This window comes from Prionailurus viverrinus, chromosome C1 (genome assembly GCF_022837055.1).
Source record: "Prionailurus viverrinus isolate Anna chromosome C1, UM_Priviv_1.0, whole genome shotgun sequence".
Lineage (NCBI taxonomy): Eukaryota > Metazoa > Chordata > Mammalia > Carnivora > Felidae > Prionailurus > Prionailurus viverrinus.
The window spans coordinates 205,151,387-205,223,475 of record NC_062568.1 but is presented as its reverse complement, the minus strand read 5'-3'; the positions used below and the strand labels follow the sequence as shown (position 1 = coordinate 205,223,475).

The 72,089-nt window shown below is 44.0% G+C and overlaps 1 protein-coding gene across 1 annotated transcript; it reads left to right on the top strand.

Annotated features, from left to right (window-relative positions):
- Positions 1-19,317: 19,317 nt before the first annotated feature.
- Positions 19,318-42,542, top strand: LOC125171795 (arylacetamide deacetylase-like 4). Its single transcript, XM_047868904.1, is given in 8 exon segments — positions 19,318-19,352; positions 19,678-19,779; positions 20,025-20,208; positions 23,705-23,921; positions 27,784-27,847; positions 41,779-42,053; positions 42,056-42,250; positions 42,253-42,542. Coding segments are annotated over 8 exon segments (1,362 nt in total).
- The last annotated feature ends 29,547 nt before the right edge of the window (positions 42,543-72,089 follow it).

Here is a 72,089-nt window from a genome sequence, read left to right as displayed (position 1 = left end):
AGAGCAATGAGAAGGTATGTCCACACAAAATCTTATATGCAAATGTGCATAGCATTATTCATAATAACCAAAAAGTGGCTCTCAGCTTATGAAGGGAAAAACAAATGTGGCACATCCATATCCTGGAATACTATTTAGCCTTAGAAAGAAATGAAACCTTGTTACATGCTGCAACATGGGTGAATCTTGTCAACACGTATGCCAAGGGAGAGAAGCCAGACAGTGAAGGCCACACACTGTAAAATTTCATTTACGCGAAATGTCCAAAAATAGGCAAGCCCATAAAGGTAAAAAGCAGATTAGTGATTCACCTGAGTTAGGGTGGAGGGTGGGGGAAAATGGCAGGGTGACTGCTAATAGATACAGGGCTGATTTTTTGGGGGGTGATGAACATGTTCTAGAATTGACTGTGAAAACGGTTCCGTGATCATGTGAATATACTAAATACCACCGAATTGTACACTCAAAATAAGTGCATCATATGACATGTGCGTTATGTCTCAGTAAAGCTGTTATAAAAAATACTCCCCGGGGAAGGGGTGGATGTCCAGCAAATCTAGGCAGAGACCCTGCCCTCCCATCTCACATGTGGTGGGGAGACAGACACAACTCACTGGTCACAAAAGCAAATCCACACTTGTGGGGATGTCCTATAGGAGAAGGTGGGGTGTAGCGTGTGTGGTGGGGAAGAGGGGACTTGCCCAGGGCCGGTGGGGTCGGTGGTGTTGAGGAAGCCATACTCGAGGGGAGAAGACCACCTAGGATCCCTGTCTTTCACACTTAGAAGCCTCAGGTTACACTGTCCCCAGGGGACCAAGCAACTTGAGGAATTGGGCTTTGTGTGTCTTAAGCTCCACCTGGGGTCGGCAGGGGCCCTTCCCTAGGGGCTGGCATCTGGGCACCTGTGGGGGTGCCTTATGCTCTCTGAATCCCTGGCTGACAGCCACACTGGTTCAGATCCTACTGGAGGGAGTTGAAAGACGACCCCTTGAAAGATATGCCCACATCGTCATCTCCTGGATGTGGCCTAATTTGGACAAAAAAAAGTCTCTGCAGATGTGCTTAAGCTAAGACTCTAGATCATCCTAGATTACCCAAATGGACTCCAACTCCAATGACAAGTGGCCTCATGAGAGAAGAGAGGTGCACAGAGGAGAAGAGAAGCTTCAGGAAGGAAGGCAGAGGCTGGAGCGACGCAGCCTCAAGCTGAGGAACCCCCGAGCTCACCAGAGGCTAGAGGAGGCCAGGAGTGATTCTGCTCCAGAACCTTCCCAGGGAGCATGGCCCTGCCCACACCTCGGCTTTTGGACTCCCTGCCTCTGCAACTGTGGGAGAATAGATTTCTGTTGTTTTAGGCCGAGTTGGTGGTAATTTGTTACAGCAGGCCCTAGGAGACCCATACACCTGCCTTCTCCACTTACCCACTATTTTACCCGGAACACATTTCTTAGTGCTGCTGAGCCTGGGTTTCCACGTCTGTGAAGTTTCTACACCAGGGACACGTGAGGACGTGAGGTGATACGGCTGAAGCTCTCAGAGAAAGGCCTGGCACCCCCTCTGGGCCCCTCGCTTGGCAGAGAACGTTTAAGGTTCTCTTACCGACCAGTTCTGTCTCCTGCGGGGGCACAAAGGAACTTTAGAAGCCCCCATACCTGCCTCCTTGCATGGTTTGTCACACCTAAGTCAGGCCCCGGGCTCGTCAGGGGCTCTGGAGGCTGCGTGGTACGAGAGGGTGATGATGAACCATTGTGACGTCATGATTAGCCCCACGAAAGGGATGGCAGGCTCTCACAGTGGTCAGAGGATGCGAATTGGTGGGAGTGACCCCAAGGATGCCATCTTCAACACCCATGAAAGGGATAGCAGGCTCTCACAGGTGGTCGGACCACAGTCTCTGGGTTAGATTCCTTGCTTTGCTACTTCACTTGCCACATGGTCTTGGATAAGTTACTTAGCCTCTTGTGCCTCAGTTTTCTGACCTGAAAAATGGGCATGATGTTCATTATGCTGCTGGCCTATAGTGTTTCTAAATGCTTAGATTCATGCTAGAGAACGCTATGTGGTTGTTAAACACATATCCAACTCAATAAAGAGGACATTCCTTTGAATCTGAAATCTAACCACATTCCCACTTGAGGCAAAACTGCCTCTTCACTGCTCGCCCCACCTTGCCTCCAAAGGGGTGATCACCCCCGCCGCCCACCCCCACCCCCCGCCACCGGAGGGTTCTTGGCTGGGTTCTTGCTTAGGGTTTTCCCAGCCAACACTTCTGAAGGCTGGGAGAAGTGGATAATTGCTCTGGCCCTTGCCCCAGTGTAGCTTCGAGTTGTGAGTTACACCTGCCCCCTGAATTCTTAGAATTCTTGGCTATCCAGGAGTGTCCCCAAGGGGTCTGCTTCCAGGGCTGGGTCCGCTGGGCTGACTCACATTGCAGGGCGCTCAGCCTTCAGTCTAGGGAGGATGATGGAGTGGGGAGGGGGCATGTAGGACAAGGATTCCCATTGTCCCGTGAGGCCCCGGCATCTGGGCTGGGCTCAGGCCCCGCCTCATCTTTGCCAGCAAGTTGACATTCCAGGATTTCACCCTGTGCAGAGAGGGTGGGTGGTGGGCACCACGCAGCCTGGGCACACCCCAGAAGACACTGCACCACTCCTGAGGGAGGGACCCTGGGCCCTTCAAAGAGGGAGTGAGGCCCTGGACTACTGCCCACTGCTTTGCTTGTGATCCGGACAACTTTCAGCCTCCCAGAACTTCATCTTCTCACCGGTAGCATGAGGTCTGTGACATCGCCCCTCAGCATGGGGTGGGATTCTGGGCCACCACCTCACTGTTCTTGGCGTCCCCAGGGGACTCTGGGGCTGTCTGGGGAAGTCAGGGTGAGGCCCGTGCCCAGCCAGGATGCCCTGTCCTCACAGCACAATGAAGACCTCGGCTGGCTGTGTGTGGGGACGTTCTGATCTGCCGCCCAGAATTCCCTGTGTTCTCCTCCCTCCGGAGTTTGTTTTGGGACCTTGATTCCAAACCCTGCTGTGATCAGGGACGCCCCACGTGTCTCCCAGTTTCGAGTTCCAGAAAGCCACCCACTCACGAGTTCAGGCGTGTTGAGCCAGCTTCAGAGATCATCTCTGTGTGGGGCACTGGCCTCGGAGGCAAGAGAGTCCTTGAAGGTAAGCTTCCTTCTGTCCATGTGTTTGTCCATCTGTCTATCCATCTATCCATCAGAGAAAGGATGGGCTGAGCCGTTCTACCTCCTGGGTCTGTAATATCGGTGTCCTCATCTGTTCAGTGAGGATTACATCAGTACCTACCTCTTGAGGTGCTTCTGGGCATTAAACAAACTCCATACAGCTGTGCCTGGCTTACCGTAGGCACTAAGCCAATGGCGGACCTTATTTTCATTACTGTTGTGAGCGTTGATATTAGCACTGTGTTGCTACGGGAACCTGCATAAAGTTAACACACAGCCTCGCGCACTTGGTGGGAGCTTCTTCAACTTTGACTGTAATCTTGGGAAGCCGATGATAAGAGTCTGCTTCTTATCAGTTTGTTTACCCCAAATGGCTCTTGGCAGGACCCATGCTTGGAGATGCTCAGTCAATGTCAATGGTTTACCGGTTGCACTGCTGCCTTGACCGCCCGAAGTTCTAGCCTCAGCAGCCCCCCTGATGTGCTCCTCAAACAGCCTGCGCTTCTCCAGCAGCGCTGGCTTGGGAAATTTCAAGACGACACCACATAGTCCCACTGCTGTCCCCTCGGCTCCCTGACCCATGTCCCCCACCCAAGCTGGAGCTAGGGTCTCAATGAAGCCACACGGGGTGGAGGTTGTGGGAAGAGAATGGTCTGGGAGTTAAAAACCCCAAAGCTCTGAACTCTCCTTGTCCTGTTTGTCCCTTAGAAACTCTATGTTAGGAGGAAGAAAGACTCTTGGTTAAGGTTGTGGACTCAGGGTCAAGCTGCTCAAATCAAAACCCCTGCTTCTAATGCTTATTAGCCCAGGGCTTCCCCTCTTTTTGCCTCAGTTTTCTCATCTGTCAAATGGGGATGAGAGAATATGTGTTCTTCGGGCTTCTACTGAAGAGTCAATGACACGACATTCTTTTAAAAATTTTCTTAATGTTTATTTTTGAGAGAGATGGAGAGCGAGCAGGTGAAGGTAAGAGAGAGAGGGAGACACAGAATCTGAAGTAGGCTCCAGGCTCTGAGCTCTCAGCACAGAGCCCGATGCGGAGCTCAAACTCACGAGCCTTTCAGGCATGAGATCATGACCTGAGCTGAAGTCGGCTGCTCAACCAACTGAGCCACCCAGGCGCCCCTATGACATGACATTCTTAAAGAACGTGGTGCGGTGCCTGGCGCTTCATAGGTGCTCAGCGAATGCTGTTCTCTAGTAGGTTCAACCCCAGCCCTTTCTTCTCTGGAACACAACATGGCAGAGGGTTACTGCCCTGTCTGCTGTCCTTTCTGGGTCCAGTGGCTTCCTCCTCCATTTCCGGGCTTCTCTTCCCTGGGAGGGAGCCCCCCTGTGTCTCAGGCACCCTGAGGGAGCTTGCCAGACTGAAGCCACAGCACATGCTAGTGTTTCCCAGACAGGGCTCCACTCTGCACATCTCCCATGCCTCCCACCACCCATAATGTGCTAACTAACCCCCTCTGCTTCTAGGCTGCAAGTTATTCTTTCACCGCTACTTATTTACCTCCGAACTCACACGGAAGAGCAGGAGGTGTAACTACCTCGACCAATGTGTGTCGTCTTATTTGATACAATGAGGCACTATTATTCCCACCTTACAGATGATGCAACTCAGACACAGGGGGTTAAGTACCTTGCTCAAGGTCTCAAATATAGTCAGAGGTGGAGCCTGATACAAACGAGCTCACGTTCTTGATTCCATACAAATTTTAAGATTATTTGTTCTAGCTCCGTGGAGAATGCTAGTGTTATTTTGATAGGGGTTGCATTGAATATGTAGATTGCTTCGGGTAGTATCGACATTTTAACAATATTTGTTCTTCCTATCCAGGAGCATGGAATCTTTTTCCATTTTTTGTGTCTTCTTCAATTTCTTTCATAAGTTTTCTATTGTTTTCAGTGTATAGATTTTTCACCTCTTTGGTTAGATTTATTCCTAGGTATTTTATGGGTTTTGGTGCAATTGTAAATGGGATCGATTCCTTGATTTCTCTTTCAGTCACTTCATCGTTGGTGTGTAGGAATGCAACCGATTTCTGTGCGTTGATTTTATATCCTGCAACTTTGCTGAATTCATGAATCAGTTCTAGCAGTTTTTTGGTGGAATCGTTAAGGTTTTCCATATAGAGTATCATGTCATCTGTGAAGAGTGAAAGTTTGACCTCCTCCTGGCCGATTTGGATGACTTTTATTTCTTTGTGTTGTCTGATTGCAAAGGCTAAGACTTCAATACTATGTTGAATAACAGTGGTGAGAGTGGACATCCCTGTCTTGTTCCTGGCCTAGGGGGAAAGCTCTCAGTTTTTCCCCATTGAGGATGGTATTGGTGTTGGGTCATTCATATATGGCTTTCATGATCTCGAGGTATGCTCCTTATATCCCTACTTCCTTGAGGGTTTTTATCAAGAAAGGATGCTGTATTTTGTCAAATGCTTTCTCTGCATCTACTGAGAGGATCATATGGTTCTTGTCCTTTCTTTTATTGATGTGATGAATCACATTAATTGTTTTGTGGATATTGAACCAGCCCTGCATCCCAGGTATAAAAATCCCACTTGGTCGTGGTGAATAATTTTTTTAATGTACTGTTGGAACCAGTTGGCTAATAACTTGTTGAGGATTTTTGCATCCATGTTCATCAGGGAAATTGGTCTACAGTTCTCCTTTTTAGTGGGGTCTCTGGTTTTGGAATCAAGGTAATGCTGGCTTCATAGAAAGAGTTTGGAAGTGTTCCTTCCATTTCTATTTTTTGGAACACCTTCAAGAGAATAGGTGTTAACTCTTCCTTAAATGTTTGGTAGAATTCCCCTGGAAAGCCATCTGGCCCTAGACTCTTGTTTTTTGGCAGATTTTTGATTACTAATTCAATGTCCTTACTGGTTATGGGTCTGTTCGAATTTTCTATTTCTTCCTATTTCAGTTTTGGTAGTGTATATGTTTCTAGGAATTTGTCCATTTCTTCCAGATTGCCCATTTTATTGGCATACAATTGCTCATAATATTCTCTTATTATTGTTTGTATTTTTGCTGTGTTGGTTGTGATCTCTCCTTTTCATTCTTGGTTTTATTTATTTGGGTCCTTTCCTTTTTCTTTTTGATCAAACTGGCTGGTGGTTTATCAATTTTGTTAATTCCTTCAAAGAACCAGCTTCTGGTTTTATTGATCTGTTCTACTGTTTTTTTGGTTTCGATAGCATTAATTTCTGCTCCAATCTTTATTATTTCCTGTCTTCTGCTGTTTTTGGGTTTTATTTGCTGTTCTTTTTCCAGCTCTTTAAGGCATAAGGTTAAGTTGTGTATCTGAGATCTTTCTTCCTTCTTTAGGAAAGCCTAGATTGCTATATACTTTCCTCTTATGACTGCCTTTGCTGCGTCCCAGAGGTTTTGGGTTGTGGTATTATCATTTTCATTGGCTTCCATATACTTTTTAATTTCCTCTTTAACTTCTTGGTTAGTCCATTCATTCTTTAGTAGGATGTTCTTCAGCGTCCAAGTATTTGTTACCTTTCCAAATTTTTCCTTGTGGTTGGCTTCGAGTTTCATAGCATTGTGGTCTGAAAATATGCACGGTATGATCTCGAGTTTTTTGTACTTGCTGAGGGCTGATTTGTGTCCCAGTATGTGGTCTATTCTGGAAAACGTTCCATGTGCACTGGAGAAGAATGTATATTCTGCTGCTTTAGGGTGAAATGTTCTGAATATATCTGTTAAGTCCATCTGGTCCAGTGTGTCATTCAAAATCATTGTTTCCTTGTTGATTTTTTGATTAGATAATCTGTCCATTGCTGTGAGTGGGGTGTTGAAGTCTCCTACTATTATGGTATTATCAATGAGTTTCTTTATGTTTGTGATTAATTGATTTATATATTTGGGTTCTTCCACATTTGGTGCATAAATGCATACAATTGTTAGGTCTTCTTGGTGGATAGACCCTTTAATTATGATATAATGCCCTTCTGCATCTCTTGACACAGTCTTTATTTTAAAATCTTGGGGCACCTGGGTGGCTCAGGAGGTTAAGTGTCTGACTTTGGCTCAGGTCATGATCTCGTGGTCCATGAGTTCGAGCCTTGCATCAGGGTCTTTGCTGACAGCTCAGAGCCTGGAGCCTGCTTCAGATTCTGTGTCTCCCTCTCTCTTTGACCCTCCCCCGTTCATGCTCTGTCTCTCTCTGTCTCAAAAATAAATAAACATTAAATAAATAAATAAATAAATAAATAAAATAAAATAAATAAAATCTAGATTGTCTGATATAAGTATGGCTACTCCGGTTTTCTTTTGTTGACCATTAGCATGATAGATGGTTCTCCATCCCCTTACTTTCAATCTGAAGGTGTCTTTAGGTCTAAAGTGGGTCTCTTGTAAACAGCATATAGATGGATCTTGTTTCTTATCCATTCTGTTACCCTATGTCTTTTGATTGGAGCACTGAGCCCATTGACGTTCAGAGTGAGTACTGAAAGATATGAATTTATTGCCATTAGGTTGCTTGTAGAGTTGGAGTTTCTGGTGGTGTTCTCTGGTCCTTTCTAATCTTTGTTGCTTTTGGTTATTTATTTATTTATTTATTTATTTATTTATTTATTTCTCTCTCTGTATATATTTTTTCATCTTTTCTCCCCTCATAGAGTCTCCCTTAAAATTTCTTGCAGGGCTGGTTTAGTGGTCGCAAACTCTTTAATTTTTGTTTGGGAAACTTTTTATCTCTCCTTCTATTTTGAATGACAGCCTTGCTGGATAAAGAATTCTTGGCTGCATATTTTTCTGATTCAGCACATTGAATATATCCTACCACCACTCCTTTCTGGCCTGCCATGTTTCTGTGGATAGGTCTGCTGCCAACCTGATCTGTCTTCCCTTGTAGGTTAGGGACTTTTTTCCCTTTCTGCTTTCATGATTCTCTCCTTGCCAGAGTATTGTGAATTTGACTGTGATATGCCTTGTTGATGGCCAGTTTTTGTTGAATCCAATGGGAGTCCTCTGTGCTTCCTGGATTTTGACGTCCATGTCTTTCCCCAGGTTGGGAAAGTTTTCTGCTATGATTTGCTCACATACCCCTATTTCTCTCTCTTCCTCTTCTGGGACCCCTGTGATTCTGATGTTCCTTTTTAATGAGTCACTGATTTCTCTAATTCTTAAGTTGTGCTATTTTGCCTTAATCACCCTCTTTTTTTGTGCTTCATTATTCTCCATAAGTTTGTCCTCTATATCACTGATTCTCTGTTCTGCCTCATCCACCCTTGCTGCTGTGGCATCCATTCGTGATTGAAGCTCACTTATAGCATTTTAAATTTCATTCTATTTTTCACTTCTTTTATCTCTGCAGAAAGGGATTCTAATCTATTTTCGACTCCAGCTAGTACTCTTATTATTGTGATTCCAAATTCTGGTTCAGACATCTTGCTTGTATCTGTGTTGATTAAGTCCCTGGCTATTGTTTCTTCCTGCTCTTTCTTTTGGGGTGAGTTCCTTTGTTTCATCATTTTGAAGGAAGAAAAGGAATTAATGAGGTAGAAAAATTAAAATTAAAAAATATTAAAATTTAAAAAATATTAAAATTAAAAAGTTAACCCCCCCGCCCCCAAATTGAGTAAGTGATGCTAGATCCTAGATGTATGTTGGCCTGGGTGTTGAAAGTGGCTTGATAGATTAGAGAAAAAAGGGGGAAAAAAGAAAAAAAAAAAAGGAAAATCATTTGAAAATTTGAAAAAAATTAATACACTGAAGTAGACTAAATTGAAATGATGAAGTAAAATAGAATTTGAAAATTTTACACAAAAGGAAAGAATATAGTAGAAAAAAGTTAAAGAAAAATATTTTCAATAAAAATTAAAAATAAAAAAGAATTTTTTCTCTTTCTATATTCAAGAAAAAGAAAATAAATGAAAAAGATAAAAAAGAAAAAAAAAGGAAATCTTTTGAAAATTTGAAAAGGTGAATACACTGAAGTAGACTAAAATAAAATGATGGAAGTGAAAGAGTTTGAAAAACTTACACAAAAGTAAAAAAAGATAGTAAAAAATTCAAAGAAAAATATTTTAATAAAAATTGAAGGTAAAAATGAAGTTTTTCTCTTTCTGCATTCAAGAAAAGGAAATGAAATGAAAAAAAAGAAAAAAAGGAGATGATTTGAAAATTTGAAAAGGTGAATACACTGAAGTAGACTAAAATAAAATGATGGAAGTAAAATAGAACTTGAAAAACTTTACACAGAAGTAAAAAATATAGTAATAAAAATTAAAGACAAATATTTTTAATAATAATTGAAAATAAAAATGAAGTTTTTCTCTTTCTGTATTCAAGAAAAGGAAGTGTAAAAGAGAAAAAAAAAAGGAAGAAAATTGAATAGATGAGCCTGCTAACAGATTGAAGTAGGACTGAAATTGCTTCGTTTTCCCCTAGAAGTCAGACTAGGAAGCGCTTTATAGTCCATAAATTAAGCCGGTGGTGAGACTTCTGTTCTTGAACAGCGAGGTTGACCCGGTTGGGCGGGGCTCAGTGTAACGGCTCCGCTCTCCACTAGATGGCGCTGCTAGCCTCCTGGGGTGGGTTCTTGTGGCGCTCGTAGGTGCGTATGCGCATGCGCGGGAGCGGTGAAATGGCGCCACCCAGCTACCCGGTCTGTTCTCCCCGATCAGCAGTCGTGCACCCGTCCTCTGTCTTCAGCTCTCGTCCGCTCCCCGCTTCTTCCCTCTCCGTGACCAGGCCCCAGGCAGTCGCTCTCTCCCGAGTTTTGTCTCAGACGCGGCTGTTTTCCCCAGCCCCTTACTTCCAGAGGGCTGCGGCTTCGGCCCCTTCCGCCCCTCTGCGGGAGGGTCTCCCCGGGCAACGGCCGACGCCGGCTGCACCCAGGAAAGTTCGCCAAACCGTGCTGCTGCCGGAGCCCAGGGACTGCGGCCGGGTGCCAGCCGCCCCAGAAAAAGTTCGCGAGCTAGCGCAGCAGCAGCCTTTCAGGGATTATGGAAAATCGCAACACGCATCTGGCACCAGGCTTCACCCTTAACGACCTTGTCCCAGCACCAGCGATAGGGGCCGTTCTCTGGGCTCTGCTGGGCCCAGGTGGCCTCACAGCCTCTACCGAACGCCCTCCTGGCCGTGGAACCGCTTCTCCCCGTGTGGCCCGAGAACCTCCCGGACCCCACTCTGCCCCTGGGGATTCGCCCTTCCCTCCAGAGCACCCACCGCCAGGTATCGAGCTGGGGAGTTGCAGCCTTTGCTCTCCCCCTGTTTACAGTCTTAATGGAATCTAAACCCTCTTCTTTCTCCTTTCTCCCTTTTTAGTTCAGTCCCTGCGGCTGTTTCCAATTTTCCACTTTCTCTCCAGCTGCTTTTGGGGAGGGGTGCTTTTCCCGTGTTCTGTCCCCCATCTCCGTCGCAAAGGCACCCCCCTGCCCTCCGCAGCTTATCTCCCCCCAAGCACCTGCGCCGCGTACCTGCTGAATTCTGTGGTTCAGGTTGTGCAGATTGTTGTGTTAACCCTCAGATCAGTTTTCTAGGTGTGCAGAATGGCAGAGTGTTGGTCTGGCTGTATTTCATGGACACGAGACACACACGAAACTTCCACGCTGTCCCGCCATCTTGGCTCCCTCCACAAAAGCCAGAGCTCACGCTCTTGAGCCTCAGGTTACATACTGAGTGACCCCATTCTCCAGCAGCAGCAGCACTGTGGGCTGCTGTGAAGAGGAACTGAGAATACACACCTCCTGCTAACTCAGTTCTTGTCATATCAGGAAGAGCTCACTGGAACTTAACTCTATGGGGACACTGATAACAATAGCTTCTAGTGTTACGGCTCCTGCCATTCCCACCCCCCCCCCACACTGAGATCATGTAGGAGCCTTGATCACAGGACCTGCCTGCTGTACATTCCCCATCTTCCTCCCCTATCCAGTTGAGTCCATACCTAGTAAACACCCTGGAAAATGGGCAGGTGCTGGAAGCCTGACTGCAATGCAGAAATGCAGATTTAAGATAATTTTTTTATATTAAATTTTTTAATGTTTATTTATTTTTGAGACAGGGAGAGAGACCTTGAGCAGGGAAGGGGCAGAGAGACAGAGGATTCAAAGCAGGCTTTGCACTGACATCAGAGCGCCTGATGTGGGACTCGAACTCGACTGAGCCGAAGTCGGATGCTCAACCCACTGAACCACCCAGGTGCCCCCGAAACGCACATTTTCATTACGTTTAGGAAAATCACACAATGCTTTCTTGATTATAAAGTTTATAATCATGTGATGATTATAGATCTCAATGCCATTAGATGCAGCCAGTTTATGCACCATGGTTCTGGGGGAGAGTCTGGGAGGTCAGACCTACTTGGCTGTTCAGATTTGGGCAGGAGAAGCCACTGGAGTGGGGTTAGGACGCTGGGCATGGAGTGTGCGTGTGTGTGTGTGTGTAAGTGTGTGTGTAGCGGGGCATACGTGGTGTGGGAGGCAATGGGGTGGGGTGGATGCTGGGAGCCAGGAGCAGCATGACCCTCCCTCTTGTTCCTTTGCACCCCAGCAAGGTTTCTGAACTAGCAAGAAGCCGAAAGTAATTGGGTTTCATATGGCAGAGATCGACAGGGCTGAGGCAGAGCTAAGTCTAGACAACACAGTCGAAGGCAGGAAGGCTGGGAAGAAGCAGGAGAAGACATCAAGGATGTGTGAAGCAGGGCTTTGCTCTGGATTGGATGCTTTCAGGAAGGAGGGCAATTCTTAACACATCTTATTTAGAAGCAGGAGAGTAGACAGAGGCTAAAGAAGCAGCAGTCACTCATATTAGCCATTTTGGGTCATTATATGGTGACTCAGACCATCTCCGTATTTCGTCTGTGTTCAGACATGATTACGGAGGGGTCTTGGTTTTGCATGAATCCATCACGGTCACCAGGTGGACTTGTCTGATGTCAGTGTTCTGTGACTTGTCTATGTTCATCAGGAAACTACCAAGGCCCGGGTGACAGTGCCAGGGTCACTGGCCCCTGGAGGTCAAGAGCTTCTTGTTTCTTTCTCTGAAGTGAGTTATAGACACTTGCAGAAATCGGGAGGAGACTGGTTTCCACGTGCACTGGAAAGAGATGTACGAGGTGCCTGGCATATGATGAGCATTAAAGTGTGTGCTCTGTATAGTTTGGTATTTTAGTTTTCACTAAGCATGTGTCTAGAGTATTTTGTTTTCTCATGGGTGTGCACATCCCCGAATGATACTTGGCACAGAGTAGACAGTCAATAAAATTTGTTGAATGAATAAGTGAGGGAATTTATTTAACCATCCTTCTATTGTTGGACGTTTAGGTATTTCCTGTTTCTGGTGTAGATTACACAGTGCTTTGCACACATTAAGTAGAACATGTGCTGTCCAGCTGCCCCAGTCCCCACCACTCCCTATCGCCCCCGATGCTGGGATTGTTACATTTCATCATACATGCACTGTGGTTTTTCTTAAAGAAATATTACTCTGTACCCATGTTTCTACCAAAAATGGAAAGATAAAAGTAGGACTGAGAGATTCGTCCATTTCTAGAGAAAGAGAAGTGAATCGTTGGCAAAACTGATGAGTATCTTGTGGGTAAAGTACGCAAGTTGCATAAACCGTCCTTGTCTTGCAACCAACTTGCCTTGTCTGTTGGCGTATTGCCCTTCACTTACTGGATTTGAAAGAGCATGCTTTGTCTTCTCTGTGTGAGAACACCCCATATGGCAAACACCCAGCTGAAGAAGTATCCAAAGGGCAGCATCCAAAGCAGTATCCACCCTCAAGGGTAACCTGTGTCCTGACTTATAACACCACAGGCTAATCTTGCCTCTTTGAACTTTATATATGTGAGACCATACAGTTTGCATTCTTTTGTGTCAACCCTGTGTCTATGAGGCTCATCTCTATTGTTATAGTTTGTTCGTTTACATTGCTGCATAATATTCCACGGTATACATATGCCATCAGTCATCCATTTCCTGTGGGATGAACATTTGGGATTTTGTTTCCAGTTATGGTTTCTCATGAGTAATGCCTTTAGAAACATTTTTTTTTCAACGTTTATTTATTTTTGGGACAGAGAGAGACAGAGCATGAACAGGGGAGGGGCAGAGAGAGAGGGAGACACAGAATCGGAAACAGGCTCCAGGCTCTGAGCCATCAGCCCAGAGCCCGACGCGGGGCTCGAACTCACGGACCGCGAGATCGTGACCTGGCTGAAGTCGGACGCTTAACCGACTGCGCCACCCAGGCGCCCCTAGAAACATTTTTATACGTCTTCTGGTGAGCATATGGGTACTTTCTGTCAGATACATTCTTAGGAATAGAATTAAGCCTGGTTGTTGTTTTTTTTCTTTAAGATTCTGCCAAACGTTTTTCCAAAGTGCTTAAATCCATTTGAAGCATCTTAACATGGAGCGTTCATGTGGTGGTAAGTATGATTAGTGTCCCCATTTTACAGATAAGAAACCTGGGGAAGAGAGAGGTGAGCTAACTTAGGTCGTGCAGCTGGGAAAGGCTGGAGCTGTCCTTCATCACACACCATAGTGTTTCTCATGAAGGTCCAACCTGGTTCCCATAAAATGTAGTGTCTGAGACATAGGAGGTGTTTAGTGAGGGTTTGTTGAATAAATGGGCCACTGAAAGAATGGGTCCTCCAAAGGAGGGGCCGAGGGGGCCTCTCAGTCTACTCTGGCTCCGCGGTTGATTTTTAGGGAACAGAACAGTTTGGGTTGAAAGATCTGCAAGGGCTGCCATTGCAACTGCTTCCACCTTTTGAAGAATTTTGGTCTCTTATTTTTTTTTTTTTATAAATAAAACTTTTTTTTTTAGCGTTTATTTATTTAGTATTTATTTTTGAGAGAGACAGAGTGACAGTGGGGGAGGGGCAGAAAGAGAGGGAGAGAGAGTCCCAAGCAGACTCCATGTTGTGAGCACAGAGCCCGACGTGGGACTCGAACTCACAACTGTGAGATCATGACATGAGCTGAAGTTGGACGCTTAACCCACTGAGCCACCCAGGCTCCCCTGAAGAATTTTCTCTCTTAAATCACATAAATAATACATCATCATTATGGATATATTGATAACTCCACCCAGAGAGTCACCGGGAAGATATAATTGGTTATTTCCATATAAATAAACGCTGTTATGTAGTTGAGATTATCATTCATTTCCTCTGTGATTTCTGTATTAAATTTTTTTTTTAAAAAATTTTTTTTTCAACGTTTTTATTTATTTTTGGGACAGAGAGAGACAGAGCATGAATGGGCGAGGGGCAGAGAGAGAGGGAGACACAGAATCAGAAGCAGGCTCCAGGCTCTGAGCCATCAGCCCAGAGCCTGATGCGGGGCTCAAACTCACGGACCGCGAGATCGTGACCTGGCTGAAGTCGGACGCTTAACCGACTGCGCCACCCAGGCGCCCCTGTATTAAATTTTTTTTAAGTGTTTATTTTATTTTTGACAGAGAGAGAGAGAGAGAGAGACAGAGCATGAGTAGGGGAGGGGCAGAGAGAGAGAGAGAGAGAGAGAGAGAGAGACGGAATCCAAAGCAGGCTTCAGGCTCTGAGCTGTCAGCACAGAGCCCGACGTGGGGCTCAAACTCATGAACTGTGAGATCATGACTTGAGCCGAAGTTGGACGCTCAACCGACTGAGCCACCCAGGCACCCTATGTATTTTTAAACATAGTTAGAAAGTTCTTTTCCTCTCCAAAGTTGTAAGAGTTCTTCTGTGTCTTTTTCTGGTGCTTTTATAGTTTTCATTTTAAAAAGTTTATATTTGCCCCATTTGGAGTTTATCATGGGGTACAGCCTATGACATGGGTTCAATTTCATTTATTGTTTTCATCTGGCTACCCAACGATCGTACGTTGTTTGTTAAAAAGCCCATATTTACTCAAATTGTTAAGGCTTTGAGATATGTTTTAATATCTAGCCTGGCCATTTTCCTTCTATTGTTCTTCAGATTTTCCTGGATGAATTTGCTTATTTTCCATTTGAGATTCTGAAGTAGCTTTTGTAAATTTCAGGCAGGGGGTGGGGTGGGGGGGAAGATCTATTAGCATTTTTGTTGGGATGTCATTAAATTTTACAATTATACCAGAGGAAATTGGCAACTTTATGATATTGAGTCTTCCCACCCAAGAACATATTACGTAGCCTTCTTTGTTCCTAAGTAGTATTTTAACGTTCTTATTGTAGATTCATGTATGATGTAAGGAAAGGATGCAAATTCATTCTTTTGCATGTGGACATCCAATTGTCCTGGCACCATTTCTGGGAGACTGGTTATTTTTTCTCCCATTGAATTATCTTGGCATGCTTGCCAAAAATCAGTTGACCATAAATAAGACGGTTTAGCTCTGGACTCTTCAGTTCTATTCCATTGATTCATATATTTACCCTTATTATGCCAGGACCACACAGTCCTGATTACTATAGCTTTTTACAAAGTTTTGAAATAGGAAAATGTGAATTCTTTTTTCCAACTGTGTTCTTTTCTTCAAGACTGTTTTTGGTATTCTGGATCTGCTTGTTTTCTACAGGAAGTTTAGGAGCAGCTCGTCAATTTCTGTAAAAAAAAAAAAAAAAAAAAACCAACACAGTTGGGAATTTGCTGGGGGGATGCATTGAGTCTGCAGACCAAGTTGACAATATTGTCTTCAGTATCATGAACAAGGGGTTAAATTCATTTAAGTGTTTTGTAATTTCTTCCAACAGTATGTTGGGGTTTTTAGACTACCTGTTTTGCAACCTTTTGTTAAATTTCTTCCTAAATATTTTATTCTTTTTGATGCTATTGTGAATGGAATTGTTTTCTTAATTTCATTGCCAGCTTGCTGAATTCCTTTATTAGCTCTGATAGTCTTTGTCGTGGATGCTGTGGGTCTTTTTTAAAATATCTATATCTATATCTATCTAGATAGATAGATAGATAGATAGATAGATGATGTCATCAGCAAATAGAATTAGTTTTGCTTCTTCCTTTTCAACCTGGATGTCATGTATCTGTCTATCTGTTTATCTCTATTTCTCTGTCTCTGTCTCTCTAATTATTTGTTTTTGTTTGTTTTTACCTAATTGCCCTGGCTAGAACCTCCAGTACGATATTGAATAGAAATGGTGAAAATGGACTTCCTTGTCCTGTGCCTGGTCTTAAAGCAAAAGCCTTTTACCATGCCAGGGAGAATAATAGCCCCTTCCCTCCCCAAAGATGTTCATATCCTAATCCTAGAACCTGCAAATGTATGCCTTGCATGGCAAAGGAGAATTAAGGTTGCAGATTGCTAATAAGTCTAGAACAGGGAGATTATCCTAGATTATCTGGGTGAGTCAAATGTAATTGCAAAGTCCTTAAAAGTAGAAGGAGAAGCAGAGGAGGGGGAACCAGAGAGAAGGCAGTGTGAGATGGACCTTGCCCAGTGTTTTTTTGGCTTTGAAGATGGAAGAAGAATGTTGTGAGCCAAGGGATGTGGGTGGTCTCTAGAAGCTGGAAAAGGCAAGAAAACAGATACTACCCTAGAGCATCCAGAAGGAATATAGCCCTCCTGACACATTGATTTTAGCCCAACGAGATCCATGTTGGACGTTTGACCTCCAGAACTGTATAATAAGCTTGTATTGGTTAAGCCACTAACTTTGTGATAATTTGTTACAGAATCAATGGAAACGAATACACACCATTAAGTGTTAGGTTAGGTATGGCTTTTTCATCAATGTCCTTAACCAGGAAGTTCCTTTCTATCTTGGATTTTTTTTTTTTGTGAGTGTTTTTATCTTGAAAGGGTTTTGGATTTTGTTAAGTGCTTTTTCAGCATCTACAGAGATGATCACTTTTGGCTTTTGTCCTGTATTTTCTTGATATGGTATATTATATTAGTTGAGTTTCACCAATTGAGTTAATCAACTTTGCTTTACTGGAATAAATCCCACTTGGTAATTCATCCTTTTTCTATGTTGCTGGATTCGATGTGCTAGCATTTTGTTGAGGATTTGTGTACATATATTCATCGGGGATATCGGCCTGTGGGTTTCTTTTCTCTAGTTGTCTTTGTCTTTGACATCAGAGTAATACTGGGTTCACAGAATGATTTGGAAAGTGTTCTCTCCTCTTCCAGTAGAAGAGTTTGTAAAGGACGGGAATTAATTCTTCTTTAAGTGTTTGATAGAATTTCCCAGTGAAGTTCTCTCTTTCTATCGATCACACTTGGAGTTCACGGGGCTTCTTGGATGTGTATAACCTTTCTCATCAACTTTAGAAGGTTTTCAACCATTATTTCTTTGAATATTTTCCTGTTCCTTGTCCTCTCTTCTCTCCTTTGTACCCCCATGATATGTACATCGGTGTGCCTAACGACGTCCCACTTTTCTCGAAGGCTCTTTTCATTTTTCTTTATTTGTTTTCCGTCTGTTCTTCAGGTTATATAATCTCTATCAACCTACCTTCAAGTTTGCGGATTATTTCTTCTTCCATCTCAGGTCTACTGTTAAGCCCCTCTAGTGAATATCTCATTTTGGTTATTATTCTTTCCAATTGTATAATCTTAGTTTGGTCTTTTAAAGAAATATAATGTGTATCTCTTTGTTGGTATATGGTATAGAAAATATTGCCACCATACCTTCTTTTCTTTTTTAAGTGTGATATTCTTTAGCTCTTTGAGCATACGTATGATAGCTGCTTTGAAGTCTTTGTTAAGACATCTGGGTGCTCTCGAAGGAAGTTTCTGTTGCCTGTGTTTTTGCTTTTTCTTCTGTATGGATCATATTTCCCTGTTTCTTAAAATGTCTCATTTTTTGGTGATGTTGAAAACTGAGATATTACACTGTAGCAACGATAGATTGCCCTACCCCTTCTCAGAGCTTTTTGCCCATATTGTCTGCTTGTTTGTTTAGTGACTTGGATGGACTATTTCAGTTACACGTGTTTCCCTCAGTGTGCAGTTCCTTTTTTTTATTTTTAATTTTTTTAATGTGTATTTATTTTTGACACAGAGAGAGAGACAGAACATGAGTTGGGGAGGGGCAGAGAGAGAGAGAAAGAGAATGAGACACACACACACAGAATCCGAAGCAGGTTCCAGGCTCCGAGCTGTCAGCACAGAGGCCGACGCAGGGCTTGGATTCACGGACCATGAGATCATAACCTGAGCCAAAGTCGGGATGCTCAACTGACTGAGCCACCCAGGCACCCCAGCTTCTTCTTTTTTAAGTTTATTTATTTTGGGGGGGGGGGGTGAGGGCAGAGAGAGAGGGAGAGAGAGAGAGAATCCCAAGCAGGCTCTGCACCATCAGCATGGAGCCGGATGCGGGCCTCAAACTCACAAACCGTGAGATCATGACCTGAGGGGAAGTCGGATGCTTAACCCGCTGAGCCACCCAGGTGCCCCTCAAGTGTGCAGCTTCTGATGTCACTCCTCAGGGGGTACAGCCTTGGGCCATGTACCAGCAGCCTGGGATGACACTGTTTGCATTAGAGCTCTTTTTGACCTTCGCAGATCTCTCTGTTAAGCTACCTGCCTCTGTTAATTGCAGGCTAGTGAAGTAGTCACTAGCCCAGTAGCCCAGTAGCTCTCAACAGCACCCTGGGGCACAAATTGCCTCACAGGGTTCTGCAGGCTCAGCTTCCATACTGGGGGTGGCTCCTCCAGTCCTCTAATCCCGTAGTGCATGTGGTTGTGTAGCTCCAAGCTTCCGTGGTGTAGACAGCTGCTCTAACCCCGGCTCCTGAGGTAGCTTTCCCTTTGCAGCCCCCCGGGGTAGTTTCATTTCAGAGTGCTTCCAGCAAGATACCACCCTGCGGAAGAATGGCTTTAAAACGGCAAGTTTGGAGCTGAGAGGCAATCAACTGATGCCTGGCAAAAACTCAGATGTCCAGCAGCCGCAGAAAGAATAAAAAGTTGTGGTGTATTCATACAGTGGCATGCTATCCAGGAAGGAGCATGGGTGAACCCATATACACGACGTGGAAGAGACATCCAGCACGACGCTGAGTGAAAGAAGCCAGACATAAAGGAGTCCCCTCTGCATGATTCTATTTATATAAAAGTCAGAAATCAGCCACATGAGTGTGGGCTGTTAAAGGAAGGAGAGTGGTTGCCTTTGGTGGGTTTAGTCATGGGCAGGGGGTGGTGGTGATGGGGAGAAGGGACCCCTAGTTGCTAGAGATGTACCGTATCCTGGTTTGGGTGCCGGTGTTTGGGTGCGTTCACTGTGAAAATTCTTCGAGCGGTATATTGCACGATTTATGCAGTCTTCCACAGGCATTTGTGTGCATACGTTTATTTATAATAGGTAAGTAAGATTTGCTTGAAAAAGGATATTTTCATGCTCCTGTTCTTGGCCGCGCTATTGCCAATTCCTCAGCAGTCTATCTCCTTTCAGAGGAGGGCACTGAGATGCAGAGAATAGAGAGAACTTATCCAAGGCCACTGAGCCAGTAAGCTGAAAAGGCGGGATTCAAACCCAGGCAGGCTGGCATCTGAGTAAGTCCTCTTGACTCTCGGCCATGCTGCCTCTCCCCGCAGCCTGGACTTGAATGGGGCCAGGGCGGCAACCTGGCATGAGATGTGCTTTGGCCAGCCCAACCATGCCATGGTGAGGAAAGCTGGCCGATTCTGCATGGGAAGGTGAGGCCACAGAGGCCTACGCAACTATGTGAGGCCTTTCCCTTAGGGGTCTTGGGCAAGACTGGTTTTCTTGGAGCTTTCATTGCTCAGAGAAATAGTCCCTCCAGCTCCCATTGGCCCTGTAAGATGCCATGTTAGCCCACTGAATCACGGCTAAGTCCAAAACCAGTGGGAGCAGAGAGAGAGCTGGTATAGCGGGTCCACGTTCTCCTAACACAAGTGTCCAAGCTCCTCTCTCTGGAGAGGCAGCTGCTAGCAACCTTGGGAGCATGCTCGTCTTGTGCCTGGTGCTCCTGTGCACCTTTTTTTGTGGGAGTCTTCGTCTGGACTGTCCTCCAGCATTTCCTCACCGTAGATGTCCTCTCTACCTTGCAACATCCCTCCAAGTTCAGATTTCTGCATTGCCTGTTCCTGTATGCTTTAACTTTGGTGAGTTTGTTCTCGGGCTCTGTAATGGGTTGGGTCTCCCTTCCTCTCTCCCCATAACTTGCCCCTCCTTTCCTCTTCAGACTCTCCCCAAGACATATTTTGTTACACTCTCTTTTGTGTCTGCAGCTCTGTTTCCCTCCCTCTTCACTTCCCTTCCTCTCTCTGCCCCTCCCTCCTTTTCTTCCTTCAAACACTTACTGAGCACCCATCACCTGGCTGCTTTCTGAGGATTCTAAAAGGATTGCAGACCCAGCTCCTTCTTCTAAAGGGTTTTCAGCCTGACAGGGAACCGAACCGCCTTAAACCACAGCCTCTTTTGCCCTCTGCGCACTCAGCTGCCTGTAGGCTGTCTCCTCTGAATACAGTGTAGGCACATGGAAGGCAGGGACTGCTTTAACTACCTTTGCGACATTGGCCACAGGCACAGACCTGCCACCTGGTAGGTGCTTTCCATTTGCTGATCAGGACATAGGTGAATCTATCCAGCATGTCAGAGGGGTCATGCTGACCAGGCTCTGAGCAGGGACTAGGGTTGGGGATAGGACGGCACATATTTAGAGCTGCAACAGGTTTGGAAACAAAGGCTTGGCATCTCGTTGGAGGCAGACCACTGGTTTTAACCCAATGTTCCAACCCCTGGGTGTTATCAGCCCAACAGTTCACACTGCTTACTTGGGATGGAGGGCAACTGTAGAAGGAGGAAGACAGAAGGCCTCACTTAGCTGATAGCAGAGTGAAAGGTAAGGAGCCCAGATGGTAGGCAGCCTGCCAGCATGTGCATCCCAGCTCTGGCTGTGCAATCTTGGGCAATGCACTTGACCTCTCTGTGTCTATTTTCCCATCTGCGAAAGGAAACAATGGTGTCCATCTCATCAGGATGGCAAAAGAATTAAATGACACGTGATAAGGGCTTCCTGTGTTTGGTAAAGAAATAAAATATGTTTATGTGCTTCTGGAATGTTCCACCATGGGTGTGGATGACTCTTAGAGACATGAACACCTCTAGTTTATAATTTCAGAAATGTTACTGACTCAAGGAGACAGGCTGAGGGCAAAACTCTCATCTCTGTTATTTTTCCTGGCCAGGCACTTCACTGGAAGTCGGTCTGTCTCAAACCAGTGGCTGCCATTGCACGGAATTATGGGCCAGTTTGAGACCCAGAAAAAACCAAGGCCTTTCCGACCTTGTTTTCTCCTAAAGAGTAGCCCACAAGCTGCAAGCACCTGCTGATGACCGTGGCTCTGGGGCACTCACAGGAGGCTCGCAGATGGACCTTGGAAGCAACACAGCCCGTTATTTTGCCAGCAAGGTGGGCTTATTCAGGAAGAGTAGAGGAATTGCAATTGGGGACATGCAAGTTACGGCAAACCACCTGCGAGTCCAGAGATCAAAGGAGAGAAGCTTCTTTACAGAGAAGTGGAGGGAGGTGGGAGGGGCTGCTTTGAATGAAAGTCCATTGGAGGAAAGTGTGAGGTCAGGGAGGGGCAGTTTCTCATTGGCTGAGTTGTGGTATCTTCTTATTGGCTGAGCTTGTTGCTGGGCAAGAAGTTCCTTCCTTCCTCCTGTTGGCGGAGGCAAGCAGGCTTCTTCCGCCCACAAGGTGATGCAAGTCTTCTCGCTGGTCTCCAATCACGATGAGCGGCACCACGCGAGGGCTCCCCCTCTTCTTCCCAGGGGGTTTCCTTGTCCAGCTTCATGGCCCTGAAGGGGAGCTTCGCTTGTGATGTCTCATCCTGATCCCTCCAGCGCTGGCTGGGTGCCCCCAGGACGCACTGCCCATCACGGGGTGTCCATATGAAGATAATGATGTTCGGTGGAGGGAGACACACGGGTGACCACATCCATGTACTAAAGCCTTGAGGGGTTCTGAAGAAATCTGGGCAGGGTACTTAGGGCCTCCAAGGAGGCAGCAGCCATTGCTGTGAACAGGAGGATACAGGTCAGGGATGGCATCAGTCAATGAGAACATGGACTTGAGCTTGGATATGAAAGTCCGTTTGGTGTTTCTCCACCTGCTAGGCAGGTAGAAAGGCTTCCAGGAAACAATGTGAGCCACGGGTGAGTACATGGAGCATGGGGGAACTGCAATGGAGGAGGTGAGAGCTGGAGCCCATCTGAGCCGACAGGAGGCATCTTGACATCAGGGTGCTCGGAGCTGAGCTGGCTAGTGAAGGTCCGAGCTGGCTCAGTACAGAGGCCTGGTGTCCTCGGATGTGGGCTAAGCAGGCCATCTCCAACCAGTTCCTCACCTCACTTTCCTCTAGCTCAAGCAGGGAAATGAAGGTTTTGTTTGGAGTTCTCCTTGGAGAAATCAAAGCCTTGGATGTCTCCATGGAAGGAATGCACTGGGGCATCCCAGGGGACCTGGGACAAGACCCAGTGGGTGTGAGCAGGAGAAGGACTGGGGATCACGCTTGCCAGGACCCACCAGTGAGACACTCATCATGAGTGGTCATATCTAATCCCCAAGACTCCTCCTTGGGCTGTGGACACCATTCTATTTTGTAAAGGAGGGAAATTGAAGCTCAGAGATGGTTAGTTTGGCGATAAGCTAAAACTTGAGTTCAGATCTTCCTGACTCCAGAATCCAAGCTCTTTCTGGTTTAGTGGTTGAGAACACATGTTCTGCATGTTACTCCTTGGCAGGCAGGGCACTTGACCTTGGTTCGCCTCAGCTCCCCCATCTACAAAATAGAGCTGATAACTCTGCTTGACTTAGAAGCATCACTGAAAAGTTTCATCCAGTTTATAACCACTCGGACCACTACTGGCATGCTATAGGTGACTCATAAATGATGCACTTCCCTTGGGACAAGGACACACTTAATGTGCGGTCCTTGGAAGAGATGATTCCAGTGGTTGAAAGGCAGTGAGTACATGCAACATGATAACTTGTAACTATATTTCATGATTTATTCAGACATTTGTTTGTTTATAGCTAGAGTGACTATATTAGTTTAAAAACAATGGAATTTTATACACATTTGGCAAATAAATGGCCATGTGCCATTGCACCCTTCTTCTGAGTCAACAGCAGGCATCCCTAATCCCATTACTTTCTTTTGTTGAACACAAACATGGCTTAAGAATCTGTCATGGTGCAGGCTCCGGGCGGGCAATGTTGGGTGTTGACCCAAGTGATGACCCTTTTTGCCATCTGAGGCTGGAGAGTCAAAGAGGAAGGTTGCCTGCCAGTTGCCTTGAACAATTGGCTTTGTTCAATTCAGTGCCCAACCATTCAGCCTAAACATGGTCAAGATCTTTGGCCAATTCATACCGTTATTCAATCAAGATCGTTTGGGAGGAAGTTCTGAAACCCAAACCCTCTATGTGGACACAATCCAGAGCCTGTCCTTCCTGATGAGCCTTACCCAGATGAGACAGATGAGAAACTGCAAAAACATTCTAGCAATTACAGGTGACAGGAGTCCTCTACGATCCAGATGGGTCCTGACCTCTCCTAATGTCTCCCTTTCTTTCTCTTACGCCTGACAGGGGAATATATTTGAGAGGCTGGGAATCTGCTCCAGGCCCAGATTTACCCAGTTATTGCACGGTTTTGTGAGAAGAAAAAAGGATGCTAGACTTGTAGTGACTGACCTGTATTTTGGGACCATACCTGTGAGGCTATTCCAATCCAAGGCAGAGTCCTCCAGCCCCTGGTGAGGCATCATCTTCTTCCACGGAGGAGGCGGGTTCATGGGGAATTTGGGTAAGGTGCTTCTCTGCAGCTTTGTAAAGGAAGAGCTTCATCTGTGTGTACAACTTGGCTCACCCTTCACATGAGAACCTTTTTAAGAGTAACTCAAAGGAATCAGCAGTTGGAGGCTTTAAAAAAAAAAAAATTAGAGAGAGAGAGAGCACGCAGGGGAGGGGCAGAGAGAGAGAGGGAGACAGAGTCCCAAGCAGGCTCCGCACTGTTAGCACAGAGCCTGACACGGGGCTTGAACACATGAACTGTGAGGTCATGACCTGAGCTGAAATCAAGAGTCAGGACACTTAACTGACTGAGCCACCCAGGTGCCCCAGCGGTTGGAGATTTTTTATAGGAATCCCAGGCTGAGTGCTTTGGGCTCAAGTAAGCAGATGACAATCTATGCGAGAAACGTTCTTTTCTGTACTATAATGGTCTTGGTCAAGGTGAGGCTAGTGCTGTGTCTCAGTGGGGCTTTCACGATGCTGGGGTGTTGACTGCTCTCTTCCCTCGCCACCCACAGCTTTGGCCCGTCTTATCCGTTTTCCACCCACAGTACATCCCAAACCCATGCATCTCTCCCTGGCCCTGCTACACTACCATGATCCAAGACCCCATGTTCTCTCTTGCCTCGGCCCCCTTGACCCTCACACCCCACAACCCCCCCCCACACACACTTCTGTCACCCCTCAATCCATTCCTTCCCTGGCAGCCAGAAAGAGCTTGTAAAACTATAAGTCAGAGCTTGTCGGTTCTGGGCTAAACCCTTCTTGTGGCTCTCCGGTGCCTTTAGATGGAACCGAGCCCTCGAGCCCTGACAGCTTTGGAGGTCCTGCCCACCTTTCCAACCAGGTGCACGGCGTCTCCCTCCTCCCAAAGCAGTTCACTGCGCTCTAGCCACACTGCCTGCCTCTCAGACACTCCAGGCTCCTCCCCTCTCTCTCTGAATCTTTGGCACCTGCTGTTCTGGCAGCTTCAGACGATGTCTCTCCCCTCCTGACTTTGCATGACTGGTGGACCCTTATTTGTTCATTCAGTCTGACCTCAAATATCCTCTCCAGAGCGGCCTCCCTGAACATCTTACCTAAGGCACAGTCCCTTAGAGTTCCATGCCCGTCTCCATCCCTGACATCATCCCTTTAAATTTCCCTCATGACACTTGTCGTGGTCTGAATTTATCTTGTTCCTTCGTGTATTTCCTCATTTTCTGTCTGTCTTCCCCAACTAAAAATGGAATCTCCCAGAGTGCCAGGAAGACTTGTGTTTTGTTTGCTGCCTTATCTCCAGTGCCTTCCTTGCCTGTGGATTTTAACTTTTGAATGACTGTATGAGTTCATGAACACAAAGATGGATGAGTGGATGGGTGAATAACGGTGAAAAGATGTGTTCATGGACGAACAAATGGGTGGACGGATGGCTCCCCAAAGTTGCCCAGAACTTCCCTGAGATTAGGGTGTGCTGCCACCTGGTGGTGGAAATAGCAATAGCCGCATTTGCTTCCGGGATGCTCTCCTTTTTTTCAGAAGTTAACAATGGATATCTCCCATCTACCGGCCCCCGAGGTCATGCTTCCCTTTGAGAGATCCCCCGGGAGCACCCCATTAGTTGGCTAGGACTGTTAGCCCTCCTCTGTGGGGCATGATGTTATTTTAAAAGTGAAGCGAGGCTTCATTTGGGAAATATTCACCCGGTATTTACCTTGTGTCATATCCTGTTCCAGGTACAGGGGACCGAGTGGAGAACACGAAAAACTCTCATGGAGCCTGCTCAAATGAAGAGGCTGGGCAATGAAAAAGAAAGCAAATAAATAGGGTAATTCCACAGAGTTATGGCACAAGATGATGGAATAGAAAATGATTCATGTGCATCTTTAGTTTTTCCAGAGGAAGCTTCTCCAAAAAGGTAGAATTTGAACTCAGGTCCAAGCAACTGATGAGGAGGAATAAGCCCCATAGAGGCTGGGGAACAGCATTCTAAGCCTGTAGGGATAGGGGCAGGCAAATGGGGCCCTTGCCTGAGGCTCGATATTTAAAGGGGCACCAAGAAACTCAGTCTTCAAGATAATTTTATGCACTATTTTCACCTTTTTAATGTTAATTTATTTTTTGAGAGAGAGAGCGAGAGCGAGTGGGGGAAGGACAGAGAGAGAGGGGGACACAGAATCCGAAGCAGGCTCCAGGCTCCAAGTTGGGAGATCATGACCTGAGCCAAAGTCAGATGCCCAACCGACTGAGACACCCAGGCGCCCCTTTTTTACGCACTATTTTCAAAAATTCAATATTAGTGCAAAAAATATATGGTGAACAAAATAACAACGTTTATCTAAAGGCGGGATCCAACAAGGCCAGGCGAATTGTTCAAATGCAAAGTAGGCTCTTGTCTATGTAAGATTTTCATATGTCCTTCATCACAGATACTCGTGGCATTTGCTTTGATTCCTTAAAAGATTGCACCAAAGTATTATTTATCTCAGCTGCAGAGTGTCTTGGTGGCTCCTTAGTTTTGTGCCCAAGGCAAGTGCCTGCCTCACTCTGTCCCAGCCCAGTTAAGTCTAAGCAGAAGAAACAGCAAGTGCAGAGCTCCAAAACAGGGGCTCGAGGGAGAGAAAGAATGTCAAGGCAGCAGAGCAAGGAGGCAGGGGGATGATGTGGGAAAGGCCAGCAGCGGTCTCCACCCTGGCTGTGCTTTGAACCCCCTGGGGGGGCTTTGAGTCATACCCACACCAAGGTCCTACCCACGCCACTGTCAGTCTCAGGGGTGGGGCCCAGGCATCAGCATTTTAAAAAAGCTCCCAGATGGCGCTAATCTGCAAGCAGGGCTAAGGCCTCCTTGGGAGCTGCCTGTCCCACTCAGTTTTGTCCCCTCCTCCGTCATGTCCCTCAAAGGGTGATGATGAAGCTGGGGCACTTCTCCCAGTCTGCTCAGTCATTCACCACCGCCCCCGAGGCTGGAATTTGGGAACTCCTGCTGCCCGTGCTCCCCACCCCAGAGACACCAGTTCAATTATTTGGGTCTCAGTCTGGGCACCAGGACTTGGAAAACCTCCCTGGCACTTCTACCTACAGCACAGCCAAGGTTAGAAACCACGGAATTAGAGGCTTATTTGGCACAGATACTTGTCTGGTGCTGTACCAGGATGGCCAATGGACTGTTGATAATGGACTTGTCTGAGAACCTCAGAGGTACCCCTTGGCTAATAGAAATGGCCCATGGGGTGCCTGGGTGGCTCAGTTGGTTAAACGTCCAACTTCAGCTTAGGTCGTGATCTCATAGTTCGTGGGTTTGAGCCCCACATCCGGCTCTGTGCTGTCAGCTCAGAGCCTGGAGCCTGGTTCAGATTCTGTGTGTGTGTCTCTCTCTCTGCCCCTCCCCTGCTCATGCTCTATCTCTCTCTGTCTCTCAAAAATGAATAAAATGTTAAAAAAAATTAAAAATAATAAAAATGGTCCATCCAACCATCCCATATTTCTTAATAACATACATTTGTAGGCATGCGTACGTAATTACCATTAATATTTTAGAGCAGGCATGCCTACCCTCCCTGGCCTTGGTTTTGTCCGTTTCAAATCGCCAAGCCTTCCTGGTCCTCAGTTCCCCCCCCCCCCCCCCCCCACTGTGGAAGAAAATGTTGCAGCTGGTGAGCCCTGAGGTGCATTGGAGTCCCGACATTCAGGAGACCATGGCAGATATCAGGTGTCTTACGTGGCCTGGCTTTTTGGTTTTGCCCAGGCAGAGCCAGCTGGAGTCACTGCACCCAAAGCGGACACTGCTGCCAGGTTCTCCTCGGGGACTAGGGTGAACAGTGCTGGGCCCTGCATGGGGGTGTTGACATCCCTACAGGCCACTCAGGGCGGCTGCTGTGACCGATTCTGTCTTGCAGACTTGTACCACAACCTGTGCAATTTTCTGGCCCTGGAGACTGATTCTGTGCTGCTGTCGATTGGGTGAGCTGCTGGAGAAAGTCAGTGGGTGTCACTTGGGTGGAAGAAGGTAGGGAGGAGCACGTGGATGATTTGTAGAAGAGAGAGAGGGGCCCTAGCCCCCAAGAGGCACTCTCGCACGTACATGCACGGACACAGGCACAGCGCCGTTCACGAGAGCAAAAACCCAGAAAGAAGTCAAATGCCCACAGCAGGGGTGTGCACGAACAAACCGGGGCATGAGACAGCAAGTGCTGGTGAGGAGGTGGAGAAAGGGGAGCCCTCACGCACTGTTGGTGGGAATGCAAAGTGGTGCAGCCACTGTAGAAAACAGTATGGAGGTTCCTCAAAAAGTTAAAGATAGAACTACCCTATGATCTAGTAACTGTACCACTGGATACTTACAATTAAAAAGGATAGATGCACCCCTGTGACTACTGCAACATCATTTTCAATGGTCAAATTATGGAAGTAGCCCAAGTGTCCATCAGCAGATGAATGGATAAAGATGTGGTGTCTATGCAACGGAATGTTTTCCAGCCACAAAAAAGAAAGAAATCTTGCCATTTGCAATGATGTGGTTGGAGCTAGAGGGTATTATGCTAAGCAAAACACTAAGTGACACTATATTAAATGTACATACAAATGATTCAGCACTTACATGTAACACCTAATGTTCATCAGAACAAGTGCCCTCCTTAGTACCCATAACCCATTTAGCCCATCCCCCACCCACCTCCCTCCATCAACCCTCAGTTTGTTCTCTGAGCCTCTTACGGTTTGCTTCTCTGTCTCTCTCTTTTTTATTTTGCCTTCCCTTATGGTCATCTAATTTGTTTCTTAAATTCCACGTATGAGTGAAATCATACGATATTTGTCTTTCTCTGACTGACTTATTTCGTTTAGCATAATACACTCCAGCTCCATCTATGTCGTTGCAAATGGCAAGTTTTTGTTCTTTTTGATCACTGGGTAATACTCCATTGTACATCCACATCACATCTTTATCCATTCATCAGTTGATGGACATTTGGACTCTCCCCATAGTTTAGCTACTGTTGCTAAGCAACAAATGCTTTTTAGTATAAGCATCTGCCATGTTTTTTTCTACTTTTTAAAAAATTTACATCCGGGGCGCCTGGGTGGCGCAGTCGGTTAAGCGTCCGACTTCAGCCAGGTCACGATCTCGCGGTCCGTGAGTTCGAGCCCCGCGTCGGGCTCTGGGCTGATGGCTCGGAGCCTGGAGCCTGTTTCCGATTCTGTGTCTCCCTCTCTCTCTGCCCCTCCCCCGTTCATGCTCTGTCTCTCTCTGTCCCAAAAATAAATAAACGTAGAAAAAAAAAAATAAAAAAAAAAAATTTACATCCAAGTTAGTTAGCACGTAGTGCAATATGATTTCAGGAGTAGAATCCAGTGATTCATCCCCCACGTATAACACCCAGTACTTAGTGTCTTCCTTAATTCCCCTTGGCCACCCCACTCCCCAAACCCCTTCAGCAACCCTCAGTTTGTTCTCTATATGTAAGAGTCTCTTATGTTTCATCCCCCTTCCTGTTTTATATTATTTTTGTTTCCCTTCCCTTATGTTCATCTGTTTTGTCTCTTCAAGTCCTCATGTGAGTGAAGTCATAGGATTTTTGTCTTTCTCTGACTAATTTCGCTTAGCATAATATCCTCTAGTTCCATCCATGTTGTTGCAAATGGCAAGATTTCATTGTTTCATTGCCAAGTATATGTGTGTATATATATATATATTACTCCACTATATATATATATATATATATATATATATATATATATATATCATATATATATGTATATATACACCATGTATATATATACCATATCTTCTTTATCCATTCATCTGTCAGTGGACACTTGGTCTCTTTCCATATTTTGGCTATTGTTGATAGTGCTGCTATATACATTGGGGTGCATGTGTCCCTTCGAAACAGCACACCTGTATCCCTTGGATAAATGCCTAGTAGTGCAATTGCTGGGTCGTAGGGTAGTTCTATTTTTAGTTTTTTGAGGAACCTCCATACTGTTTTCCGTCCGGAGTGACTGCACCAGATTGCATTCCCACCAGCAGTGCAGGAGGGTTCCCCTTTATCCGTATCCTCGCCAAGAGTTGTTGTTGCCTGAGTTGTTAATTTTAGCCATTCTGACTGGTGTTAGTTGGTATCTCATTGTGGTTTTGATTTTTATTTCCCTGATGATGAGTGGTGTTGAGCATTTTCTCATGTGTCTGTTAGCCATCTGGATGTCTTTGGAAAAGTGTCTATTCATGTCTTTTGCCCATTTTTTTCACTGGATTATTTGTTTTTTGGGTTTTGATAAGTTCTTTGTAGATTTTGGATACTAACCCTTTATCTGATATGTCATTTGCAAATATCTTCTCCCATTCTGTTGGTTGCCTTTTAGTTTTGCTGATTGTTTCCTTCTATGTGCAGAAGGTTTTATCTTGATGAGGTCCCAATAGTTACTTTTTACTTTTGTTTCCCTTGCCTCCAGAGACATGTTGAGTAAGAAGTTACTGCAGCTGAGGTCAAAGAGGTTTTTGCCTGCTTTCTCCTCGAGGATTTTGTGGCTTCCTGTCTTACATTGAGGCCTTTTATCCATTTTGGATTTATTTTTGTGTCTGGTGTAAGAAAGTGGTCCAGGCTCATTCTTCTGCATGTAGCTGTCCAGTCTTACCAATACCATTTGCTGAAGAGGCTGTCTTTATTCCATTGGATATTCTTTCCCGCTTTGTCAAAGATTAGTTGGTCATATGTTTGTGGGTCCATTTCTGGGTTCTCTATTCTGTTCCATTGATCTATGTGTCTGTTTTTGTGCCAGTACTGTACTGTCTTGATGATTACAGCTTTGTAATACATCTTGAAGTCCAGGATTGCAATACCTCCAGGTTTGGTTTTCTTTTTCAGGATTGCTTTGGCTATTCATGGTCTGTTTTTGGTTCCATACAAATTTTAGGATTGTTTGTTCTAGCTCTGTGAAGAATGCTGGTGTTATTTTGATAGGGATTGCATTGAATATGTAGATTGCTTTGGGTAGTATCAACATTTTAACAATATTTGTTCTTCCTATCCAGGAGCATGGAATCTTTTTCCATTGTTTTGTGTCTTCAATTTTATTTCATAAGCTTTCTATAATTTTCAGTGTATAGATCTTTCACCTTTCAGTGTATAGATCTTTTGGTTAGATTTATTCTTAAGTATTTTATGTTTTTTGGTACAATTGTAAATAGGATTTATTCCTTGATTTTTCTTTCTGCTGCATCATTATTGGTGTATAGAAATGCAACCAATTTCTATGCTATCTATAATTTTATATCCTGTGACTTTGCTGAATTCATGGATCAATTCTAGCGGTTTTTTCATGGAATCTTTCAGGTTTTCCATATCATGTCATCTGCGAAGAGTGAAAGTTTGACTTACTCCTTGCTGATTTGGATGCCTTTTATTCCTTTGTGTTGTCTGACTGCTGAGGCCAGGACTTCCAATGCTATGTTGATTAACAGTGGTGAGAGTGGACATCCCTGTCGTGTTCCTGACCTTAGGGGGAAAGTTCTCAGTTTTTACCCATTGAGGATAATATTAGCAGGGTGTATCTTGTATATGGTTTTTAATCTTGAGGTATGATTCTTCTATCCCTACTTTCTTGAGGGTTTTTATCAAGAAAGGATGCTGTATTTTGTCAAATGCTTTCTCTGCATCTATTGAGAGGATCATGTAGTTCTTGTCCTTTCTTTTATTAATATGACACATCACATTGATTGATTTGTGGATATTGACCTAGCCCTGCATCCTAGGTATAAATTCCACTTGATCGTGATAAATAACTCTTTCAATGTATTGTTTGATCTGGTTGGCTAGTATCTTGTTGAGGATTTTTGCATCCATGTTCAGCAGGGAAATTGGTCTCTAGTTCTCCTTTTTTGTGGGGTCTTTGTCTGGTTTTTCAACGTTTATTTATTTTTGGGACAGAGAGAGACAGAGCATGAACGGGGGAGGGGCAGAGAGAGAGGGAGACACAGAATTGGAAACAGGCTCCAGGCTCTGAGCCATCAGCCCAGAGCCTGACGCGGGGCTCGAACTCACGGACCGTGAGATCGTGACCTGGCTGAAGTCGGACGCTTAACCGACTGCGCCACCCAGGCGCCCCTCTTTGTCTGGTTTTTGAATTAGGGTAATGCTGGCCTCACAGAATGAGTTTGGAAGTTTTCCTTCCATTTCTATTTTTTGGGACAGCTTCAAAAGAATAGGTGTTAACTCTTCTTTAATGTTTTCTGGAATTCCCCTGGAAAGCCATCCGCCCCCGGACTACTGTTTTTGGGGGGAGATTTTTGATTACTAATTCAATTTCTTTACTGGTTATGGGCCTGTTAAAATTTTCTATTTATGAGTCTCTTAAAATTTTCTATTCTTGTTTCAGTTTTGGTAGTTTATATTTTTCTAGGAATTTGTCCATTTCTTCTAGATTGCCCAATTTATTGGCATATAATTGTTTATAATATTCTCTTAGTATTGTTTGTATTTCTGCAGTGTGGGTTGTTATCTCTCCTCTTTCATTCTTGGTTTTATCTATTTTGGTCCTTTCCTCTTTCTTTTTGATCAAACTGGCTAGGGGTTTATCAGTTTTGTTAATTCTTTCAAAGAACCAGCTTCTGGTTTCATTGATCTGTTCTGTTGTTTTTTTTGATTCTGATAGCATTGATTTACATTCTAATCTTTATTATTTCCCATATTCTGATGGTTTTGGGTTTTATTTGCTGTTCTTTTTCCAGCTCTTTAAGGTGTAAGCTTAAGTTGTGTATCTGAGACCTTTTCTCTTCTTTAGGAAAGCCTGTATTGCTATATACTTTCCTCTTATGATTGTCTTTGCTATATCCCAGAGGTTTTGGGCTGTGGTATTATCATTTTCATTGGCTTCCATGTACTTTTTAATTTCCTCTTTAACTTCTTGGTTAACTCATTCATTCTTTAGTAGGATGTTCTTCAGTCTCCAAGCATTCGTTGTCTTTCCATATTTTTTCTTGTGGTTGATTTTGAGTTTCATAGCATTGTGATCTGAAAATATGCATGGTATGATCTTGATCTTTTTGTATTTGTTGAGGGCTGATTTGTGTCCTGGTACGTGATCTATACTGAAGAATGTTCCATGTGCACTTAAGAAGAATGTGTATTCCACTGCTTTAGGGTGAAATGTTCTGAATACATCTGTTAAGTCCATCTGGTACAGTGTGTCATTCAAAGCCATTGTTTCCTTGTTGATTTTCTACTTAGATGATCTGTCCATTGCTGTAAGTGGGGGTGTTGAAGTCCCCTACTATTATGGTATGATTATCAATGAGTTTCTTTATATATGTGATTAATTGATTTATATATTTGGGTTCTCTCATGTTGGGGGCACAAATGTTTACAATCATTAGCTCTTCTTGGTGGACAGACCCCTTAATTATGATATAATTCCCCCTTTCATCTCTTGTTATGGTCTTTATTTTAAAATCTAGATTGTCTGATATAAGTATGGCTACTCCAGCTTTCTTTTGGCAACCATTAGCATGATAGATAGTTCTCCATCCCCTTACTTTCAATCTGAAGGTGTCTTTAGGTCTAACATGTGTCTTTTGTAAACAGCATATATATGGATCTTGTTTTCTTATCCATTCTGTTATCTTATGTCTTTTCACGGGAGAATTTAGTCCATTGACATTTAGAGTGAGTACGGAAAGATATGAAATTATTGCCATTGTGTTGCCTGTAGAGTTGGAGTTTCTGGGGATATTCTCTGGTCCTTTCTAGTCTTTGTTGGTTTTGGTCTTTTTTGTTTTCTTTTGTCTTTTCTCCTCTCAGTGAGTCCCCTTAACTTTTTCTTGCAGGGCTGGCTTAGTGATCATGAACTCCTCTAGTTTTTGTTTGTCTGGGAAACTTTTTATCTCTCCCTCTGTTTTCAATGACAGCCTTGCTGGATAAAGAATTCTTGGCTGCATATTTTTCTGATTCAGCATGCTGAATATATCCTGCCACTGCTTTCTGTCCTGCCAAGTTTCTGTGGATAGGTCTGCTGAGAACCTGATCTGTCTTCTCTTAAAGGTTAAGGACTTTTTTCCCTTGCTGTGTTCATAATTCTTTCCTTGTCTGTGTATTTTGTGAATTTGACTATTATATGTTTTGTTGATGGTTGGTTTTTGTTGAATCTAATAGAAGTTCTCTGTGCTTCCTGGATTTTGATGTTGTGTCTATCCCCAGGTTAGGAAAGTTTTCTGCTATGATTTGCTCACATAACCCTTCTACTCATTTCTCTCTCCATCTTCTGGGACCCCTATGATTCTGATGTTCCTTTTTAATGAATCACTGATTTCTCTAATTCTTATATCGTATTCTTTTGCCTTAGTTACCCTCTTTTTTTTTCTGCTTCATTATTCTCCAGAAGTTTGTCCTCTGTATCACTGATTCATTGCTCTGCTTCATCCATCCTTGCCACCATGGCATCCATTCGAGTTATAGCATTTTAATTTAGTCCTAACTAGATTTTACTTCTTTTATCTCTGCAAAAAGGGATTCTGTGCTTTTTTCTTTTTTCTTTTTTTTAATGTTCATTTATTTTTGAGACAGAGACAGTGCACGAGTGGGGGAGGGGCAGGGAGAGAGGTGCGCACGCGCACACACACACACACACACACACACACACACAGAATCCAAAGCAGGCTCCAGGCTCCAAGCTGTTAGCACAGAGCTCGATGCGGGGCTTGAACTCACAGACCATGAGATCATGACCTGAACTGAAGTCAGACGCTTAACCGACTGAGCCACCCAGGCACCCCTATCCTTTTTTCAATTACAGCTAGTATTCTTACTATCGTGATTCTAAATTCTAGTTCAGACATCTTGCTTACATCTGTGTAGATTAAGTCCCTGGCTGTCATTTCTTTCTGTTCTTTCTTTTTGGCTGAATTACTTTGTTTCATCATTTTGGAGGAAGAAAAAGAATTAATTTAATAAAATAAAAATAAAATTAAAAAATTAAAAACAACACACAAAAATCATATGAAGGAAGCTAGGTGTGTTTTGGTCTGGTTGTTGAAAGAAGCTTGATAGAATAGAGAAAAAAGGGAAAGAAAAAAAAGTAGAAAAGAGGGAAAATTAAGAAAATGTTTAAAAATTTTTAAAATGTATACAATAAAATAGAATAAAATGAAATTAAGAAAGTAAAATAGACTAAAAAATTTACAAAAAATAATAAAAAAATATAGTAGAAAAAAAATTAAAGAGAGACCTTTTTATAAAAACAGAAAATAAAAAATAATTTTTTTCTCTTTCTGTATCCAAGAATAAGAAAAGAAAAAAAAATGAATAGCTGGACCAGCAAACAGAATGAAATCTGAGTGAAATTACATCCAGTTTCCCCTAGAAGTCAAACTATGAGCACTTTATAGTCTGTAAACTAAGCAGGCAGAGAGACTTGTGGTCATCCTCTAGGGCTTGGTTGGTGGAGATGGACAAGGCTTGGTGTAATGGCTCCATTCTCCACTAGGTGGCACTGCTTAGCTTACTGGGGTGGATTGTTGTGGCGTGTGGGCATGTATGTATGCCGGGGAGATGTGAAAATGGCATCACCCTGCTTCCCAGTCTCTAGCATCAGAACTCTGTGCTCTCCCCAACTGGCAATCAAACACCCCTTCTTTGTCTTGGACTTCCATCCACTCCCTGCTTCTACACTGTCCACAATCAAGCCATCAGCCTGCCAGGCAGCACCTCCTTCCCAATTTTTTTCTCAGATGGGACTGTGTTTCCAAACCCCTCACTTCTGAGGGCCCTATGGCTTGAACCCACTCTGACCCTCGCAGGGAGGGTCTTGCTGAGCAATGGCCAGGTGCTGGCCCATGCTGCTGCAGAGGCCCAGAGACTGTGGCCAGGTGCCAGCCTCCCTAGAAAAAGTTCACATGATTGTGTGGCAGCATTGGTTCAGAGGCTATGGTAAATCACAACACACACCTGGCGCCAGTCTTCACCACACCCTAATGTCCTTGTTCCAACACCAGCAACATGGCTGTAATCTGGGGTCCACTGGGACCTTTGCCTGTGGGGAGACTGCACGGCCTCTACCAAATGTCCTCTCTGCAGGGGAACTGCCTCTCCCCATGTGGCCTGACGACCCCTTGGACCTTGCTCTCTGCTCCTGAAGATTCGCCCTTCCCACCAGAGCAGCACCAGGTATCGAGCTGCGAAGTTTCTGGCTCTGTGCTCCCCTATTTATAGAGTCCTAATGGTATTGAAACCCTCTCCTTTCTCCTTTCTCCCTTTCTTATGAAGATGTTTCCTTGCAGGTGTTTCCACTCTTTCTCTTTGTCTCCAGCTGCTTTTGGAGGGAGTGCTTTTCCTGTAATCTCCCCCCAAGTCTCTGTCCTCTCTCTGCAAATAAAAACAGTTCTCTACCCTCTGCAGCTTCTCTCTCCCCCAGCTCACCTCTCTGCACCATGTACCTGCCAAGTTCTGTGGCTCAAGTTATGCAGATTGTTGTGTTGTCCTCAGATCAATTTTCTAGGTGTGCAAAATGGTTTGGTGCTGATCTGGCTACATTTCAGGGACGAGTGAAGCAGAGAGCTTCCATGCTGCCCTGCCATCTTGGCCTCTCTCCCCTACCGTGTTTTAAATGACCTTTGGGAGAGGAACAGGGAAAAATAAATCCATGTCATCTTCTTTCTGAAACCAGAAATTTGAGTAATTACTAATGTATCATATTCTAAACCCTTTTCAACATGAGTAAGAATTCTCCTAAACAAACAAAAACTAAGCTAAACTAAACCATGGCACAGTGAATATTATGTTACACAGCCATTAAGGTATTATGGATGATTACATAGCCATTTAAATAAATGAACTGGAAGGGCACACCAGAATGTGAATGAGTCTTGGCAGTATAAAATTAAGTGAAAAACATTCAAATAATTACGTAAGCCTGGTACTCTTTTTATCAAGTTAAAAACAAAATCAGAAGAGTATTTGTAAGGAATATGCATAGACATTATAAAAGTACATGAAAAGGAAAGAAAGGGAATGGTGGATACAGGATTGAAGGTCAAGGTCACTGTTCCCTCAGATGGCAAAGGCAGCGAGGTGGGATGGTGGTGGGGGTATGATAGGGTTGGCCAAAGGTTATGGTCAAGGTCCTGGCTGTTGTTTGGGTCTGATGGTTCTTCAGGTGCTTATTTTGTTAACACAACTACCTACCTACTTAACTTTGGGGTCCAATGCTGGGAGTGTCTCGAGACAGAAGAAGACAGTGGGCAATAGTTTCAAGAAGTTAGAGAAACTAAAAGCTGTCCTTTTAGATTCAACCTCTACCACAAGGCCCCTCAAACCCTGGCTGCCCCCAGGCATCTGTGCAGCTTAAAGCAACTTACTTAGCATCTCTGGTCTTCTCAAATTTGAGGAAGACAGTGTCTGACTGATAGAGGCTCTGTCACACTCTACATCTGAGAAGCCCTTTGTGATAATGAAAATGCCCCTTGAACACACGGAAATGTTAATAAACACCTGCATGAATATTTGTAGGAGATTGCTTAGGATATTGTTGTTTGATATAGTTATAGTTGAAAAGACTTAGGACATGGGTTTTGATAGAGAGGCTGGTGGAGGTTGGAAGACAGGTAAGGTTCTTCAATCTGCCAGGGTGACTGCAGGTTGGAAAAGATGTCCAGTGTCTGAAATGCTCCCTGGTTTCTCATCAAGACATAATGAGACTCCCTACCTAAGCTCCTGGAGAATCTTTTGACTTTCACCCCTACCCTGAGTGGGCAAGGCTGGGCATTTCTGCCTCTTTCTAGCAGGTCGGGATTCTGCTAATGGAAAGCATGTAATATTTGTTATTTCTTTTATACTGCCATATTTGTATATTTAACATTTAGTAGGATGTGTATCCTTCTAGAAATAGAAAAATGGAGGCTGAAGTTTGTGTTTGATGCTTCTAGGTGCTGAGCACATCTCAATACAAGGGCCCTACTAAATAGTATATGTTTTGCTAAGTTTAAATGGAAAGCTATGTTGATAACATTGATTCATTTATCAACATATTTGCTCATTGAGGCAATGTTGCAGGGTTGCAGTCAATCAAACCCTATCCTTAAAGATGATGCCTTAGAGCAACTTTTAATGGAAACAGAAATCAAGATCTAATAGGAAGTGGTGACTTCCAGACTGGGTTGCTTAGGACACTGGGATTCCCTTCGTTTTTTTAGGGGTGGCCAGGGAGGTCAAAGAGGAAGAAGAATGAGTGAGGTGTTCAGATCCCTGCCCCTGGGCAAAGCTAGAATGACTTATTTTATACAGTGGGGGTCCTTGTATCATTTTAATAAGAAAAAAATTAGAGGGGCTGGGTGGCTCAGCGGTTGAGCGTCCAACTTCAGCTCAGGTCATGATCTCACAATTAGTGGGTTCAAGCAAGCTTTGTGTCGGACTCTGTGCTGACAGCTCAGAGCCTGGAGCCTGCTTCGGATTCTGTGTCTCCTTCTTTCTCTGCCTCTCCCCCGCTTGTGCTCTGTCTTGCTCTGTCTTTCAAAAATAAATCAACGTAAAAAATTTTTTTGAAGAAAAGCAATGTTGCTGTTCTAACGAAGTTTGAAAGCCACTAGTCTAAGGTGTCAGTTTTCTTTATGCGTGCCTTCCAAATTTAATCTTACAAGTAGAATGCACTTTCTTTTACAATGCTTTTAAATGATAGGTTGTAAGAAGAGAAAACACATTTAGCAACAACTTCAAACAAAAATTTGGGGTAACAGCCATGTTTTTCATAAAATTTCTAATCAAAGCAGTTTAGCCAAAGGGTTTCTATTTTTTTTCAACGTTTTTTATTTATTTTTGGGACAGAGAGAAACAGAGCATGAACGGGGGAGGGGCAGAGAGAGAGGGAGACACAGAATCGGAAACAGGCTCCAGGCTCCGAGCCACCAGCCCAGAGCCTGACGCAGGGCTCGAACTCACGGACTGCGAGATCGTGACCTGGCTGAAGTCGGACGCTTAACCGACTGCGCCACCCAGGCGCCCCAGGGTTTCTATTTTTTAAATTGATTTCTTTCTATTATCTCAATCTTGATTTGTGCATTAGTTAGCTTGTGTTTTACTATTTCTGTAAGTTCAGCACCACCCCCAGCTTTATTGAAATATAATTGACATATAACATTGCATAAGTTTAAGGTGTATAACGTGTCAGTTTGAGACACTTATATATTGCAAAATGATTACCATGATAGCATTAGGAAACATCTCCATTCTATCATGTAATTATTGTTTCTTTTTTGTGGGGAGAACATTTAAGATCTACTCCCTTAGCGTGTGTGTATATATATATATATATATATATATATATATTTATAGCACATATACATATTTATATATTTATATTTATATTTACATTTAGGGTTAGAGAGAGAGGGAAGGAGAGAATCCCAAGCAGACTGCACTGTTAGTGCCTAGCCCTGTGAGGGGCTTGAACTCGTGAACCATGAGATCATGACCTGAGGCAAAATCAAGTGCTGGCCACTCAATGGACTGAGCCACTCAGATGCCCCTAGAAGTTCATTTTAAAGTCCTTTCTCTTTGCCCTTGAATTCCTATGAGGAGACACATTTTGAGGGCTTAGAGCAGCCTTCAGGATGCTCTCCACAGCCAGAGCAGAATCTGTTTCCTGCCTGTTTACCTTTCCTCCACCTTTACCCTCAGGGCATCTCCCAAATCTCTCCCTCTTTCCCCAACCCCCAGATAGAAGACAGCTCTTTTTTTTTTTTTTTTTTTTTTTAAGAATTTAAGATAGTGACATTTATTTATTTATTTATTAAATTTATTTTTTATTTTTTAAAATTTACAACCAAATTAGTATATAGTGAAGCAATGATTTCAGTAGGTTCCTTAATGCCCCTTACCCATGTAGCCCATCCCCCTCCCACAACCCCTCCAGTAACCCTCAGTTTGTTCTCCATATATATGAGTCTCTTTTGTTTTGTCCCCCTCCCTGTTTTTATATTATTTTTGTTTCCCTTCCCTTATGTTCATCTGTTTTGTCTCTTAAAGTCCTCATATGAGTGAAGTCATAGGATTTTTGTCTTTCTCTGACTGACTAATTTCACTTAGCATAATACCCTCCAGTTCCATTCATGTAGTTCAAATGCCAAGATTTCATTCTTTTCGATTGCTGAGTAATACTCCATTATATATACATAGCACATTTTCTTTATCCAGTCATCCATCGATGGACATTTGGGCCCTTTCCATCAACTTTGGCTGTTGTTGATAGTGCTGCTATAAACATGGGGGTGCATGTGTCCCTTCGAAACAGCACACCTGTATCCCTTGGATAAATGCCTAGTAGTGCCATTGCTGTGTCATAGGGTAGTTCTATTTTTAGTTTTTTGAGGAACCTCCATACTGTTTTCCAGAGTGGCTGCACCAGCTTGCATTCCCACCAACAATGCAAAAGAGATCCTCTTTCTCCACATCCTCGCCAACATCTGTTGTTGCCTGAGTTGTTCATGTTAGCCATTCTCGCAGGTGTAAGGTGGTGTCTCATTGTGGTTTTGCTTTGTATTTCCCTGATGATGAGTGATGTTGAGCGTTTTTTCATGTGTCAGTTGGCCATCTGGATGTCTTCTTTGGAGAAGTGTCTATTCACGTCTTTTGCCCATTTCTTCACTGGATTATTTGTTTTTTGGGTGTTGAGTTTGATAAGTTCTTTGTAGATTTTGGACACTAACCCTTTATCTGATATGTCATTTGCAAATATCTTCTCCCATTCTGTCGATTGCCTTTTAGTTTTGATGATTGTTTCCTTCGCTGTGCAGAAGCTTTTTATTTGATGAGGTCCCTGTAGTTCATTTTGCTTTTGTTTCTCTTGCCTCTGGAGACGTGTTGAATAAGAAATTGCTGTGGGCAAGATCAAAGAGGTTTTTGCCTGCTTTCTCCTCGAGGATTTTGATGGCTTCCTGTCTTACATTGAGGTCTTTCATCCATTTTGAGTTTATTTTTGTGTCTGGTGTAAGAAAGCGGTCCAGGTTCATTCTTCTGCATGTCGCTGTCCAGTGTTCCCAGCACCACTTGCTGAAGAGACTGTCTTTATTCCATTGGATATTCTTTCCTGCTTTGTCAAAGATTAGTTGCCCATACGTTTGTGGGTCCATTTCTGGGTTCTCTATTCTATTCCATTGATCTGAGTGTCTGTTCTTGTGCCATAGGCAGCTCTTTAAATCACTGGGAAAGAACAAATCTTGGTCATTAGATTAAAAAAAATTGTTTTTTAATGTTTATTTATTTTTGAGAGAGACAAAGCATGAGCAGGGGAGGGACAGAGAGAGAGGAAGACACAGAATCTGAAGCAGGGTCCAGGGTCAGAGCTGTCAGCACAGAGCCTGACGTGGGGCTTGAACTTGTGAAATGGGAGATCATGACCTGAGCTGAAGTCAGATGCTTAACTGACTGAGCCATCCAGGAGCCCCTTGGTCGTTAGATTTTGATTAAAAAAAACAAAAATTCATCCTGAAAGAAACTTCTGCTTTATTTGAGCTTTACTTTGCTTAGCCTGTTCTCTTTGGGCAGCCAGTGGGACAGCCAGGAGGTTCCTTTGTATTTCCCAGCATCACTAGTTGTTTTTCTCCCACTTCAGATGGCTCAGATAGCTTTCAAATTGCATAATCTTGTGTGGAGTGTCTACACCTATGGACAACAGGCAGAGCCTAGTTTTGGAGTCCAGAACCTCTGCCTGTAGGACTAAGGGGAGGTCCTTCATGTCCTCATATGCAAAAGAAAAAAAGAAAAGAAAAGATAAAAATCCCCACCTCACCGGGCCATTCTGGGGATTCAGTCAGAGATAGTCTTGCAAGGGGGAGTTGAGGACATGGTTAAAATGGCTCCCAGTGACCCCTGTCCACACTGCTACACTTTTGTTCCCTGCTTGCTCTTCAGGTACCGCAAGCTTCCTGATCACCATTACCCCAGCATTTTCTGAGATTGCCTGAATGCCTCCATTCACTTCCTGAAGGCCCTGGAAACCTACAGGGTGGACCCCTCCCGGGTTGTGATCTGTGGAGACAGCACTGGGGGAGCGTATGTGGTCTGTGTCACCCAGGCCCTGGCGGGCAGATCAGATATTCCCCAGATCCGGGCCCAGGTCCTGATTTATCCACTTGTTCAGATCATCAGTTTGCAGCTGCCATCTTACTGGCAGAGCAGAAATGTCCCATCCTGCCCCAGAAGTTCATGATGACATGTATGTTTAAATATATGGTTATCGACTTTCACTGGTGGGAAGCCATCTTGGATGGTGCCTTCATGCCCCCAGACTTCTGGAGGAAGTACAAGCAGTGGCTCAGCTCTGACAACATACCCAGGAGATTCAGGAAGATGCGCCACCAACCTGTGTTTCCCAGCCCTTTTAATGGGCTGCCTATCTGGAAAACAAACATCTTTTGGATGTAGAAAATGCCCCTCTGATAAGAGATGATGAGACCATTGCTCAGCTTCCCAAGGCCTTCCTGGTGAGCTGTGAGCATGGCATCCTCCGTGATGACACCTTGCTCTATATGAAGCGCTTGGAGGACCAGAGGGTCCCCGTGATGTGGTATCATGTAGAGGATGGCTTTCATGGGTCCCTACTGCTTTTTGACAAGGAACTTTTCTTGTTCCTGTGCTCCCTGAAAATTGTGAATGCTATAGCCAATTATATATAGAGCATATAGCAACCCTGGGGTGCTGATTAAGGAGATGCTGAGTCAATGCTCTGCTCACATGAAAAGGATATGTCAGCTTAGAATGGTTTTGCTTAGTATTTCAGAAAATCCAAATTGTGAGCAACACTTGCTAACATTCTCACTCAGGTGAAATAAATATCAAAGGGAGAGACAAATGCCTTTAAAAACTTCTCAAAGCCCTAACACACAAGGTCTGTGAGGAATAAATGCTAACAACTGGTTATTCTGTCCGTGTGTCTCTAATCATGGTGCATCTATGCTCATGATGCCAACGCAGGGCTTGGGGCCATGGTGCCTGTTGGATGAGGGGGCACCTAATTGTTCTTGGGATCATAGGTCACCAGCCAAATTCCAACACACCAGTTATAGATCAGTCTCCAGCAGGAGAAATGCTGTTGCAATGAAACTCTTGCCTCACTTTAGCCATCCTTGGACACGACTAAAGGCAGGTTTCAGGGGAGGTGGTGGGAAAAGGAGATGGGGAAGAGGGAAGGGAGAAGCAGTGAGGGAAAGAGTGGGCTCTGGGGGGCTGCGAATGTGATCTGGGCTCAAGTGTTTAATCCGAATTCCAAAATCAGATTCCTGGCTACCAAGAGGCAGGTTCTCAGAGCTAAGTCTGTCCTGGGAACCTCCAGATGCTATCTGGAATATGAAAACTGCATTCTCCAAGACAGACAACTTACTATACATTCTTTCTTTGGTGAGCTTATGTATTGTTCCCACTTTTACAAAGAACCTTGCCTTAGGGGCGCCTGGATGTCTCCATCAGTAGAGTACAATCCTTGATCTTGAGGTTGTGAGTTCAAGCCCCACATTGGGTGTAGAAATTACTTGAAAATAAAGAAATAAAATCTTACAAAAAAGAACCTTGGCCTTGCTTAGTTCATACCACTTTCTCTGCTCATGGGGTAAGGAAAGAGAATCTTGGTACTGCATGCCGGTATAGTCCACATTAGTTTTTCCACTGGGCTCATGTTTGCTAGATACATCTGTAATAACACTGGGACTCACTGCTGTCTAGACCCACCCAAGCACTGGAGTTGGAGGCTCCCTTCTGTTCAACCATAGCCTCCCTTGGTACCGAGGACCCCGCCAATGGTCAGTGGAGGAGGGAGTCTTACAGGTGTCTTGGATCCTTGCAAAGAAGGCAAATATCTTTTTTCCAACAGGCATTTCATTTTACCAAACAGGCAGTTTGGACTGGGATTCTCAGGACACAGGCAGACACAGAGTGGGAGCAGGGGAGTGGCAGAGAGAGAGACATACACACAGAATCTGAAGCAGGCTCCAGGCTCTGAGCTGACAGCACAGAGCCTGACGGGGGGCTTAAACTCATGAACTGTGAGATCATGACCTGAGCTGAAGTTGAACACTTAACCAACTGAGCCACCCAGACACCCCCAAATTTAATGTTTAAAAAAAATTTGAAAATTAATGGGAAAAGATGAGTCAGGCATTCTTTCTTATACAGTTGATCCTTGAACAACATTGGTTTGAACTGCTCCAGTCTGCTTATATGTGGACTTTTTACAGCCCAGTACTGTAAATGTATTATCTCTCTCTTTTGATTCTCTTAATCACATTCTCTTTTCTCTAGTTTGCTTTACTAATTTTTAAAATTTATTACTATTGTTTTTAAAGTAGGCTTCACACTCAATAGGGAGCTTGAACTCATGACCCTGAGATCAAAAGTCAGAAGCTCTGGGACTTCAGAGCCAAGGTGAGTAGAAGCTAAGATACAGCATGTTTTGGTTGTTGTGCCGTAAGTCATACAAGTCTTTGAATCTGCACAAGGTATCATATGTTTCCTGTCAGTGTCCATGACACTGGGGCAGGCTAGCTGGGTCGTCTGCAAGTAGAATAAAATCTCATACCTATTTCACAGTTCTTGATATGCCCTTTACATATTTCCCCTTTGCCACCAGGTTTGTCAGTAGAGGATGCTGGAGGAATACTGAAAATAGATGGAGTCTCTTCCTGGTTCTGGTGCACTCCCTTGGCCAGACTTCTGCTGCCAAAGAATGGTTTCTTTAGGGACACCTGGGTGGCTCAGTTGGTTAAGCATCCGACTCCAGCTCAGGTCATGATCTCATGGTTCATGGGTTTAAGCCCCACATCGGGCTCTGTGCTAACAGCTCAGAGCCTGGAGCTCACTTTAGATTCTGTGTCTCCCTCTCTTTCTGCCCCTTCCCTGCTCATGCTCTGTCTCTCTCTCTCTCTCTCTCTCTCTCTCTCTCTCTCTCTCAAAAATAAATAAACATTAAATTTTTTTAAGTGACTTTTCTGGCACTGGGCTCCTGCAGTATTCAGTTTTTCCAGCATATGGGTCTTGCGGTAGATGGTTTCTCTGGTGCCTGGCTCCTACAGTACATGACGGCCATCACACTCAAGTGGTCAGCAGCTTTCCTGGGCACTTGTACAGCAGAATGCCACCAATAAGGCATTTACCCATGCATGGCTTCCTTGACACCCTTTCCAGTTAGCCATGGCCATGTCCTCTAAAATAAAATCTGGATCTTGCCCTAGGGATATTGGTTGTTCACTATATCTGTAACTCCCCTTTTCTGTCTCTTGGTTGGACCCTGACTAATACAGAATCTAAAGTGCCTTCTACTCTGTGTTCAGATGATCCAATCAGCACAATGTCACCAATGCAGGGGACCACTGTGATGTTTGGTGCCATGATTGTGACCTCTGCACACTATATGCTGTCACAAATGTTCTCTATAGGTATCACACTATCGACTTTCTTGCAAGTGGGAGAATTGACAAAGCCCTGATGAGAGACCGTAAAGGTATACTGTTGGATCTGTCAGATAAAGGCAAATGAAACCTATATTCCTTACAAGATGGTATGGACAAAAGGGCGTTGGCTGGGGTCTTGGCTCCATACCAAGTGCCAGGAGCTGTGTTTGTGGGCTCCAAGAAAGAATGACAGCTGGGGGAGCAGCTATGGTTGGAGTCACTGAATGAATAAGTTTAGAATCATTCATAGTCATCCTCCAAGATCCATCTGACTTCTGCACAATCCAAGCTGGTGAGTTACACTGGGGTGTGACAAGTGTTTTTTCAAGTGTTTTAGGATGACAGCAGCCTTTGCGGTCCCTGTGAGATTCAGCACTGCTTCTGGTTTACTATCTTGGTGGGGGGGGGGGGATGGTGAAGATCCAGTGCCTTCCATTTAGCCCTTCCTACCCCAGACTTTGATCACAGAGCCAATGTGGGGACTCAGCCAGTTTCCAAGGATATCTACTCCAATTATGCATTCAGGAAGTAGGGGTATAACAAACGTGAGTCTGTGGACCAATGGATCCACTGTGAGTTGGACTTGAGGAAGACCTTGCCTATCTCCTGAGTACAGGAAGCCCCCACTTTGACCCGGGAGTCACAATAGTGTTGTGGGTCCACATGGAGAGGCACCATGGTCAGTCAGGAGACAGAAGAAGTTAGGGAAGAGCAAGCAAGAGCCTTTATTGTGGTTTCCATGGGGAGGAACAGGAAAGAAAGGGTAAGCAGGTTAAAGATTGGTAGTTTCGAGTAACTTCAGTGGGTTCTGGGGCCCAAGGGCTGTCCCTAGTTATCTGATGTCTCGCCTAGTTGTCTGGCACCTGACCTTGGTCATGACTGGGGGAAGGGAAGAGTGGCCCAGAGTGTGACAGCTGGGGAGAGAAGGTAGTTGGGGGGGGGGGGGGGTGGTGGCTCTGAATCAGCTGGTTTATATTTGAAAATTGCAGTCCCAAGTGGGTTATTTACTATCTTTAGGATTTGACTAACCCTGGGAGGGACAGTCGCTTCTAGGTCAGTTGGGCCCTAGATGCCAAAGCATCGGAATACAGAAAGTTAAAAAACATGTTTAATAAAAGGAATCGTGATGAAGCTGAGTCCTTAACTTGAGAAGATCGGGCCAGTGAATAAGAGGAGAGGTGAGAATGGGGTGGGTGACTACCTCACAGCCTGGGATTTGTTCTTTCTCACCCAGGCTGAATGTGGCACATAGGCCAGCTCTCTTATCTCTGATTTTAAAACTGAGGGCCACAGAGCACCTGATGTGACTTTTGCAAGGTTCCCAGTCTCCTAGGAACCAAGCCGGGGTTTGGGCTCATCACCCCGAAGGCTCCCCCTACCCCCCACTCTGGCAGCCCATCTCCCGACCAGATGGTTGTGGTTAAGCACACCTTCCCCTGTGGACAAGGTGCCAGGTCTCCACTCCCGCAGGGACAAAGTCTTCCCAGGTGGAACCTGACCCTTTACATGGAGACATCTTGAATTTGCCAAAGCCTCTTCCTGTGAGGGAGAGACAGGCCCTGGAGCCACCCTATGAATTACAAGGTCTACAGGTGAGAGGGTTTCACTAGGTCTTCTCCAGGTGAGAGTTTTTCCTCAGCTCACCGTCCAGGAAAAAGAGCATCAGGGTTGCTTTGCTGCAGACCCTTCTCACCACTTGGTGCATCTTGGGCCTGAGAGTCCCAAGGAGGCACATCCCTCCTCCCATCAGCCACCTGGTGAAGTTTTGGCTTCTGCCCTGCATTTTCCTATTGACAATGAAATGGGTAAAGTTTTGCTTAAGGCCCACATCCTGCTAAGGGGATGAGAACCTGAGGTCAGATAAGAGGGGCTTAGGGAGGGCAATGCATAGGGCTACATAGGATAACAGTGCTGGCTAATGTTTATTGAGCATTTATTATGTGCCAGGCACTGTACTGAGGGGCTTGTTAAAGGAAAGACAATGACCTATACAGTGACCATCAAAATGAGCTCTGAATTCACTTATTTGTCAGGCAAGGGAGCCATCGACAGTGAAGAAATTCATGGAGAATTTAACTATGGGAAAGAATTAGGAGTTTGTATATACTAGAAACTGAGAAGGGGGAGTGTATGGTGGTCCTGCCTGGGTAGGGCAGAATGAGTCTGCAATTCCAGACCCAGGCATTGCTCATGTGAGCAAATATATTGTTCGTTGGTTAGGAAAGAGCCTTTGGTGTGGGAGATGAGAGTCCAAGATGCTGGGACAGCTCAGAGTTCATGGCTGTTCCTCAGTTTTGGATGGTTAGAGCCACAGTCATGAAACTAGGTGCTGGATTTTAGTGTCTCCCCAGCAAGCATTACCGCCAGTGGAGTTTGTTTTTCATGGCATAGGAGAGGAAAAACATTCTTGCTGTACGCCTTAGCTTCTGCACCTGGATCCTGGAAGTTAAACTAACAAAAGACAGGTTCCAGGAGAAAAGGCATACATGTTTTGTTTGATATTAATATTTTTACATGGCATGGGGGGGTCTTTTTAGAAAGAAGGGAAAACCCTAAAGAAATGGTTAGGCCAGAAAGCTTATGTACTATTGTTTGACAAAGAACAATACATTGCAGAGAAGTGACAAGACAAAGGGAGGGGGGGGGGTCAGGCTTTTAGGGGCAGCAGACAATTGGAAAGCAAATGTATGGGGGGGAGCTAATGAACAAGAGAGTCGGGTGTTTTACTGAGATTTGTTATCATCTGGCAGTGCCTCTGGGCTGATGAGGGTCTATGGTTATCTCCTGCTCTCCTTCCTGGTGTGAGAGAGAGGAGGAGAGAGATCTACACAAAGGAGAGTTTGTGTCCTACATTGAAGCAAATGGGGGAAGAGCAGAGAGCTGTTTTGGGGTCACTGCCTTTCAGTTGTCTTCAGCTCACAGAAGCCCTTATGCCAAAGTGGCCCATTTTGGGGTGGCATCTTCTGATCCCCTACAGTAGTCTTTGTATATTTGTTTTGACTTAATTTCCTGAGTCTGATAATATTATCATTCTTCTTTGTCAGAGTAAGCAACTCATCCAAAGTCAACAGCTATTTGGGCGTAGAGCTAGGACTTGAACCCCGGTGTTCCAGCTGAGGAACATTAAGCAGTTCTTTTTATACCAAACTGAAGGCGAAGTAGGTTCTGTGTTCTTCAAGGGGGTGCATGAGGTGGTTCTGTGTTGAGTAGCATCCTGTGTGATGGGGTCAGAGTGGCATTTCTCAACAGGGGCAAGGGTGTTAAGCCCCCAGGGGACATTTGGCAATATCTGGTGATGTTTTTGGTTGTCACCCCTGAGGAGACCCTACCGGCATCTGGTAAGTAGAGGCTGGAGGTCAGGAGGTTGCTAAACATCCCAACAGTGTGCAGGACGACCCCCACAAGAGTTGTTTGGTCCTAAATGCCAAGACCACCCAGGTTGAGAAACCCTAAGTAATAAAAAGAGGTCATATGGATCTTGTTTTGAGGTTGGAGAGACTAGTTGGGTTCACATCCCTTTCTACTGGACACCCTTGAGCTCTACTGAGTCACAGCTTCCTCAACAGAAAATGCCCACCTGGAAAGTTCATTGTTGAAAGGAAAGGAAATAATGTAAATGGCCTGCACACCGCCACTGTGCAGGTGGGTGACATGGCCTTACTTCCTGGCCTGGACAGTGAGGTGACTCAGGAAGGTTGTAAGGGACAAAGGAACAAAGATGTTCCATATAAGATGGAAGGAGGGGGGCACCTGGGTGGCTCAGTTGGTTGAGCGTCCTACTTCGGCTCAGGTCATGATCTCACGGTCTGTGAGTTTGAGCCCCATGTTAGCTCTGTGCTGACAGCTCAGAGCCTGGAGCCTGATTCTGATTCTGTGTCTCCCTCTCTCTCTGCCCCTCCCCTACTCAGGCTCTGTCTCTCTCTCTGTCAAAAATAAACAAACATCAAAAAAATTTAGTAAGAAGGAAGGAGGGATGGCAGGCCAGCTATGGAAAGTACAGACACATTCTAATATTTGTTAGTTCTCATGCTCAAAGCCTGACTTAAAAGTTGAGGCATCTGTGGACAATGGAGAGATGGCTGAATTAGCCAGCTGAACTCTAAATGTGCTAGCTGCTAGCTGGGTGACGCAGAACAAGTTTCTTAACCACTCTGGAACATGGTGTTCTCACCTTTTTGATTTTGAACTTTCTGCCTTTGATGGAAGAACCAAAGCTGGAGCTGATTTCATTTTGCTGCTCACTTTTTGGCTGGGGGAAGGGTCCCTTTGGGGATCTGTTGCACATCCATGTTTATCCTCTCTTTTGTTTGGACTCAGCTAATCAGTCTTCTACTCAGTGAACACTGACCGGGCACCTGCCCTATGCAGGGCATTATGCTGAATGAAGGGCATGGGAAGGGTCATCTGGAAATGAGTACCAGAAGTGCCAAGGCCTTGCCGGCCCAGTCCCAGGACAAGGCCCAGGAAACCCTCTGTTCCCAGGACAAACTGAGAAAGGAAACAAACAAACAAAAAATGAGCCATCTTCCAGCATTCTTAAATAAATGTAAAGATGTAGGTCCCTGAGTCAAGGGCCTTGCAAGGATTCCACTGTGGGAGTATAGAATAGTAGAATTATATATCATTCAACAAGTATGTATTGAGCCCATGCTCTGGGCCAGGCCCTGCTCGAGGTTCTGGGAACATGGTGGAGAAAAAAAGGACAGAAAAATCTCACATGGAGCTTACTTGCTAGTGGGTATGTGGGTAACCAATGAATGCACTCAGCTGCCCACTAAACTAGACAGTGCTGGGTGGGGCAGGATACAATGGAGAAGAAAAGACTGACAGGAGGATGGAAATACCTGGCCTGGGAGGGCTTTGGTTAGAGGGGGCACTTTGAGCAATTGGCCAAGGAGGTGAGGGAGTCACCCACATGAGTCTCTTAGAGGAAGAGTGGTCCAGGAACATGTTCGTTTAGGGGATGGCAAGGCCAGCGTGGTTAAGACAGAGTGGAAGGGGCAGGGAGGGCTGGGGTGGGGCATTGGGTAGGGTCTGAGGATGCTCAAAAGTCTTTGGTGTTTTCTTGAGTGAGATGGGAAACCACGTGGAGGGGCCACAGGTAGATATACACCAACTACAGTCAGCTCCCTGTGCTTTGCATCAGCTTTGAGCCATGACCCTGTTTGCAGAATAACTGATTCATCTCCTTAATTCAGTCCCAGCCATGGCTGATCAGCTAGTTTCTGTGGAACATCAGTGGCCAACACACCTTTTCCATCTTCACAAATCAAAAGTTAACCTTACCGAGGGCTTACCTTTGGCCTTGTACCCTTGAGCATTGCCTCTATCCCATTCAGAAGTGTCATGCTGAGTTCCCTCCAGGCACATGGGAGATGGTCAAGAAATCACAGGAAAGGTAACTAGCCTTTGCAGAGTGCATTGTATGGCAAGTTACAGAAATAAATCTATTTAATCCGCTCAGACACCCTTTGAGGTACATTTAATTACTTCCTTTGTTGGTAGAATAACTGAGAGGAAAATGCAGTTGGTTTAGGTCGGGAAGAAGTGGGGGTTAAATACAGATCTTCCAGCTTGCAAAGTCTGTGCTGCAAAGAGCCTAAGTCAAGGGCAAATTCTGGGTCAGCCCTTTGGCTTTGCTATAGACCATGAATGGAGGAAGCAGCCCATGAAGGCAAAAGTGCTTCTGGTCCATGAAAGTCATCACGGTGTCCCCAGGCCTAGAAAATAGCAGCTTCCACAAATGTTTATTGACTGAATGGAAAAGGAAAAATGAAGACACCAAAGTGCTTTGGAAGTGAGGTGCTGGGTGATCAGAAATGAGTTAAGAGCCCACACAGAATCAAGACTAACTGGACCAAGAGGGTTTTGTACAGAGGCCAAGGGGAGTCCAATAAGAAGGAATCACTCCCTCTTCTTTTTTAAAAAAAGTATTTATTTATTTATTTATTTTGAGAGAGAGAGCGAGCACGTAACTGGGAGAAGGGCAGAGAGAGAGAGAGAGAGAGAGAGAGAGAGAGAGAATCTCAAGCAGGCCCTCTACTGTCAGCACAAAGCCCAATGTGGGGCCCAAACCCATGAACTGTGAGATCATGATCTGACCTGAAACCAGGAGTTGGAGGCTTAACCAGGAGACTGAGCCACCCAGGCACCCCATTCCCTCTTCTTTCTTGTTCACATCCACCCCACTTCTTAGAGCTATATAAGCAAATTTGTTAATCCATCCTCCAGAGGGGAGAGCCAACTCAGAGTACATCCAAAATAGTGGTTTTGTCTTTGAAAGAAAACTCACCTGAAACAGGGCAGCAGTCTGGGCAGTACCATTTGAATGAAAAAAATAGCTTCATCCTGAAACCAATCAAGAGCTCTCTCTCCTTACCCCTCTCATATAGGAGCATATTTTTGAGAAGCTGGGAATTTGCTCAATGCCCAGATTTGTCTGTTTTGTACATGATAACATGAAAATCAAAAAAGGACCCCAAACCATACCCATGAGTCAGTTCCAGCCCAAGGTGGTATCCCCCAGCCCCACCAAAGCGCCATCTTCTAGCCTAGAGGGGGCAGGGTATTCAGGAGCCCATGTAAGGTGCTTCCTCACCCAGCTTCATAGAGGAAAGTCCTCATTTGCTAGCACATAGTAGCTACTCAACAAGTATTGGCGATGCCTGGGTGGCTCAGTTGGTTAAGCGTCTAACTCTTGATTTTGGCTTAGGTCATGATCTCATGATTCATGACATCGAGACTCGCATCAGGCTCTGAGCTGACAGAGAGGAGTCTGCTTGGGATTCTCTCTGTGCCTCCCTATCTCTCCCTCTCTCTTCCCCTCCCCTGCTCACTCTCTCTCTCTTTCTCCCTCTCTATCAAAATAAATAAATAAACTTAAAAAAAGAAACAAGTATTTGTCAGATGGATGAATAAGTGAATGAATGAAGAGTATCTTTTACCAGCCTATCCTCTCTACATTCATTGAGTCAATGCCAGTAGTGCCTTAATAGAATTAGGCCATTCAGAGTAATTTATCAATAGGCTCCAAATTTTTTATCTGCAATTTCAATATCAAGACAGCTGGGAAAACAGAATTTTTTTCATAACATGCTTGGTAGCCAAATTTGACCTGAGCTCATTTGTTGGCTTATTTAGATTTAAATTGGGATGAGGATACTTGTTGCCTTAACTTATTCCATTTAGGTGAATGCTCATAGATTTGCTGCAGAAATATTGATGTGTGTAATAATGGAATTATTTTCCTGTGTTCCACTGGGATGATATATACTATACAGTTTATGCACTGTTTATGTCATCTTGTTATAAATATTAGATCATCAGACACACATAAGAAATCACAATGAGCCATCACTCTGCTCCTACCAGGTTGGCTAAAATAAAAAATAGTGATAACCTCAAAAGTTGGCAAGGATGCAGAGACACTGGATCACTCATTTCGTTGTTCGTGGAAATGTAGCATGGTACAGCCTTTCTGGAATACCCAGCATTAGAGGGCTTAAAAAAAATACAAAGCCAAAATGTATAGCTGTAACAACCTGAACCTGCTGAACAGAGAGTCAGAATTTGATGATCTTGGCTTTTGGATCTTTCTTTTTTGGTCTCCATCAGCAATGAACATTGTTTCTTTTAAATTCTCATGAGCTTTTTAACCTTTATTTTAATTACCAAGTTCCAAGCAACTCCAGCAAAGGAAGAGCTGTGTCTTTTGAGTAGCACCTTTTTCCTTTACCATTTGTTGGTTCCCCATCAGTCCTTGTCATAACCATCGTGGATCTGATGTAAATCCCCCTCCCCCATTAATGGACACAACAGAGCCCACTGAAGTTGGGAAGCATCCTCTATAAGAGAAAGCTTTGACCAGGTTCTATTCAGATGCTTATGCAAGGAGCTCATAGACAGAAGACAGATGTAAGCTTTAGCCTGACAAGGAAACCATTGATTTTTGCCCCATTTTCAACCTTACAACAAATACTTATGAAGTGTCTGTGTCATGTCCTGTGCCAGGCACTGTCCTGGCTCCAGGATATAGGACCAGGTAAAACCAAACTGGGTCTATTGGTTATCCTTTGTTTTTCAGATGTTTACCATGAGCCATGTGTTCATTTATCCAAAAGGATGAGACTACGCACCTCCGTCACTTGGGTGAGTGAAAAAGCATGTGCCAGGTGAGGTGCTGATGGGCAAGGAGGGCTGGGGAGGGAGGAAGGAGCTCAGGTCTTCTTGTTTGGGCCCCAGGCAGGGTTGATCTGGCTTCCTACACCCTGCAGTCAACAGCAGCAGACCAAATCATCAGGGAAAGGTATGGTTAGGTCACTTCAGAAAAGGAAGAGTAAAGAGGAGGGATTTCCCCTACAGGAGGCTGAAGGAAGCTGCAGTCAGTCAGCAGCACAGGACTCTGAGCAGGACGGCCAGACTAGGACAGGAGCCTGGGCCCCATGAACGGGATTGCGTCAGGATGATGAGGGATTCATCAGGGGCCCTCAGAAACCTCTGGGTCCAACTCCCTCGTTTTCCAGGAAGGCTTCTGGGATTGGGGGGTGAGTGAAGGGTCTTGTCCTCAGACCCACCAGTGGCAAAGACAAGACTAGAAGCCATGTTTCCTGATTCCTAGAATCCAGAGGGATTTTCCTTCTGTGCTTTGTCTCTTTTGCCATGGGAGGTGTTTCCATGGGTGTCCGTATTTTTAAGGATGATAGATGACTAGCCAGACTGATAAGCATATGGATAACCACAAGACCGCTGAAAGGAGTGGCTGGTAGTGGTAAGACAGGCTAGTTCTCTAAGGACAATATGCAAAGTAACCAATAATCGCCGTTGAAATAACATGACACAGAGGTAGACCATCTTTGCTGACTAATCCTGAATGAGACATGGTGCAGTGGAAAACATCTGGCTACACCACCTGTGCAGGGAAGAGTTCAAGTCCTGGTTCTGCTCTAAAACACAGGTGGCCCTGGGCAATGACCTACTTGGTTCAACCATATACATTGTTGAATATATATGTGCCAGGTACTGTCTGATGGTGAGGTATGAAGCAGACAAAACTTCCTGGCCCGTGGGGACTCCCCTCCCAGAAGGTTCCTGGATAGTTGTTGTGGATGAAGCCATCACAAGTTGGGGACATTTTCTCAAGCTTTGAAGAAAGACTCCTTTGTTAAATTGTTATCTGAGCCAGAAAGGTGCAATTGGTTGACACTAATCACTAGACCTCCCTCATGGGAGTGGATGGCTGGTTCTGGGAGTCTAATTTAGGCTGAGAAAAGTTATAAGGGAGTAAAGTCAGAGTAGCCTGTTGCTACGTGATCTTGGGTCTCCCTGAGACTCTCCCTGAGTCTCACTTACTTTTTTTGTCATTGGGTCTTTTTTTGGGTCAACGTCTTATAGGGCCATGGTGAGTATTAAATAAGAAAACAAATACCAAGGACTCTGTTTCCTTTCCCTCCAACATTATATTATGACCTAGGGGATTTCACAGGGGAACCCAGCCAGCACAGGTCCAGATGAAGGCAGAGAAGGCTGGGACTCAGAATTCAGCCAGACAGAAAACAAGCTGAGGTAACAGGTGGCTGATTTCCAGGGAAGGTGTTACAGATGAAGGCAAAACCAGACAGGGAGTAGATGACCAGTCACATGGACAGGGATCAGTTCTGGGAAGTCAACTGGGTCAGCGAAAGGTAGGAAGTGTGCACATGTGGCTGAGCAGACAAGTGGACAAGTCTAGAAAACCCAGTTGAGGCAGGGATCAGGGACCCAGTTGGACCAGGCACTTGATATGAGAGCTCATGAATCCAGAGGTGGAAGCTGCTTCCTGATGTGTTTATGTGGCAGCCACATGCACCCACCCATCCACCACCTGTCACTTCCACCTGCAGGATGTCAGCTTCTGTCACTTGTTTCCCTACAGGGAAGGAAGCAGGCAAGTGCCAAGGACAGAGAAGCTGGGGGTTGGAAGCTGGGTCCGCCAAAGGAAACCAAAGGGACTGGGCCTTTGGAAGGCAGAACAGAGAGAGCATCTGGGGTGCAGGTAAACCACAAACCTCCCCCAGGGCTTCAGAAAGTGATTCAGGGGGGGACAATGATGGTGAACAGGAACAGACACATGGCTCCAGCAACAAGGGAGGGACCTCAACCCCATGCCTGTCTTTCTGGGCAGTGGCTTTCCTTCCTGACTCTGGTCAAAGACTATTCCATCTGGTCAGGCCCCAGGCAGATGACTGGGAGGATGGGCGAGCGCTGATTGGCTAGAAGTGGGGATGCAGGAGGCAGGGTGAGGTGGAGAGTTGGTTTACATGTGGTGCTCTTAGGCAAGCCCCTATCAGTTGAGGAGGCCAGCTGGAACTCTGGCGAAAAACTGCCTGGTTTTGCAGTCTTGGCTCCATTGTTATTTCCTTGTGACCTTGGGCAAGTTATTTAACCTCTCTGGGGCTCAGTTTTGTCGTCTTCAAAATGGAGGTAATGATAGCACTTGCTGCATCGTATGTGCTCAGTTAAGCTTCAGAGTCATTACCAATATCATCGTCATCATGATGTCTTCATAAAACTTGAACTTGCCCTTGAGTTGACTAGGATCCTTATCATGGTTATGCTAGTGAAACCAAACCTGTGCCAAGGAGGTTTTAGTCATGCAAGAGTCTCTTTCTCTTTCTCTGTTTGTTCAAATGAAGGTGGGCAGGACCTCCTGTGGTCCCAGCACTTAACTCCTTGTTCTAGCAATTTTCTATTGTTGGTGGGGGTCTTCTATGTCTCCTCCTTCACTGGGAAGTCTTCTCTGTCTCCAAATGCTTGTCTTCCCCTCCTTGTCCAGCAGACCACCCTCCATACAGTTGGGTCAATAGAAATAAGCTGGTGTTCAGAATGTTAAAAATTATAATAATGTCATATATGGAATGACAACTTCTAAGAGGGATTTGAAATATAGCAACAGCCCCCTTTTTAGTTATAGAATCTTTTTATCAAATGAAAGTGAACACGGCACCCTGATGTATAAAACAGAGAAAAGCAGAGTTGTCTGGCTGAAGTCTAGATAGGAGGTCTGCCTAGTCAGCCTCTCCCTTGAACCCAGACCAGCCCCAGAGCCCCTTGAAGCATGGTTTATAATCACCAAAAATGACCAACTGAAACAAGACAGAGTTAGCAAAACTCATCTCCATTTCTGTTTATGGAACATCAAGTTTCTTTTCTAAGTCTTAGGTTCTTGCCTTTGGCTTTTCATTGCAATGGCTTTCTCCACAACCATCTCAGTCACTAACTGGCCAAGAGGCTTCTGTGCTGTATGTACCCTTAGGAACCTTGTCTCCTTCATGAATGCAAAGGATAGAAATAGCTGTGCCTGGGGCTCCCCTACCACTTGGTGGCAGTGTACTCTAAAATAATTTCTAAATTTATTTAATTTGTAATTTAAACCTAATTATAGGTTTAAATTCCTTTAAAAATTTTTAAAAATGTTTATTTATTTTTGAGAGAGAGAGAGACAGAGAGAGACAGAGAGACAGAGTGTGAGTGGGGGAGGGGCAGATAGAGAAGGAAACAAAAAATCCGAAGTAGGTTCCAGGCTCCAAGATGTCAGCACAGAGCCTGACACAAGGCTCAAACTCAGGAACCATGAGATCATGACCTGAACCGAAGTCAGACAATTAACCAACTGAGCTACCGAGGTGCCCCTACAGGTTTAAATTTCTAAGGAGAATATGTTTTGAAGGTTGATTCTGCAACCTCAAATTAGAAATAATAGCAGTAAGATGGCAGAATGATACACAAGACGACAAATTTTGTTAAGTAAGACAGTGTATGGAGGTAAGAAAGTTTCATCACCTGAGTAAGGAGCAGATTTTGAGGGAGAGAATCCAGGTGACTATGAGGCAGCATGCAGGCATAACAAAGAAAGCAAAAGGTCATAGGAAAACTTCTAACCCACAGGTTTGTTCAAGGTCAGCCATGTGTGCTGTGGAAAATTACCCTGATGCAATGTAGCCCCAAATACTAGCAGGCAGGGAATTCTGAAGGTCACTGAACAGAAAGGCTCACAGACCAAATTAAGATGGTGTAGTCACACGGTTTAAATCCATTTAAAACACAGCAAGAAGCAAGGGGAAAGTTAACCCACATAGAATAAGGTGCCAGAAGGTAGAAACTTTATACCTACTCTACCCTGGGTCGTTCAATATCCATATATCCTATCTGTATGCTACATGTGTCTTCCCCTCTGCTGGTGTGGTTAAAAAGACCAGGGGGGTTCCAACAGATGGAGGGTGCCTAGAACCAAGATACATATGTCATGGGGGAGAAATGGGAACAGTTAAACCTGGCCCCAGCAGTAGTTCATCCATTAGCTTGCTGAGTAGCTGTGAATTTTATCTGCATTCTTTGGGAGAGGACATGTACAGCCAGAATGGGGCCATGTTTGGTGTTACCAATGGGAGACCAATATAGGATGATGTGGCTGTCAATCCAGACACAGCATGCTCATGACTTATGATTTAATCTTTCCATCCCCTTCTTTTTATAAGTGAAATTTTGTTTGTTCCATCAAATATTTTGTTTATCTACTCTATTTTTAATATATTATACAGTTACTGTCTTACTTCTATCTTGAATGTGTGATACAAATTCTTCCTGTGTCTCCAAGCTCCTCCTTTATTCGTGATCTCTATTTAACAGTCCCGATGTGTTTTATCCATGTCTAAAGTTACCAGCTTACTTTCCATCTATGCTTCACCCTTCTTATGGGTTTCATACATCCTGTTTCTCTCTCTCTCTCTCTCTCTCTCTCTCTCTCTCTCTCTCTCTCTCTGGTGCAGAATTGAACATTCCTAAATGATAAAGCAAACACCCATTACCCCAAGTTCCTCTTTCCAATCTTTACAATAAGTAAGAATTTTTGCCCAGTCTGTCCTGCAGGAATGCATTTTCAGGTATTTTCAAAAATCATATGATGGGAAATCATTAAAATGTGAGTGGGTCAAGAGAAGCAAAGGGAGGGCATTCAGTGGCTGCTATAAGCTTTGTGATATGTGGGCTGTAGTGGTTTTTTGGAAAGCGATGAACTTGGCCTTGGAGTTAGATTTGGATTGAATTGGATTTAGATCAAATTGGATTCATATTGAATTGGATTTGAATCCCAGTTATTTCTGTCTCTGAATGTGGACCAAGTGCTTAATTAAATGCAGCTTCTCTTTCTTCATCCATGAAAATAGAATTAATAGTGTTTCTAGTTCTGGAGCTCTCCCCACCCCCACCCCGCCCCCAGCGGTCAAAAGCTCATTGGGGCCTGAGGCAACATAAAGGAGACAAAAGCTGCAGAATCTGAAGAGATTTGAGTCCAAGATGGTTTCAAAGAAATAAAATTCCCACAGATCTCCTGTGTATTGTCTCTAGACTTTTCCCAATTTCATCACCTTTTGTTTCCACCAGCAATTTCTACTTGACAATATTATCCTACAATAAACAACCAAAGCAGCCAGAGGATGCATTTTCCCTGTTATCCTTGTCACGTATCATCATTCATTCATCCATTCAGTGATTATTTATTGAGCATCTACTCTGTGCATTAGATACTAGGGATACCACAGGGAGTGAAAAAGACATGGGTGCTTGCTGGAACTGTAATTTCCTTGTGGAGACAGAAAATAAGCAGAAAAGCAAACACATGTAATTCCAAATTCTAGCATGACTGGAAGGGAAGGTGTAGGGAGCCATTATTGAAAATGTTGAATAGAAATTGATATAGACGTGTTTGAGATCTAGGATCTAATGGCCCAGGGATGGCTTGGGTGTGAGGGTGGCAGGAATGCACAGCACCATGGAGAACTCTGGGGATTCTAGCAGAAGCAATGAGACAGGAATGAAATGGAACAGAGAAGCACATGTCAAGAGGGCAGAAACTCTGGAGAGAGTTAGGGGCTAAAGGTATGAATGTCCACGGTGGTCCTTACAGCCGTGGGAGTGCAGATTGTTGAGGAAGAGAAAAGAAGGAGTTCTAGGACTGATCCCTAAGCCCAATGTTGGGAAGGAAGTGGAGGAGGAGGGAGAGGAGGGAAGGAGCCTACCCTTTCACAGTCCATGGTTTACAAGATCAACAGGTAAGTCTTGGCTAGAATCCTCAGTACAAGCCATATGTAGAAATCAAGACTGCGTAGAGTTACCAGTGAGAGTGACTACAGGCAGCAGGAGGCTGAGCTACAGGATTTTTATCTGCTTTCTGCTCCAGGGAGGCATGGAGCTTTGCTACCCCCAGCTCCACTGGCCGAATGAGACCCACTGCCTGGTGCCATGTAGGCCACCCATAGTCTGAGTGTGTCTGGAGGCCCAGCTGATGGTCACTGTCAGTAAAACCTTCTTGACACTGTGAAGCTCACCAAACTGGCAGACCTCACCTGAGGCCCTGAGACCCGTGAGCCCAAAGGAAAGGAAGAAAGGAAGAAAGGAAGAAAGGAAGAAAGGAAGAAAGAAAGAAAGAAAGAGGAAGAAATTAAATAAATAAATAAATAAATAAATAAATAAATAAATAAACAAATAAATAGGTAGGATCTACATACCATATGAAAATAGCATGAGTTTCTCTTAAGAAAGCCATAAAATGCAAAATTTGGGGGTGCCTGGGTGGCTCGGTCGGTTAAGCATCCGACTTCGGCTCAGGTCATGATCTCACGGTCCGTGAGTTCGAGCCCCGCGTCGGGCTCTGTGCTGACAGCTCAGAGCCTGGAGCCTGTTTCCGATTCTGTGTCTCCCTCTCTCTCTGCCCCTCCCCTGTTCATGCTCTGTCTCTCTCTGTCTCAAAAAGAAATAAACGTTAAAAAAAAAAAATTTTTAAAAAAGTGCAAAATTTGGGCAAAGATAGTTGAAAACAAATGGTCTAGGACAAAGAGCAAACTCAGACTCTTTTACTTTTGGCTAGAGAAAAATCCAACCCCAGTGACTAGGGGAGGAAGTGAATTTAGGTCTTCCCTCCAAATCTTTCATCTTCAAGCTAGGCAACCAGCACGAGGCATTCCAATGCTAGCTCCCTAATGAGTCCTCTTTATGTTTCTCAACAAGCAATACTCACGATGTATGATGCTATGAGGATAGAACAAATCATCGAAGTACCTGGTACAATGCTTGGCTGGCCCGTTGATGGAGGTCAACGGGGACATGAGTTTTCCCTCTTCCAATGGAGGATAAAAGATGGCTCCTGGTGGTTGGAAGTATTAGTAAGAAGAGAGATGGTGATGTTGATCATTAGTCTTTGATTCCATCCCAGATTCCAGGAAGTCCCTGAAAGTTCCTGTCTGGGAGAGATGGTATTTTGAATGGCATTCATTTGTGGACAAGAGGAAATGAGGACAAGATTAGGGAAGTGGCCAGACTCTAATGACATACCTTGAGAGCTTCAAGGAAAGAAGCTATCTTCAAGGAGTCTGGAATGTTTAGGGAGGAAGCCCATCTGGTGGGCACAGAGATCCTTAGCTTAAAACATTCACCTCTTGTTGCCGGTGATGACATCATCCATCTCTCCCCCAGAACTTGTCTTGTGAGCCCTGAGCATGATGTTCTTTGAGATGACACTCTAATGTATAAGAAGAGGATGGGAGACCAATGGGTACCAGTGGCTTGGTGCCACGTTGAGGGTGGCTTTCATGGAGCCATCAATACTGTGGCATTAAGTGGGCTTCTTTCCCTGGTCCTGAGGAGATTATGACTGTTGCTGCCAGTGTCATAATAAATCTGTGAATGTTTCTCCCCTTCACCAAAGCCAAGAATAGGAGCTCTCCATCTATGATGGCAGGTCCTTTTCTCCTGCTCTGATTGGAAGATGTCTGTGCTCTCTACACAGAGAGTTGCTGGTGATAGAACACAATGCCAATGGGTCCCACTTTCTCTAACCCTCTGTGGACAACAATTGCAAAGATAAAGGAGAAATTGTCACTGTTAACAGCTGGGTTAGAGCCCTGCTTCTCAAATAGTGGCCCCTGGGCCAGCAGCACCATCATTGCCTGGGAGCTTGTTAGAAATGCAAAATCTCAGGCCCCTTGCAGATCTACTGAATCAGAATCTGCATTTTTAACCAGATTCCCAGGTGATTCGTGTACTCATGACAGTTTGAGCCACATTATCCCTGGGGAAAGAGAAAGGCACTGAAATCAGACAGGCCTTGGTGAGCTCTGACTCTGTAGATTCATTGGTCAACTTTGAGCAAGTTATTTATCTGCTCCTGGCCTCGGCTTATCTCTAAAAGGGGGAAATAACATGCTTTTCTCAGATCAATCTTTTTTTTTTTTTTAAGACAGAGAACAAACTGAGGGTTGGTGGAGGGAGGTGGGTGGGGGGTTGGGATAGATGAGTGGTGGGTATTAAGGAGGGCACTTGTTATGATGAGCACTGGCGGTTGTATGATGAATCACTGAACTCTACTTTTGAAACCAATATTGCACTGTTTATTAACTAACTAAAATTAAAAAAAAACACCCTTAAGAGCAGTCTTTTTTATTGTGGTAAAATATACATAACATAAAAAGTCACCACTTGGGGCACCTGGGTGGCTCGGTCAGTTAGGCGTTTGACTCTTGATTTTGGTTCCAGTCATGATCTCATGGCTTGTGAAATTGAGCCCTGAGTCGGGCTTTGCACTGACAGCATGGAGTCTTCTTGGGATTCTCTCTCCCTTTCTCTCTGTGCCCCACCCCCAATCTCTAATAAACAAACAAACAAACAAACATTTAAAAAAGCCATCTCTTTAAACTGTGCAATTAGGTGGCATTCCATGCATTCACACGCCGGGTTACATTCACCACTGTTTCATTCCAGAACACTTTCATCACCCCCAAAAGGACACCCTGTACATTAAGCTATCATTTCCATTCTGTCCTCCCTCCAGCCTCTGTTAATTTTCTTTCTATTCCTATGAACTTGCTCACTCTGGTTATTTCATATAAATGGAATCATACAATATATAGTCTTATACTTCTGGCTTTTTTCAACCTGGTCTTTAAAAAGAAAAAAAAATGTTACCAGAGGAGAATAAATCTAGAGAAAAGTGCACAAATCCTAAGTGTACTGTTCAATGCATTTTTGCATCAACTACACCCAGGTAGTCACTACCCAGATTTAAAAAAACAGCATTTCAGTGTCCTAGAAGCCCCCTTCCTGCCCTCTTTCTGCCACCATGTTTTGCCTGCTGTTGAAATTTATAAAATGGAGTCATAACTGTACACTTTCATATCTGGTGCCTCTTGCTCAACATTGGTGAGATTTATCTACATTGTTTTATGTCCTTGTGCTATAGCTCCTTGTTATGTGAACAAAGGACCATTTATTCATCCCTTTGACTCTTGATGGGCATCTGGGTTGTTTCCAGTTTTTAGCTATCATGAATAGTGCTGCCATAAACATTTCTGTCCATGTCTTTTAGCACACATGTTCAACTTCTGTTGGCTCCATACCTCAGAGTAGAATTGCTGGATCAGAGGGTACACATGTGTGTTCAGAATTAGTAGATGCTTCCAAACAGCTTTCCAGAACAACTGTGCCAAGTTACCAGTGTTGTATGAGAGTTTGGGGTGCTCTGTATTGCTCCCCGCACTTCTTGATATCCAGTTCTACTGGAGAGTATTAGAAGTGGTCTGTTGAAAAGGTCTCATCTGCTCTGGATGTATACAGCTACTCTACTATATGAAATAGCAACAGAGAATCCAGTAATTGTGTTTTTCTTTTTTTTTTTTTTTTAATTTTTTTTCAACGTTTATTTATTTTTGGGACAGAGAGAGACAGAGCATGAATGGGGGGGGGGGCAGAGAGAGAGGGAGACACAGAATCGGAAACAGGCTCCAGGCTCTGAGCCATCATCCCAGAGCCTGACGCGGGGCTCGAACTCACGGACCGCAAGATCGTGACCTGGCTGAAGTCAGACGCTTAACCGACTGCGCCACCCAGGCGCCCCAGTAATTGTGTTTTTCAATATGGCTTTTTGTTTTATTGCCTTTCTTGAAGTTAGAATTATTTCTTTTTTTCTTTTCTTTCTTTCTTATTCCTTTTTTTTTTTTTTTTTGGTTTTAAGAGTGGAATTCAGTGATTCATCACTTACATTCAACACCCAGTGCTCATCACAAGTGCCCTCCTTAATACCCGTGTAGCCCATCCCCCACCTACCCCCCTCTATCAATCCTCAGTTTGTTCTCTATCATTAAGAGTCTCTTGTGGTTTGTTTCCTTCTCTCCTCCCTGCCATATGTTTATCTGTTTCATTTTTTAAATTACACATATGAGTGACACCGTATGGTATTTGTCTTTCTCTGATTGACTTATTTCACTTAGCATAATACACTCTAGCTCCATCCATGTCATTGCAAATGGTACGATTTCATTCTTTTTGATGGACAAGTCATATTCCATTGTATATATATACTACATCTTCTTTATCCATTCATCAGTTGATGGACATTTGGGTTCTCTCCATAGTTTGGCTATTGTTGATAATGCTGCTATAAACATCAGGTTGCATTCAAATCTGTATTTTTGTATCCTTTGGGTAAATACCTAATAGGGCAACTGCTGGAACATAGGGTAGTTCTATTTTTAGTTTTCTTGAGGAGCCTCCATACTGTTCTCCAGAATGGCTGCACCTGTTTGCATTCCCACCAACAGTGCAAGAGTGTTCCCCTTTCTCCATATCCTTACCAACACCTCTTGTTTCTTGTGTTGTTAATTTTAGCCATTCTGACAGGTGTGAGGTGGTATCTCATTGTGGTTTTTATTTGTATTTCCCTGATGATTAGTGATGTTGAGCATTTTTTCATGTGTCTGTTAGCCATCTGGATGTCTTCTTTGGAAAAATATCTATTCATGTCTTCTGCCCATTTCTTAACTGGGTTGTTGTTTTTTGGGTGTTGAGTTTGATATAAGTTCTTTTTAGATTTTGTGTACTAATCCTTTGTCAGAGAGGTTATTTGCAAATATATTCTCCCTTTTAGTTTTGTTGATTGTTTCCTTTGCTGTGCAGAAGATTTTTATCTTGATCAAGTCCCAATAGTTCATGTTTGCTTTTGTTTCCTTTGCCTCCAGAAATATGTCTAGTAAGAAGTTGCTACGGCCAAAGTCAAAGAGGTTGCTGCCTGTGTTCTCTTCTAGGATTTTAGTGGTTTCCTGTCTCACATTTAGGTCTTTCATCAATTTTGAATTTATTTTTGTGTATGGTGTAAGCAAGTGGTCTAGTTTCATTCTTCCACATGTTGCAGACCAATTTTCCCAACACCATGCGTTGAAGAGACTTTTTTCCATTGGATATTCTTTCCTGCTTTGTCGAAGATTAGTTGGCCATACCTTTGTGGGTCCATTTCTGGGTTCTCTATTCTGTTCCATTGATCTGTCTCTCTGTTTTGTGCCAATACCATATTGTCTTGATGATTACAGCTTTGTAATATGGCTTGAAATTCATAATCATGATGCCTCCAGTTTTGTTTTTCCTTTTCAGGATTGCTTTGGCTATTCAGGGTGTTTTGTAGTCCCATACAAATTTTAGGATTGTTGGTTCTAGCTCTGTGAAAAATGCTGTTGGTATTTTGACAGGGATTGTATTAAATGTGTAGATTGCTTTGGGTAGTATATACATTTTAACAATGTTTGTTCTTCCAATCCATGAGTATGGAATGCTTTTCCATTTCTTTGTGTCCTCTTAAATCTCTTTCATATATGTTCTATAGTTTTCAGAGTACAGATCTTTTACCTCTTTAGTTAGGTTTATTCCTAGGTACCTTATTTTTGGTGCAATTGCAAATGGGACTGATTTGTTGATTTCTTTTTCTGCTGCTTCATTAATGGTGTATAGAAATGCAACCGATTTCTGCACGTCGGTTTTATATCCTATGACTTTGCTGAATTCATGTATTCTAGCAATTTTTTTGGTGAAGTCTTTCAGGTTTTCTACATAGAATATCATGTCATCTGCAAGTAGTGAAAGTTTGACTTCTTCCTTGCTGGTTTGTATGCACTTTATTTCTTTTTGTTGTCTGATTGCTGATGCACCGGTACTATGTTAAATAGTAATGGTGAGAGTGGACATTCTTGTCTCGTTCCTAACCTTTGGGAGAAAGGCTCTCAGTTTTTCCCCTTTGAGAACGATATTAGCTGTGGGTCTTTCATATATGGCTTTTATGATGTTGAGGTATGTTCCATCTTTCCCTACTTTGTTGAGGGTTGTTATCAAGTATGGATGCTGTATTTTGTCAAATGCTTTTCCTGCATCTAATGACAGGATCATATGTTTCTTATTCTTTGTTTTTTTTTAGTAATGTGGTGTATCACGTGGATTGATTTGTGAAAACTGAACAAGCCCTGCAGCCCAGTAATAAATCCCATGTGATCATGGTGAATAATTCTTTTCATGTACAGTTGAATTTGATTTGCTAGTATCTTGTTGAGAATGTTTGCATCCATGTTTATCAGGGATATTGACCTATAATTATCCTTTCTGGTGGAGTCTTTTTCTGGTTTTAGAATCAAGGTAATGCTGGATTTGTAGATTGAGTTTGGAAGTTTTCCTTCCATTTCTATTTTTTGGAACACTTTGAGAAGAATAGGTATTAAACCTTCTTTAAATGTCTGGTAGAATTCCTCTGAGAAGCCATCTGGACCAGGACTCTTGTTTGTTGGGAGATTTTTGATTTCTGATTCAATTTCTTTGCTGGCTATGGGTCTGTTCAAATTTTCTATTTCTTCCTGTTTCAGTTTTGTTAGTTTGTGAATTTCTAGAAATCTGTCTATTTCTTCCAGATTGCCAAGTTTGTTGGCATATAATTTTTTCATAGTATTCTTTTATAATTATTTGCATTTCTGTGGTGCTAGTTGTGATTTCTTCTCTCTCATTTCTGATTTTATCTATTTGGGTCCTTTCTCTTTTCTTTTTGATAAGCCTGGCTGGGGGGTTATCAATTTTGTTTATCCTTTCAAAGAACCAGTGTTTAGGGGCACCTGGGTGGATCAGTCGGTTAAGCATCTGCCTTTGGCTCAGGTCATGATCTTATGGTTCATGGGTTTGAGCCCTGCATCGGGCTCTCTGCTATACATATGGAGCCAGCTTCAGATCCTCTGTTTCCCTCTTTTTCCCTGCCTCTCTCCTGAGTGTGCATGTTCTCTCTCTCAAAAATAAATAAATAAAAACTTAAAAAAAATAACCAGAATTTAGTTTCATTGATCTGTTCTACTGTTTTTTTTTTTTTAATTTCTATATCATTTATTTCTGCTCTAATCTTTATTGTTTCCCTTCTTCTGCTGGCTTTAGACTTTATTTGCTGTTCTTTTTCTAGCTCCTTTAGGTGTAAGGTTAGGTTGTGTATTTGGGACCTTTCTTACTTTTTGAGATAGGCCTGAATGGCAAAGTATTTCCTTCCCTCTTAGGATTGCCTTTGCTGCGTCCCAAAAGTTTTGGACTGTTGTGTTTTCATTTTCATTTGCTTCTATGTATTTTTTAAATTTCTTCTTAAATTTCCTGGTTAACCCATTCATTCTTTGGCAGGATGTTCTTTAACCTCCATGTATTTGAAGACTTCCCAATTTTTTTCTTGTGGTTGACTTCAAGTTTCATAGTGTTGTGATCTGAAAATATGCATGGTATGATCTTGATCTTTTTGTACCTGTTTAGGGCTGATATGTGACCCAGTATGAGATCTATTCTGGAGAATGTTCCATGTGCACTCAAGAAAAATGTGTTTTCTGCTCCTTTAGGATGAAATGTTCTGAATGTATCTGTTAAGTCCATCTGGTACGGTGTGTTACTCAAAACCATTGTTTCCTTGTTGATTTTCTTCTGCTTAGATGATCTGTCCATTGCTCTAAGTGGGGTGTTAAAGTCCCCTACTATTATTGTATTATTATAGATGAGTTTCTTTATGTTTGTTATTAGTTGATTTATATATTTGGGTTCTTTCAAGTTGGGGACATAAATGTTTACAGTTGTTAGATATTGATGGATAGACCCTTTAATTATGCTATAATGCCATTCTACATCTCTCGTTACAGTCTTTGTTTTTTTTTTAAATTAAAAAAAAATTTTTTAACGTTTATTTATTTTTGAGACAGGGAGAGACAGAGCATGAACGGGGGAGGGTCAGAAAGAGAGGGAGACACAGAATCTGAAACAGGCTCCAGGCTCTGAGCTGTCAGCACAGAGCCCGAGGTGGGGCTTCAACTCATGGACTGCGAGATCATGACCTGAGCCGAAGTCGGACGCTTAACCAACTGAGCCACCCAGGTGCCCCTACATTCTTTGTTTTAAAATCTAGTTTGTCTGATATAAGTATAGCTACTCTGGCTTTATTTTGACATCCATTAGCATGATAGAGGTATCTCCATCCCCTTACTTTCCATCTGCAGGTGTCTTTAGTCTAAAATGAGTCTCTTATAGGCAGAACATAGGTGGATATTATTTTCTTTTCATCCATCCTGATGTCCTATGTCTTTTGTTTAGAGTGTTTAGTCCATTTACATTTAGAGTGATTACTGAAAGATATGAATTTAGTGCCATTGTGTTGCTTGCAGAGCTGGTGTTTTTGAAAATGTTCTCTGGTCTTTTCTAGTCTTTGTTGCTTTGGTATTTTTTTTTGTCCACTCAAAAAGTCCCCCTTAAAATTTCTTGTGGGGCTGGTTTAGTGGTCACGAAGTCATTTAGTTTTTGTTTGTCTGGGAAACTCTTTATCTCTCCTTCTATTCTGAATGACAGCCTTGCTGGATAAAGAATTTTTGGCTGCATACTTTTCCCATTCAGTATATCGAATATTTCCTGCCACTCTCTTTTGGCCTGCCATGTTGCAGTGGATGGGTCTTCTGCTAACCTTATATTGCTATCCTTGTGGGTTAAGGACCATTTGTCCCTAGCTGCATTCAGAATTCTCTCTTTGTCTATTTTGCAAGTTTCACTATGATATGTTGTAGTGTTGACCTGTTTTTGTTGATTTTGAAGGGAGTCCTCTGTGCTTCCTGGACTTGAATGCTTGTTTCCTTCCCCAGATTTGGGAAATTCTCAGCTATAATTTGTTCAAATAAACCTTCTTCCCCTTTTTCCCACTCTTCTTCTTCTGGGAGTCCTGGGATAAGGATATTGTTTCACTTGATGGAATTATTGAGTTCCCTAAGTCTGCCTTCATGATCTAATAGTTTTCTTTCCCTCTTCTTTTCAGCTTATTTTCCATAATTTTAACTTCTTTTCTATTTTAACTTGTGACTGTGTATTTATATCTCAGTTATAGCATTTTTTATTTTAGCCTGGCCAGTTTTTAGGTCTTTGATCTCTTCAGCAAGGGTTTCTCTGGTGTCTTCTATGCTTTCTTCAAGCCCAGTTAGTAATCTTGTGACTATTGTTTTAAATTCTTGTTCAGATATATTGCTTATATCTGTTTTGAGCAAGTCCCTGGCTGTGAGTTCTTCTTGAACTTTCTTTTGGGTAGAATTCCTCTTTGTCTTGTCGTGTTGGCTAAGTTTCTGTCTTATGTGTATTTTGAAAGCTTGTTATATTTCCTGCACCCGAGAGTACTACTATATTCAAAAGGGGTCATACACGGTCCAGGGCCTGGCACTTCAGGAAGTGTTTCTGGTGTCTGCTGTGTGCACTCTGCTGTTGCATTTTGGCTTTTCTTTCCCACTGTCAGTTCTCTGCAGAGCTCCTCTCTGCTTGCGTTGGGGAGTGTTTGGACCTTTAACTAGATGTGCTTTGATTTGTTAAAATAATCCTGGAAAAAAAGTGAGGGGTGGGGAAAGCCTGATCCAAAACTGAGAGAGAGAGAGAGAGAGAGAGAGAGAGAGAAGGAAAAGGAGTGAAAAAAAAAAAACAACGCAAACAATCAAACAACTGTAAGCCTGATTCCAAAGAAAAGGAAAAGAAAAAGAAGGCTGATCAACAAAACAAAACAAAACAAAACAAAACAAAACAAAACACCAGAAAAGGAAATGAAAAAACAAACATAAAACTATAAGCCTGACTCCAAAGAAAAAAAAGAGATGGGGAAAAAAAAAAAGTAAGCCTGGTCCTATTTCCACCAGCATTGTAGGTGACACTTTGAAGCACTCTGTTTTTCAGTACACTTGTTGCATGCAGAGTGCTGGCTGTGCTGGGCTTCTGGAGAAGACTTCTGTGTTGGCTCTGAGTCCCGCCCCTGTAAATAAGCAGTTGCTAGGCACAGGGGGTGGGGTTTGGTGTAAGCAGGTCCTACGTCCACTGGGGGCAGCAGTGTTGCTCTCTGAAGTCCCACAGTGTTGCTGTTAGTGGGGAAATGGTGCCACCCCAATCCAATCTCTCCTCCCTGGACCAGGGATCTCACACCCCCTGCTGTTCAGCCAGCCCTCACGAATAGCGAGCACAGTCAGTGCACCCTGCATCATAGGTCTCCTGCAATTTTTTTTTTTTTTTTTTTTTTTTTTTTTTTTTGGCATGGGGCTGGGATTTAAAACTTGAAATCTTAAAGGGTGCAGCCCCACATTGATCCAACCCATTCCTCCATAATAGAGCCTCTTCACACTGTGCTGATGTCCTTTGTCCCAGAAAAACAGTCCCACACCTTTGTGGTGCATGGAACCTATGGTGTAGTACCATGGAAAGCAGCAACCAGCTTATCTGCCCTCTGTGCATGCCTCTGTCTCCTCCTGATGAAAGGCTGTAAGGGGAATGTTCTCTCCCAGTGAGACCCAGATCCCTACACCATGCTATGCACCCTGGGGCCAGCACCCTCCTTCTCCCCAGGAGCGTGCACCACAACTTTGCTCAGGAGAAAGTCACACAGTTCTAAAACCTCAGAGTTTGAGCTACACACTGTTTGCATAAAACATGACACTCAGTACCCCTCACTCCCCAGCCCCTGGTCCAGAGAGGCTGTCCTCTTGTGTGAACCCAATGCCGCACTCTTTCAACCCCTCGCTCTTTCTCTTTCTTTTCTCTCTCCACAGAAAGGGTTCCCTCCCCTCCGCAGCACCACCATTTTCCTCTACCATCAATTCACTTCCATGTGCTTCTCACCTGCCATGCCGTCTCTCTCCAACCGTGGAGATGCTTCTGCTACTCCCAGATTGATTTCTTGGATGTTCCAAGTGATCTGACCTCAATACGGCTGTGTTTGAAGGAGAGGAAAGCCCACCCCTACTTCACCACCTTAACTCCTCCCTCACTTAATTGTCCTTCAAATCCTGGATCAATTGTTAGGATCCAGACCTGTCAAGCTACTAACCAGCTGTGGCTACAGAAGGGAGTGGGATTGTATTTCCCTTGGGGAACAGAGGGCAGGTATCATTTTCTAGTGGGAACACTTCGTTTTGCTGAGTACCTGAAACCAAGATAGCTTGTCATCTTTGGGAAACACCAAAAGTTTATTTTGCAGCTCAAATATTTTCAACAAAACTACTGTACCTTCAAACAGGGGCTCAGTGCTTAGCAGTCAAGTAGTCATGAACTTGAATGGGGAAAGAAATCACACTTATTTTCATGAACCTCTAATTGAAATTTAGAATTTTTAAAAATATTTATTTTTGAGAGAGAGAGAGAGAGAGAGAGAGAGAGAGAGAGAGAGAATATGCAGGAGGGGCAGAGAGAAAAGGAGAGAGAGGATCCTAAGCAGGCTCTGCACTATCAGCACAGAGCTCGATAAAGGGCTCAATCTCATAAACTATGAGATCATGACCTGAGCCGAACGCTTAACTGACTGAGTCATCCGGGCATCCCTAAATTTTTTTTTTCTGGCAGAAATGTGGGCCACAGGCCACAGTAATAGTGCTTGTGCATGGGACTTTATCACCAATAAGATCACAAATATTTTCATGTATTTCAGTTGTGACAAATATTACAAAACATCCTTTATGCTCATCATTATTTCAAAATGTGGCATTTCTAGATCTGCCACTAGGTAGTGTTATTTAATGTTTTTTTTTTATTTAATGTTTTTTTAAAGCACTTATATTTCTATATTAGAAACTGAAAAAAAATCTCTACAACTCCATTTTAATATAATTAATTTTTTCTTAGTAAGTCTATGTCTGTTTTGCAGCTATTTAAGAACATTGTTTTTATGAGATAAGTACGAAAAATATTCTGAGAAAAAGTCTGCAGCACAAAAAGATTCAAGGATCAGCCCCCAACAATGAATGATCAGGAAGGAGTGGAACATTCCAAAGGGTTCCTGGGTGTCTGCAGGGTCACTCCACCTGTCTGCCATTATGTCCAACATCAAGCCATCATAAAATTAACATGGATGAACAAAGCCATTGTGAAGATTCAGCCAGGATGAGTTACTTCAGATTTTGGAAAGTTGACCTGGCCTTTAGGTCAAAGCTTGTTTGCCTGTTCTTGAGGCAGGAGGGGCTCCTGAAACACAAGGTGGGTCCCCTCCTTTCCTTCCCAGGGGCTCCCTCAGGAAGTATTACATCTCTGCCTGGAAGGCTCTCCCCAGAGAGTTGCTTGGAGAGTGAGCATCCTAAACATTTATGAATGAATAAGTGAATGAGTGAGTGAATGAATGCATGAAGGCACCTTCTGATGCTGCAAACAAGGGCAATTACACAGAGACAGGTTTTTCCAAAGCTGACGCCATATTGGTGCCGCATGCAGGAGAAGGTGGCACTGCTGGGATCTGGTCCAAGTTTAAATTCATGTGCCCTCTGTGGAACACTTCCACCTGGCTCTCTGCACCATCATGCCTGGCTGTCACCCCTTTGATTTGTCTGCATCTGAGATAGAGACCCAAAGGGTCAGGTGGCCTGATGTAGCTTTCACAGCCTCTCTGGCCCTGCAGACCCTCGTGTCCACCTGCTACCAACACTGTTCTCCAAA